Raw genomic sequence first — 72089 nt, 5'->3', positions numbered from 1 at the left:
CTAAAATGATATACAGATATGTGTCCAGCTGTTCTGACCTTTCTATAAATCATTAAAAAATAATAATTAACAAAAAATCGGATAACTCGATTATGTTAATTTTCTGATCGTTTGACGCTAAAATCGTAATCGCGATCAAAATTCGATTAATCGCCCAGCCCTACTAGTTACAATTTCAACAGCAACGAAGCCAAGTCGGCGTCCGTTTTGCAGTCTTCGGAGTCCCTTGCTTGACGCCATTCCGCAAAAGCTTGCCTTAGGTTCACTCGTGTCTGGTCTCTTCTCTGGTCCAACCTCTTTTTATTCTTCTTTTGTTCCACCGACAGTCGCCTCTTGGGTCCCTTATCAGTCGATTGATCCATGATGAATGAAACAATTGGCTCGCAACTGGCTGTTTATATCTAGCCGGTGCCATGTTTGGGGGTGTGTCTGTGCCGTAAAGCATTTTCGAAACTGCAATCTGACTACATTTTCGAGGCGCGATTGGATACTTCCGCTGCGTCACATTCGGATTGTGTCGGTCCGAACGGAGCAAGTTGCATGTTCGCTTTTTCCTTGGAGAATCGACAGGGGGCAATGAAACACCCTCCAAACTACCCAGAAATGGTTGTAGAACGTTCAGAACGACTCTCAACCTGCATAATTAAGGTTATTTTGGCTAAAATTGTTGCATAGTGGGCCTTTAAGACAAACAAACCAAACTGGTTCCTCTCTCTCGTTCGTTCTCAGAATCGACTCCTCCCAGACCCACTAGTTGCTGACTCGCTTACAGTTCGTTCACTCACATGTGAGTGGTGAGGAGGAACCGAATGAGAGGCGTCACGACTCACGAGAGCCAGTCTAGGACGCTCTCGTTGAATTTTAGCCAATTAGAGACAGAAATCAACCGGTTTCTTGGGGAACAAACAAATGGGCTTAGTGAGAGAGCCATCTATTATTCACATTGGCCATCTGTTGCATGGACATATTTAAAGGATACATTGCTCATATTTATAATTCGAAATTCGTCCCAGCCTTTATGCCACATTTTTCAGCTCTCGTTGTGAAGACTAGTCACCGTAAAGTGTACATATTTATGTACACTTTACGGCATATTTACTTTCAATATAAAGTGTACATATTTATCATTTGAAATTCGCCATTCGTTTCAATGGGAATCGTGACGGTATACTTTCAACATAAAGTGTACATATTTATCATTTGAAATTCGTCCCAGCCTTTATACAACATATACTCTAGGGCAGGGGTGTCAAACTCATTTTAGCTCAGGGGCCACATGGAGGATAATCTATTCCCAAGTGGGCCGGACCGGTAAAAATATGGCATAATTATGTAAAATTAAACATGCTGTGAGCACACCAAACACAGGTTTCCCATTTACTTCCGTGAATAAAAAGGACGATGACCATTTTTCTTAGAAAACACTGCACTCTGTGTCCACTTTTCGTCTTTTTGACAGAGACATTTTGGGGCAATGAGAGTGCCAAAGCGCATAATGTTGAAAGTATAAGGCAGAACGACAAGGTAGCTCCGGGCTAGCTGCACTACCTGTTTATACTTGCTCCCTGCTCAGCCCCGGTATAAAGTTTGCTTGCTTAACATAATTGCTATTGCGACTTCTAGTGGACACATTAAGAACAGCAGTTTCCTTCATTGAAAAATAGCAGATCATTTTACGTTACATTCCAAAGCGACTTCCAGTTACACACAATTTTCCAGTAGTTCAATGTACAACAAATTAATCAGTGCCAGTCAATGCAATCCATGTAATGCTAGGAAGGATTTTTATATATTTTTTTAAAAAAATTTTTTTTACAATACTGTACTTCACAAAATCATCTCGCGGGCCGGATTAAACCCGTTCGCGGGCCTGATCCGGCCCGCGGGCCGTACGTTTGACACCCCTGCTCTAGGGTATATAGCATATAACATACTCTGATTACAGTTTAATTCATTTTTCACAATTTATCAGCTTTCGTTTTGAAGACTAGTCACCGCGCCGTTCTTTTCAATGGGAATTAGCCTTGGCTTCTTTATAATTTCATCCACCGCCTTTTCCTCGCGGAGGGCATGCACGCAGTCTTTCAGGATCGCGGTTGCTTTTTCTCCTTGGAGCACTTTAGCAACAGCCTCGCAAGGACCAAAAAGAGCTTCAGATCAGAGCAGGCCAAACACAGTTTTAGCTTTCTTGGCTTGCTTTAGAAGCCCAGAGATCTTACTCCGTGTTTCACAGAGGACACTGCGGTCTTCCTGGAGGGCATCTGGCGTCTGGAGGAGAGGACCATACCCACGGCTCACCCTGGCAATCACGCTGGTTCGGACACACCACCTTGTTGGACACACTAACCCTAACCCTGAAACGTTGACTGAGCTACATGTTCGTCGTTTGCAGAAGAGTTGTTCTAAGAACGTTTTTCTCTTTCCCGCTTTCCAGTATCGTCAGAGCCCGAGTCGCGTCACAGTGCTTAAATTTGCATACGTGATCTGATTGGATGACGGATCCGTCGCTGCCGAAAAAGTTGGAACATTTTTCAACTTTTTGACGGAGCCGAAGGCTCCAACGGAACGGACGGATCCACAATGCATTGCGTGTCCGTCCCCATTCAAAGTCAATGGGGATCAGTCAACGGACGGAGGTAGTGGGCACGAGGCGTAAGTTTAATATGTGAATGATTGTACTTAGGAGGCTACGGGTTTGATTGTATTTCCTTTGGAAGAACACGAATAATAATTAAGAATAGTGTCAAACAAAGGTGTCTGGTTGAAATCCAGTGTCTCGTAATAGGTTGTCAGCTGTGTCACTGTCAAACCTGTCCGCCGCTTACCTCTGGTGACGTCATGCGGCAGCGTTGTTATGGCAACGCATGCCCTCGGCTTCGACGTGATCACCGGCTAATATGCTTTAGCGCAACATTAAGGTGATTAAGCTTCACCTGAGTTTTTTTTTTGCAAGACATTTGTTTACAAAGTGCCAAGAATAGCAAGAATGCAGAACAATTAGGCATCAATGATAAAGTCTATACAAATATCTAACAAGAAAACTATTTAACTGATCTGAGCATCAGTAGGCACTTGTAGGACTAGAAAATAATTACTTTCTCTCCATTGAAACCCATTCATATTTTTAGATCTCATAGGTCCCATGGGCTCTACCGGAAGGCACGTGACTTAACCACTTCCGGGTTTTAAATGGTCGTAAAATGATTATTTAAAAAAGTAGGCTATATTAAATATTGCCGGCATCCAAGACATAAATAACCCTGCCATTAGCTGCGGTTTATGTGAAAATATGCATAGCTGACACATTGATATCAGCCTATTTAGAATAATTCAAGGCCTACTGTACACATAGCGTTAGACTATAATGGGGAGTTATGTTAACGCTTCAAGTTCATAAGATTTAACACCCAAATTACAATTTATTAAATAGGCTACTTCACCATGCTGCAGTGGGAATAAAAATGTTTGGGAAGCATGAAAATAATCGTCTTTTATGTGTGTATCAGATACGTATGCTAATTATATCACATATTTGTGTCACCATGGCAACGCGTGGGCATTACGTCAGTTCACAACATTTTGCTGGCAGGAACGATCTATATCCGTGTAACATCTAAATTAATGCTCATATGCATTCTCTGAATCAAGATTGTGAACATAAAGTACACATTTCTTGCTAAAAATGTTATCAAAAAACCTGAAGCTACAGAAACGGCCCTAAAATGTAGCATTTTACACGGCTGGCCGCCATCTTTCTTCTGTGCTGAAATAAGAAACTTGAAAGTCACATGGTGCGGGCGCAGTGTCCACTCTTTACAATGGAACTAATGTGTTCCTTTTATAATACATTATAATTTGGAACTGGAATTATGTTATATTAATTATTCAGTACACTTGCAGAAAGACAATAGGGATTCTTGAAAGCTGGCTCAGGTCATCTGTGAAAAAACAAAACCAAATCATTATCAATCATTATTACATTTACTTTTAAAACTTAACCTTGAGCAAATGTACAATGTATATGCAGGTAAAGGAAGGTGCAGGTGTAGTTGGAATATGCTTCTTTTCTTAAGATATGGGTAGCTCTTAAAAGAGCTGTTTGGTTGAAGAGCCTTTGTTGCTAGGCTCTTGGCTGCCATGGCACTGCACCCTCCTCTTTGAACGCACAGTAGGCCTCCCGCATCTGGATGGTCAGTCTGGTGGCGTTGTTGGAGCCCATCCTGGGTGCATCACGCAGGGCTTCAGGATCAGTCGATGGCTCGATGTTCGGTTCCACCCCGCTTCTTCTCCCCTGCAGCTTCTTCCTCTCAGGAAAGTTGTGCAGCACACAGGTGGCCCTCACACACACCTCAGCTACATCAGGACTGGTGCCAATCACGCGCCGGTACATGCGCCACCGAGATGCCAAGATCCCGAAGGCACATTCCACTTCCAGACGAGCCCGGCTGAGGCGGTAGTTAAACACTCGCTTCTCCAGAGTGTGATGTTGTCCAGGGAATGGCCGCAGCAGGTGGTGGGTCATGAGTGGGACGCCTCATCCCCCACAAACACGTGAGGAAGTGGCCCCCGCTGCTCTGCGCCGGAGATGACACGGGCGGGAGGGAGGTCAAGGGTGCCATCACGAAGAGCTTCCCCAAACGCGGAGTTACGGAGGGAGCCGCTGTCACTCGTCCTGCCGTAGCCTCCAACATCCACAACCCGGAACAGGTAGTCGGCGTCCACTACGGCGAGGAGGACCAGGGAGAAGGTGCCCTTGTAATTGTGATACAAGGAGCCAGAGTTACCTGGAGCTTGTATCACAACATGCTTCCCATCAATCGCTCCGATGCAGTTGGGGAAGTTCCAGCGCCACTCAAACTGCTCGGCCATGGTGCTCCAGTCCGCCCTCCTCCACCAAAGCAGTCCAGATGGCACTGGCTACCTCCCGCACTATCCTACACGCTGACGAAGTGCCCACACGATAGCTGAAGCCAATCGTGTGAAAGGAATCGCCAGTGGCTTTATCTGAAACACTCTTCATTGATACATAAATAATGTGACATCCACAACTAATATGACTAGCTTGTTTACAGATAGCTCTACCACAAAACCTGAGATTTACCAGAAACACTCTGCACACTACTATGGCTATAGATGGGTAGATGTCTTCCCTAATTAGGACATTTTAGCAAACAACACCGTGGATGGAAACGGGCACCTTTTCTATAGCCTAGCAGTATGTGCACACCAATGAGCTGTATGGAAACGCTAGTTGTGTGATCATTAAAAAAAAGAAGCATCCTTACCGTAGGCAAATGGCGAGTTGCTCGGCAGGGCCAATTGCAGAACGAAACCGTGTGTCTGCCACGGTAATGAGATGACCCACCTTGCCAAGCAACTCGTCGAAGAGGTCCGGAGGCATCCGAAAATACTGATGGAATAGGAGAGCATCCAGACGCAACTCCTGCACAAGTGCGTGATACTCCCCTCTCTGGTTGCATGTCCGGAGAATGGGGTGAACCCACCAATGCCGATGCACATGCTTTCCACGTCTGTGGACCAAAGCACCAGCAACTTGAACGAACACCCTCCTTGCTACAACGGGATCCATCTTGCAATGACAACACAACAAGCAGGAAGAACCCGGCTTTGTTGTTAGCGGGAAGCGATTTGATTGGCTGACGGCTGCCTCTGCAAAGACTACTCCCCCATCCGTCAGCCAAGCCTTCCTACGTCCGTTGACTGACGGTGCAGTGGGCACGAGGCGTTACTCATACGTTATGGTCAAGAGTGGCAAAGTCACGCCCCTTCCGGTAGAGCCCATGGGAACTATGAGATCGAAAAATACGAATGGGTTTCAATGGAGAGAAAGTAATTGTTTTCTGGTCCCAGTCTTTATATGCCTTGGATTACACATATGGCCTTCACGATCTCTGCTTTATTTTTAAAGTCGTCAAAAAAGGCTATCCGCTGCCTCGAGAAAGGCTTCCTTCACAATATCGCCGTCTTTGAATGGCTTCTTGTGTTTAGCAAGGACGTGACTGACGCAAGGAGTAAAAAACTACCTTGAAGACTTCAGGGAAAATGGGATTGCTTCCTGTCAAACTGATGCAACAGACAGACATTGCAGAAAATCTGGATATGGAAATGACCCTTCCTGAGAAAAGGCAGTCTCTATATGAAGCAGTGGCGGCTGGTGGTTTTTAAAGTGAGGGAGGAAGGACTGCGTGCTTGGTTGCCATTGGCCTGCTTGCACTGTTGGTGTATGGTGGCATAAGAATGTGAGACTCAAGTTGTTTCAGGGTGTTTTGGTGAACTACAAAATAGCAGGGAGGGAGTTATGTGAATAAAATGTATACAAAGCCACCAGTGGCATCACTGTAATTTGAGAAGGAAATGATGCAAAGCATATTAGTCAAATCAGGCCTACTATTGATTTGTCAAAGTAAATAAAAAATCTGGGCCTATCATTGGGCCTATTTTTGCCCTCACTGACTGAAGTTATTTAGCTATGTTTATTTTCAGTTACAATTGCTTGTAATGCTACCAGTAAGTCATGCGTACCTAGCAAACCATGTAGCACTCACAACACAGACGTTGCCATTACTTCTGGTGACCTTGATTTTGGGAAGTGGTCTACCTCTTTCTTTGGTCGCTAACTTAGCACTGTAACTGAATGAATGGAATGCTTTTTGTAATAAGACGTTAACAATGTCCTCCGTTTCCAATGTTTCCATTGTGCATTTAGGATCTCGCTATCGCAGATTTCACTTGCTCTGCGTCTCGACTGAGCACCGCGGCAATGCAGACCGGGTTTGTTATCGATAGCGTTGCCAGATTGGGCAGATTTCCCGCCCAAAGATAATTGTCCCAGCCTAACATGGTTGAAAGTAGCCCAATTGGGTGGGAAATATGACCAATCTGGCATCACTTCTCAACGTCCAGGGATCCTGCTTATTGGTTCATAGCGCAGACGGATAGATTTTTGCGCGAATCAGACCCCTTAAGGTCCCACCCACTCAGAGGAGGACTTTCCTCCTCTCTCCCATTGAAACCCATGTTACCCACCGGCCGCCAGTACTTTCGGGGAAATGAATGGGAGTCAACGGAGGCTGCGGGAGGACGTTCCTCCCTGAAGTAATTGTCAATAGGCGATAGGGGGTGCTAATGTCCCTTTAGCCAGGGAAACGCACATTATATATTCAAAGGCAATAAAGTAGTCATATTTAAGGGCATTAATTCATTACAATAGTCTGGACAATCTACATTTTTATTCTCAACAATGTTAGGGAGGATCTTCCTCCCTCTCCTCAATGGAGAAGCCTCCACTGATATGAAGGTACAGAGGAAACTCAAGTCTACTCTAGACAAGGCTTCCAGAAGAGACTTATTTCTGCCCATGGTTGACACAGCCCTCAGAAGCTAAGTGACAGGTTTTCAAGATTGAAAGATGTTTATGACCTTTATGACTTTCTGTTCTCAAAGGATAACATGAAGCAGACAATAAAGAATGGAAAGCTTCCTGAACGATGCAAAAAATTGGAACAAACCCTCCAAGACATTGATGCTGATGACTTGGCACTTGAGATCAATTCATCTCTCCACACTTTTCCAGACCATGTAGCCACTTCCCCATTTGACATGTCCTTGAGACATTTTTTATATTCGACTTGTCCAAATGTTCGTAGGCGTAAATGAAAAAAAATAATACAAAACGAAAATTGAAAAGTTGCAAAGATTTGAAGGAGATTTAGCTGAAAAATAAATAATTTTCTCCCTCCTCTGTAAGGCCTTTTACGCCTGCCTCGGCGGGATTCGACAAATGAGGGTCCGGGAGTGGCGATGCTGGATGTGCTCCTGGTGGAGCGGGTGGACGGAGATGGAATGGGGGGAGGAAGGGGCACAACAGGGGGAGGAAGGGGAACAACAGGGGGGGAAAGGGGCACAACAGGGGGAGGAAGGGGCACAACAGGGGGAGGAGGTGGGTCGTTTGGGGGCCATGCACGTTCCATAGCTGTCGCAATCCGGTCCAAACTTGAGGCGATTTGCCCGAGAGGCCGCAGTAACATCGCCACCCGGTCCAGACGGGTGTTGGTGTCTCGGGGTTGGACAGCTGGTGCATTGGGTTGGGTGCCGACTTCAAAGCCCCCAAAACCCTCAACGCTTTCAGCGGTCAGTGTTGACGCTGCGATGTTCTCTGCTGGCGTGAGGTCCTGGTAACTGCCAGATCCTCCTTCAGTCTTTCGACATGCTTGCGAGTTGGCAGCAAGCTTGGGCTTGCCTCTTCTCCTGACGTTGTTGTACCGCTTACGGCAATGGAGAGATGTCCTATGTTGTCCAGCTTCTGAGATAATTACGGCGATTTCCTCCCAAGCCGCTTTCACCAAAGCAATTTTGGGTGGGTTTCTCCCATCCCCATACAAAGTCATCTTGCGGTCTTTGACTGTTCTGACGAGCACATCGGTCTCATCTGTTGTGAACCTTTCTTGGCGTGCGCCTGGCAAATCCGCCATCATAATAGCAATCCGCCATGGAACAAGCGCTGATTGCTCTTAAAGGGGATGCGAGAAAACGCTCTGATTGGTTAATTGCACGTTACGCCCAAACCACACCTACGGTGCCGTGCGATGTGTGTGTGTAAATACACGCACTGTAACGCAAGTGATTCTTGTCGGTTCTTTGACGTCTCTTGTATTTCCACAACGAGACAGTGGGGGTTATCTGAGCCATGGTTGAGAAGGAATTGGGGGAAAGCAACTTTGGCTTTGACTCGCTGAAGTACATGAACTGCGACATGCCGCCGGTTGCCGCGAGGCACCATCGCCCGGCAGCGGGCAGCCGGTAGCAGGCAGCGCGCAGTTCAGCCTTCTTCAGATTGATGTGAAAGTGGAAGAACCAGAGACGTCGCAGTACCCGACAAAGTCGTTTGTGATTCATAATATCGTCTGGAGGCGCACACAAGCTTTTGGCCGTGATAATATGTATTATATGATATAGATATCTATGTATTATGATATTATTTAGATATAGAGCTCCAGGACTGTAACGCAAGTGTTGTACACTTGGATGTTATTTGGATAACTGTTCTGCTTTTGGTGTTATGGTGCATAACACGTCGGACACTCGTCTCTGGTATTTCTACAACGAGACTTGTAGTGGGGGTTATCTCAGCCAAGGTTGAGAATGAATTGGGGGGAAGGAACTTTGGCTTTGACTCCCTCAAGAACATTAACCACGACATGGAGGAGAAAGGGATTGTCTCCCGCTTGAGCCCTGCTTAGGGAACACCGCCAGAGGCGGAGGTGCCTAAGCGCTGCCCGGCAACAATCCCTTTCTCCTCCTTGTCGCGGTTCAGTCTACTTCACATTGATGTGGACGTGGAAGAACCAGGAACGTCAGAGAACCCAACGCGGTCGTTTGAGATTCATAATATCGGCTCGCACAGCTTTTGGCAGTGATAATATATATTATATGATATCTATGTAGGCTATATGATAATATTTAGGTATAGAGCTCCAGGACTCCCGTGTGTTCTAGAATATTTACAGAACACGGCTAAAGGCTGTGTGCGCCTCGCCATTGCAATACATCCACTGTAAACAGCGCATGGTACCGTGGCTGCAAGCTGCTCAGGGCCCCACCCTCCTCCTTGACCCGCCTCGCTCCTCATTTGCATTATAGCTACAGACACCAAAACAGCGCATTTGGGGGAAGCTCAATGTGCGACTGGCTCGGAGTGGCTGTAACTCTGCACCACGGCTGAATTTCGGGAACGTCTTTGAATACTGTGTTAGTTGCCCACTAATACCTGTATTAAAGAATACATAAAATAGCATGTCATGGGACCTTTAACTCACAGTCTTCCATTGTCTCAAAACATTCTGTCTCGCAGCCATTTTACGATTCTTTGTGAATAGGTCTTACTGAGTTAGAAGTCCTCTTGAGGACTTTAAAGGGGAGCGTGTCTATGTTCCCCGGGTCCTGTGTTCCCCGGGTCCTGTGTTCCCCGGGTCCTATGTTCCCCGGGTCCTATGTTCCCCGGGTCCTATGTTCCCCGGGTCCTATGTTCCCCGGGTCCTATGTTCCCTTCTTTGTATGAGACTGGGGAACATAGGACCCTTTTTTAAAAACAGGGTCCTATGTTCCCCGCTTTTCCCAAAAATGTTCCCCGATATGTATGCGACCTGGTCTGTTACTTTTTCCACCATTACTGCCAAATTCCGGGCGAGATAACTACCATTGCATGTCTTTACCTTTTGTGGAAGAGGGAGAGACGTCGGAGAACCTGACGCATTCTATTCATACGCCGGTAAAAAAAACCCGAGAAGCCCAATCCCTACGAGAGCTCCCCGCGCTACGGCCATCCGGAGGCGCACAGAGCTTTTGGCCGTGATATGATTATACAATAATATCATTATATACTATTATATAAAGAGCTCCGGGAGTCGCAAATGGCAACAATCACTTTCTCCTCCATGCTCCGGACTGCACTGCACTGAGTTGGCCGGTTGAACGCTGATTGGCTGTTACGTTACACATGTCACTCATGTCACTCAGTGGCCGCGCTGTTGAACGCCGATTGGCTGTCATCACGCGAATGTCGCGTCAAAGTTTAAATATTTTTAAAGATTGATAGATTGCGGGGAACATAGGAGCCTTTTCCCAGAAAAGGCTCCTATGTTCCCCGCTTTTCCCAAAAAGGGTCCTATGCTCCCCTTTTTGGGAAAAACGGGGAACATAGGACCTTTTTTTTTAAAAAAGGGTCCTATGTTCCCCGGGGAAAAAATGACCCGGGGAACATAGGAATGACCCCCTTTAAAGCTCTCCTAGAGTTAGGAGTCCTAAATTTAAGAGTAACACGCCCATTATTTTTAGGATTTACTCCTAAATTCGCCAGTTAGGACCTACTTTTAGCCCTAAGATCCTTTGTGAATACGGCCCCAGATGTTTAAGGGTGTTTTTGTCCAGCAATTTAGATTTTCATTAATTTCTTTCCCCAAGTAATGTCTGGAGGGGAATATCCAATTGACTCACATCTAAGTCTTTCCATTAAGCGCTGTAAGATGGGTTGGCATATAGTTTATAGTCTATGTTTAGAATCGAGATGGGTCTATACGAGCTACAATCAGATTTGGCCTTGCCTATTTTTGGGATGACAGAAATGATCGCTTGTCTACATGATATTGGTATTTCTCCCCCCTTCATCATAAAATTAAAGCATTTCAATAATATCGGTGATAACATCTCTCTCAATGTCTTGTACCATTCCGCCGGATATCCGCCCGCACCAGACATTTTACTATCTAATTCTTGCTTTGTTATTTCACATGTCATTATTCTATTCTGTTCTGTGCCAATCGATGGCAGGTCCAATGAGTTCAAAAAGTTTATAATGCTTGGAGATTCTGGACTATCCGGTTGCGAGTACAGATCCTTATAGTAATTTTCAAAGCATTGTTGTATTTCTTTCAATTTATGACACACTTTGCCAGATTTTGAATCTTTAATTCTGTTGTTTTGGCTCTTGGCCCATTGTCATAGTATCTCTGTTTAGTAAATGTAAGTTTTCTCTCTTCTTGACTGTCATATATCCTATTTAAATTCTGTTTAGTCACTTTTATCTGATCTAATACTTGGGGGTCATTAAGTTCCATATGATTGATTTGTACGTTTTTTAGTTGTAGTAGTCATTCAGTTGTTTCTGCCTTGCATTTTTTTTTGTAGAAGACATCATTATGAGTTTTCCCCTGATTACAGCTTTAGCTGCATCCCATATGTTACTTGGAGATACTTCAGCATTGTCATTGTGTACTAAATAATTTTTCAATTCCTTTTCAATATATTCTTTACACAATGGGCCATTTAATAAGCTAGTGTTAAGCCTTCATATCGTGTTTTTAACTTCAGCATCCAGATGTAAAGACAGATAAACACCTGCGTGGTCAGATATGTCTTTAACACCTATTTCACAATTTATGATTCTATGCCTGTCAAAGTTGCACTTAAAAAAATAGTAAATTTGTGAATGTACGCTGTGAGGGTGGGGACAAAAAAGTAAATTTTCTTTTTGTTGGATGAGTTTTCCTCCAGATATCCATCAAACCTGCCTCATGAAGAAGCTTTTTGACTGTAACGGTCTCAGGATTCGTTCTTTTTGCTAACTTAGAGGAGTCAAGGGAGGGTTGTAACTGTACATTCAAGTCCCCACCACAAATTAGCACACCTGATGTCTCCTCAGCAATTATGTCAAATATTTTCTTAATAAATACCTTATCGTTGCCTGGGGGTCTATAAACGTTTAACAGTGTCACAGGTTTCTTGTCTTTGTCCTTTTACCAAGGTATATCGTCCCTCAGTATCCGTTAACTGCATGGAGTATAGGAATGTAAACTTATTTGAAATTAGTATTGCTACTCCTCTTGCATGCTCACGTCCAAAAGACGAGTAATAAGTATTTTTAAAGCCAAAGCATTTACATTTTTCATGTTCCTCATCACAGAGGTGAGTCTCTTGCCAAAAAAATATTTGTTGTTTCTCTCTCTTCATTTTAGTTAGTAGTTTGTTCCTTTTGATGGGGTTTAGCAGTCCATTAACATTCAAAGTGATAACTTTGTACTCCTGGTTTAACATCCTATCCTATTAGTCTAATGTACACATAATGCTCCTCCAATGACCTAAACATGTAAACAAAAAACATCTGTGCTACACAAAAAAACAAAAGAACAGTGACCTCCAGAAGTGAAGTACAAATGGCTTAAATGCAGATTAATCCCCCAAGATTACTGGTCCAGAGAGTTTCTAATGTTATGGCTAAGTATACTCAAAACCATAGCAATATTATATAAACGGGTATAGTAATAGGACTGATATTCAAACGACAATCAGCCACCAACACCCTGCAAAAACATCATATACATCTGTGTGCTTAAACTCTAACGTACTGAAATTATGAAAAGGCTTTCTCTTTTTTTCTTCCCACTGTTGCTAATCCTACCCTTTCTCCAGATATCAACTCACGAATACATCTGGGGCAAATAGTTATTGCATATGTCCCCAAATGACACTAACAATTTACATTACATACCATCAACAGTAGCTGAACAGTGTGCCTCCTGTAGGCTTTCGTCTTCACTTTCAAGAACCTTTTCTGTTGAATTCATACAAAGTTATGTACCTCATCCTCATCGTCATCCGCTTATCCGGGGTCGGGTCGCGAGGGGAGCAGCTCAAGCAGGGGGCCCCAGACTTCCCTTTCCCGGGCCACATTGACCAGCTCTGACGGGGGGATCCCGAGGCGTTCCCAGGCCAGTGTTGAGATATAATCTCTCCACCTAGTCCTGGGTCTTCCCCGAGGTCTCCTTCCCACTGGACGTGCCTGAAACACCTCCCAAGGAAGGCGCCCAGTGGGCATCCTTACCAGATGCCCGAACCACCTCAGCTGACTCCTTTCTAAGTAAAGGAGCAGCGGCTCTAATCCGAGTTCCTCACGGATGGCTGAGCTTCTCACCCTATCCCTAAGGGAGACGCCAGCCACCCTTCTGAGAAAACTCATCTCGGCCGCTTGTACCCGCGATCTCGTCCTTTCGGTCATCACCCAGCCCTCATGACCATAGGTGAGGATAGGAACGAAGATCGACCGGTAGATCGAGAGCTTTGCCTTGCGGCTCAGCTCTCTTTTCGTTACAACGGTGCGGTAAAGCGAACGCAATACCGCCCCCGCTGCTCCGATTCTCCGGCCAATCTCACGCTCCATAGTACCCTCACTCGCGAACAAGACCCCGAGGTACTTGAACTCCTTCACTTGGGCTAAGGACTCATTTCCTACCCGGAGTAAGCAATCCACCGGTTTCCTGCTAAGAGTCATGGCCTCAGATTTAGCGGTGCTGATCCTCATCCCAGCCGATTCACACTCGGCCGCCAGCCGATCAAGTGAGTGCTGAAGGTCACAGGCCGATGATCCAATGAGGACCACATCATCTGCAAAAAGCAGTGACGAGATCCTCAGACCACCGAACTGCAACCCCTCCCCACCATGACTACGCCTCGATATCCTGTCCATGTATATCACAAACAGGATTGGTGACAAGGCGCAGCCCTGGCGGAGACCAGCACCCACTGAGAACGAAACTGACTGGCTGCCGAGAACACGAACACAGCTCTCGCTTTGGGAGTACAAAGATTGGATGGCCCTGAGGATAGACCCCCTTACCCCATACTCCCGCAGCACCTCCCACAGTTTCTCCCAGGGGACCCGGTCATACGCCTTCTCCAGATCCACAAAACACATGTAGACCGGATGGGCATACTCCCAGGCCCCCTCCAGGATCCTTGCGAGAGTGAAGAGCTGGTCCGTAGTTCCACGTCCGGGGCGAAAACCGCATTGTTCCTCTTCAATCTGAGGTTCGACGATCGGCCGAACCCTCCTTTCCAGCACCCTGGAGTAGACTTTACCAGGGAGGCTGAGAAGTGTGATACCCCGGTAATTGGCACACACTCTCTGGTCCCCCTTTTTGAACAGGGGAACCACCACCCCGGTTTGCCACTCCTTTGGCACTGTACCCGACTCCCACGCGATGTTGAATAGGCGTGTCAACCATGACAGCCCCTCAACACCCAGAGCCTTTAGCATTTCTGGCTGGATCTCATCAATCCCTGGGGCTTTGCCACTGCGGAGATGTTTGACTACCTCAGTGACCTCCACCAGGGAAATTGACGACGAAACACCATCAACCTCGAGCTCTGCCTCCAACATAGAGGGCGTGTTATTCGGATTCAGGAGTTCCTCAAAGTGTTCCTTCCAACGTCCGACGACCTCCTCAGTTGAGGTCAACAGAGTCCCATCCTTACTGTACACAGCTTGGATGGTTCCCCGTTTCCCCCTCCTGAGGTGCCGGATAGTCTTCCAGAAACACTTTGGTGCCGACCGAAAGTCCTTCTCCATGGCCTCTCCGAACTTCTCCCACACCCGCTGCTTAGCCTCCGACACGGCAGCCGCTGCAGCCCTTCGAGCCTGTCGGTACCCTGCAACCGAGTCAGGAGTCCTCCAGGATATCATATCCCGGAAGGCCTCCTTCTTCAGTCGGACGGCTTCCCTGACCACCGTAGTCCACCACGGTGTCCGAGGGTTACCGCCCCTTGAGGAGCCTAAGACCCTGAGGCCACAGCTAGCCACCGCAGCTTCAGCAATGGAGGCTTTGAACACCGCCCACTCCGGCTCAATGCCCCCAACCTCCACAGGAATGCCAGAAAAGCTCCGCCGGAGGTGTGAGTTGAAGATACCTAGGACGGGGGCCTCCTCCAGACGTTCCCAGTTCACCCGCACTACTCGTTTGGGCTTACCAGGTCTATCCGGGAATTTCCCCCATTCCCTGATCCAACTCACAACCAGATGGTGGTCGGTTGACAGTTCCGCCCCTCTCTTTACCCGAGTGTCCAAAACATGCGGCCTCAGATCAGATGACACGATCACGAAATCGATCATCGATCTTCGGCCTAGGGTACTCTGGTACCAGGTACACTTATGAGCACCCTTATGTTCGAACATGGTGTTTGTTATGGATAATCCATGACTAGCACAGAAGTCCAATAACAAACGACCGCTCGGGTTTAGATCAGGGAGGCCGTTCCTCCCCACCACGCCTCTCCAGGTGTCTCCATCGTTGCCCACGTGGGCGTTGAAGTCTCCCAGCAGAACTACGGAGTCCCCTACTGGAGCCCCATACAGGACTCCATTCAGGGTCTCCAAGAAGGCCGAGTACTCTGAGCTGCTGTTTGGTGCATACGCACAAACAACAGTCAGAGTTTTCCCCCCTATAACCCTTAGGCGCAGGGAGGCGACCCTCTCGTCTACCGGGGTAAACTCCAACACCGCGGCGCTCAGCCGGGGATTTATGAGTATCCCCACACCCGCCCGGCGCCTCACGCCCTTGGCAACTCCGGAGAAGAATAGAGTCCAACCCTTATCCAGGAGTACGGTACCAGAGCTGAGACTGTGCGTGGAGGTAAGCCCCACCAGATCTAACTGATAGCGCTCCACCTCCCTCACAAGCTCCGGTTCCTTTCCCCACAGCGAGGTGACGTTCCACGTCCCCAGAGCCAGCTTCTGCCGCCCGGGTCTGGTCCGTCGAGACCCCTGACCTTCGCTGCCACCCATGTGGCTGCGCACCCGACCCCAACGGGTCTTCCCACAGGTGGTGGGCCCATGGGATGAAGAGAGGGGGGGTGCCACGTAGTTTGTTCGGGCTGTGCCCGACCGGGCTCCGTGGCAAACCCGGCCACCAGGCGCTCGCCATCGAGCCCTCCGTCTGGGCCTGGCTCCAGACGGGGGCCCCGGGCTTCCTCCGGGCCGGGTCACATCTCCTCATTTTTCGTTCTTCATTGGAGTTTTGTGAACCATTCTTAGTCTGGCCCCTCACCTGAGACCACTCTGCCATGAGAGACCCTACCAGGAGCACAAGGCTCCAGACAACACAGCTCTCAGGTTCACAGGGACACGCAAACCTCTCCACCACGATAAGGTGACGGTTCCAGGAGAGGAAGTTATGTACCATTGATATCAAAACACACAAAAAAAAAATAATAATAATAATAATAATCTGGATCTATCCCAATTTGATCAAAGTTCTGGCCATGACATTCAGCTAATCTTTCTTTCTCAAGTGGCATTAAAAGTTTGCTGATCTTAGTGAGTTGCAGGTAGTCTATACAATTCCGGGTGTATTCTAATATCATGGCCTAGAAAGTTGGCCAACTGGTCCATTTCTGTGTCCTTCATGTTCAGCACAGATGAAGGAGATGCGGCATGCTTTCTTAGTCTTGTCGATGTCAGTGACTTGGGACACTTCGTACCACAGACTTTCGCAAAGCCACGGATGCAGACTGAACCACGAAAGTGTGTCATAGCTTCTGGTCTTGTAAACATGTAACAATTGTCTTTCAGAACACCACAAGCCTCCCTCTGCCTAACAAGCAGTTCTAGTGCACAGAGCATTTTGGGAGTCCGATGAATTGGAACCGGGCGACCACGTTTTCCCCTGATTACAATCCTTGAGAAGTGTCTGCATAGTTTTTTTTCTACTTCAGAGACAGTGCCCAGTCCACATCTTCATGTGGGTCAGAAGTGTCTCTTGATGAAAATGCAGATAAGGGCATGCTTGCCAGCTCTCCCTCCGTGCGACGGTTAAATAGAATTATCTGGGTCAGACACACCTTTGCCAGCTCCATCCAGGATTTTGTAGAGGGATGTTCAGAGAGTGAACTGAAGCAATCATCTTGGACTTGACTGAGGTACATATGCATTTTTTGGACGTCTTCAGTGAAGGGCATGAGAGCGGGCACATTCCACTTTGCTTCCCCGGATGTTCCTCAATGCTGTAGCTGAGATCATCTCATTCCAAGCCCCATCCTCAGCCCCAAACAATCCAAATAATTTCTGCACAGCAGAGCCATACAGATATATATATTTTTTTTTAATTAAAAAAGAAAAAGTATATTTGCATAAAATACTTATATATGATTGATCCACACTATGAACAATCAAATGTTATTTTTGCCACTTAAATGAGAACTTACTATGATACTTTTAGTCCGTCTCAGTCTTGGTACAAAAATGTCATTTTTATTTGGGATCTGTACATAAAAACAACAGCACAAACAACGTTTAAACCTGAGATGAAGGCTACAAAACAGGTATTCAATACTGCCTCAAAGACTCATGTGGTATAACATCATAATTTAGTATGTATTTTGTGGGTTTAAAGTGTAACTTGCATGTTAGACACACACTTAACAATTTAAGGGGAAACAATAAAGGTTCTAGGTTCCGTTATTTTTTTAAATAAACCCCATAGTGACTTCCTAGAGGCAGTTTTTTGAGAATTCTTTAACACTAAATGAGAAGGTAAATTCAGGAACAGCTCCTGTTTTCTGATGTGGCCACAGTAAAGGCTGTTACATAGGCCTACTCCGCGAGAAGAAAGAACAAAGTTCTCGGTGACAGAGCTGCGAGAAGTTCTTTCTGGTCAAGAAAATGACGTAATTTTCTTCTTGCAGCTCTGTCACGAGAACTTTGTTCTTTCTTCTCGCGGAGCATGTAACAGCCTTCAGAGGACTTTCCCACGTGACATCGCAGCCCGTGGGGTTACAAAAGAATGTTCATGGAACAAGGATCTAAAGGCCACTTTTGGCTCTGAATTTCAATTTGCATGTTTTAAAAGACATTAAATCCTGCATATACTTTGAAATGGCTATTTTAAGAATAGGTTAGGGATACATTTAGAGAGAAAAAAAATAACCTGCAAGATACACTTTAAAAGGACAAAAAGGTTATGTTACATAGAGGCAAAATTGTACCATAGAGGATTAACTTGTATGTACATGTGAGTTGCACTGATTACTCACCACAAACATTGAGCAGACGGACGTCTTGATAACGTTTCCAGTCTTCGGACGGTGTCAGCTCCTCTCTCACTGCCTTTGCCAACTTTATAGTTTTTGGGGGCCATGATAATAGTTGTTCTCTCCTGTTGTACCACTTTACAGGAACAACTGCTGTGCCACCGTTCTGAAACTGCACCACTGACCAACTGCGCCCTGCCTCGCTATCCATTTTGGCCTTGGATGCAAATCAAAGTCTTAATTTTTACTGGCCCCTATGCATTTTTTTTTTAGTAGTCGTCAAAAAAACATTATTTTAAATATGTTCCTCTGTTTATTAAAGTTATCTCAAAACAAACTTCCATGGAGGGCTCTGAAAACAAAGAGCAAACGTGGAGGAAGCCTGGAGCAGCCACAGTTGGCCCAGGACTCCCCCCCCCCCCCTCAACCTATGCCCCGACCTCTCTATCTATAACGAAAATAAAGAAAACACTAAACTACAGCCCCTCCATTTACTAAATCATAGAACACAAAATAACAAAGGCTACTAGCAGCAGAGCTAACGTCATAGCAACAGCTGACGCTTCTGAAGAAGACTGCAGGAAGTAGTCGAAACATGTCAAGGCACAAACAAATGTATAGTAGTCTGTTTACATGAACATACAAGTTAATTTCTGTCACACCAACTGGGTGGGATCGGGCAAGCGGGTTGTCATAGTTACTGGCTCTAGCTCAACTACACCGGACAATGTAGCAGTGGTGTTGTTATGACCTTGTTTCCCTTTTCGAATAGATTGCATTTTAGTTTTATGTTGCAAAGCTTACTCATCCCTAAGGTGTCATTCAGTCCACTGACTATATACGTTCCAATGTACGATGAGTCACAGGGATAAGTGAAGTAAGGCTCTTTTTTTTGGAATGTTCTGTAAATGATGTAGACATTTTCCTCTGATTTAATGACATTTACAACTAAAGCAAAGCCATCACCCACCATAATGCAATTGTCCCCCTTCTTCGTTGACAAGGTAAATTGATCTGTCGAAACCTTCCTGTATTGTGTGTCTTGAATGAACTGTGGGGGAACAGGGCCATCAGTATGCATGTGTTGCAATATCGGGTCACTGCTTGGATTTTGTGTCCTTCCAGGTGGCATTTCAGACAGCCTTTTCACTACCTGCTGTAGAGGCCGATGTGGCTTGCGTAGAAGATGTTTTATTTGCCCCAGACAGTTTTCATAGGGTAAAGCTGATATGTTGTCTAGGGGCCCAAACTTTTTGTATTCCTCTGCCAAATGGATTAATTGATGCACATTATAAACAATCTCCTCCCTACCATACAACTGTCCATAATAGTCAACAAAAGAAACCATCAGCTTCTCTGCAAAGGCCAACATCTTAACACAAACACCAGGGGACAGCAACAGGTACATACCAACAGAAAACAACAGAAAATGATCATAGATCTCACTAGGAAGAGAATCCTTCAAAACAATAGGACCCCAATACAACATGAAGGATCTAAGCTTGGTTGCTTTCCAACGATCAATTTCTGACAGTTCCCTTGGCTTGCGGTTAAATTCACATGGCGTGAGCACATTAATCATTAGCAACTGCTTTGAAATTGTAGCAACCGTTTGTGAGGGAAGCCTTGTTGCCTTATTTTTGCCCTTTAACCAGATATTAAGTAACTTCCTTGTTACCCCCAGACAACAAAGATGCATATAATCAATAGGGAACATGGAAACCATTTGAACCACCCCAGCTAAAGGTGAGCTCCCAAGGTGATGTTCCTCATCAATCATATCAGTGAAGCTTGAGTCAGTCCTTAGTCTCACATTGGTTTCAGGATATGTCTTTTCTTTTTTCCACACACCCTCCTGAAAACATTTGTCACACCCGGAATAGCCGTTGAATGTCTTTGTCTGCTTAATGTAAGCTCTTGCGGGAGCATCACAAATAAAAGAGGAAACCAAAACCTTAAATTGCTTGCCCTTATATGTTATGCCATTTGCCAGTACATTTTGGAGATCTTGTACGAATTTTTGCAGGTACTGAAAAACACTCTCTGGCTTGCTTAAACCACAAAAGATCCCAATTGGAAATGGGGTCTTTGTGTAGTCGCATGTGATGCATGCAAGGATGGGCCAAAATTGTAATTTAGAACTCCTGAATAGGGGTAAACCGTCTATATTGAATTGCAAAGTCAGGGTATTTAGAGTTCTTGGTAATTTTAAACAGGCCAACCGTGATAAAACTCCTTTTATTAATCCAAAATGGTAGTAGTCCCCCCCGTCTATTTTGACTGTAGCTACATGGGCTTTTGTTCTCAGTAAAGTCCTTCCATCCTTAGGAAGGGTGGGGTGAAATAACCTTAAAATGGTCAGCAGAGCTGACAGGGCAACCAGAGAAACGGAATATGTAGTAGCCCAATATTTTAAACTCCTTGTGAGCAAGCCTTCGTTTGGTCCGTCCCCACATTCACTTTTGTCAGTCCCAATGTCGTTGTCAGAGTCGTCCCCACATTCACTTTTGTCAGTCCCAATGTCGTTGTCAGAGTCGTCCCCACATTCACTTTTGTCAGTCCCAATGTCGTTGTCAGAGTCGTCCCCACATTCACTTTTGTCAGTCCCAATGTCGTTGTCAGAGTCGTCCCCACATTCACTTTTGTCAGTCCCTATTTCCGGTGTTGTTAGCAACAACCCAGATGTACTGTAGATGGTAGAGCATCTAGAAAGGACTCAGAAAAATTTGTAATGAGAGGAGTTGTGCTCTCAATAGAGTGAAGGTTTCCACTTGAACTAGCAGCAATTGAACCATATTCACTGAGAATATCCTGCTCTGTGTCCCTCAGTAATTTGCAAACCTTACGTCTTCTAGCCCAATATGATGCCATTCTCTAATTGGTAATGGAAGTGCTGTGTACACTTTTGTATTTTAGTTAATTACACTACACTATATTTTGACAATCCACCTATTTTTTCTGTACAGTATAAGGAGTGGAAAAATTTGTAAAGTTTTTCGTATTTACTTTGCTGTAATTTCTCTTGTCCTAATTAGTGGCAGGTGTTGGAACCTGAAAGAAAAACGGAAAAGGACAAAATTAATATACAAATTATCCAGGTACTCAACAACACTCTTTGGCTTACTTATACTACAATAGATACCAACAAGAAACAGGGACTTGGTGTAATCACATGTGAGACATGCAAGTATGGGCCAAAATATTTGTTTTTAACTCTATTTTCATAGTAGATAGAGTGGCTTGCAAAAGTATTCATACCCCTTGAAATGTTCCACATTTTGTCACATTACAACCACATACGTACATTTATTTGATTGGGATTGTATGTGATACACCAACACAAAGTGGCGCAACATTGTGAAGTGGAATGAAAATGAAACGTGGTTTTAATTATTTTTTATAAATAAAAAACTGAAAAGTGTGGCGTGCAAAAGTATTCAGCCCCCTGAGTCAATGCTTTGTCACAACTTAATTTACTAACCTTTTTGTGTTTTAGTTTTCTTTCTCTGTACATTAAAAGGAGCAGTACAATTTGTAAAGGTGTTCATATTTACTTTAATGACATTTTTGTTGTCCTGGAATTGTTCTTCTATTTCTTGTACTTTTTTTGGTTTGTATAAGGTTTTATTTGGTTAAGATAAAATTAAAATAGAGTACTGTTTTACTTCCTGTAAATGTTCTTTTTTATATATATATAAATTAGAGCTGTCAGTTAAACGCGTTATTAACGGCGTTAACGCAAACCAATTTTAACGGCGTCAAATTTTTTATCGCGCGATTAACGCAAATCTTTTAATTTTTTTTTTTTCTTTGGCTCAAAACAAAGAAGCAGTAGCCTGACTGCTATGTTCAAATGACATTTGTTCAAAGCAGTCTAAACGACTGCTTAGATTTTAATTGCACTATAGGCTCTTTTTTTGTATCTTCCTGTTTTGATCAGTATATGCCAATGTTGTTATCAATAAAAAATCATTTGCACAAGGCAAGCCGATGCACTTCACCATGTTGATAAGAGAATTAAAACGAGAAGAATTAATGGGACAAAGAAATCAAGGGATATCTAGCATAGAAAACGAATTTGCGATTAATCGCGATTAATGTGAGTTAACTATGACATTAATGCGATTAATCACGATTAAATATTTTAATCGCTTGACAGCTCTAATATAAATGGCTGTTAAAGACTGCTATGTGTGTCTCGTTTTACTGCATTGTTATGAAGCTATTTGTGTCTAGTGGTTTGATGTAATAATGACAATTTTTTCTTCACAGAAAAAGTCGCTGCAAGGAAATGTTTTTCACTAGTTTGCACCTTGCACCCAGCACTGCATTATGTAGCCTACTTCCAAAAATAGCAATCATTATTTGTAGTTGATATAATTGGGTCAGATCAGTCTCAATAATAAATGCACACAGAAGGATTAAAGGTTGGGTATGGAATTCGCTTTTTTGGCAATTTTTGCAAAATTACTTGAAATCCTTATCATAACCCACTTACAGCCACTGAGTTAGAAGTACTGACATGAAAATTAAACAAGTCAATCATCTGTGGAACGGGCAGGGCTCGAAAAACTCCAGCCAATGATTTCCATTGCCACCGAGTTGCATTGGACAGTAAGTACGTCAATCAAACGGTTGTACTGCACTCCCCCTCCCCCGCGCGCGACCCCTTTGTGCAGTACTCAAACCTCGTGACCCAGAGCAAGCTTCTGTTTGTTGTTATCCTGCGGTAGCTACTGGAGCTAGCTAACTAGCAAATGACTCGCTCTCGCGCATCTGTGTTCGCTCGTGCATGATTGCGCGTCCATGTACTTGGAATGGGTGGAGTCAGAGTCAGCGTTGAAGGAGAGGGGGTAGGACCATTTGAGTTGTGTATTTTCAAAATCTGCTGGGATTTCGCAAATCCCATACCCAACCTTTAAATTATGTTTTGTGATGTTTATATAAATTACCCTCCAGATACAAATAGTTATACATGTTTACACTTGTGTTAGTTAATCCCTATTTAAAGGTATTTGGAAAGAAATGATGTCTGAACCTTACGTCTTCTGGCCCAATATGATGCCATTCTCTAATTGGTAATGGAAGTGCTGTGTACACTTTTGTATTTTAGTTTAATGCACTACTTTATATTTTGACAATCCACCTATTTTTTTCTGTACAGTATAAGGAGTGGAACAATTTGTAAAGTTGTTCTTATTTACTTTGCTGTAATTTCTCTAGTCCTAATTAGTGGCAGGTGTTGGCAGGTGTTGGAACCTGAAAGAAAAACAGAAAAGGACAAAATTAATATACAAATTATTGCAGGTACTCAACAACACTCTTTGGTTTTGTGATTTATATATAAATTACCCTCCAGATACAAATAGTTATACGTGTTTGCACTTGTGTTAGTTAATCCCTACTATTTAAAGGTATTTGGAAAGAAATTATGTCTTTGCATTTTAAATGAAAACGGTTGAACTTTTATTTAGAATACACTTCATTTGTAAACTGTCCCTGCGTTCTGAATTAAAAGTAACTGAAATAATATGCAAGATATGTCACGTGCAGACGTACAAGTCACGTGACATACGCGACCATAAGAGAGAGAGAAAAAGGCATATGCGACCATGTCTGCACCTCAAAACAACAAGACTAATGTGTTCACTCACTTTAAGTCAAACCATAGTGGTCTATGACCAAGCAATAAATGAATAAAAACACAGGAAGTTTAAAGCTCATTGACTCCTGCATCCACAACATTCATCAATTAAGAACTCTGTATCCTACAATGCAATTTGCCTATCCAATAAGCTCCATGAGACCTAAATAAATTATGCCCTCAAAATTCCATTACAAATGGTCTGGGACATTTGAATGCTGTTTGTATCATGTATAGCCTGATTGCAATTTGCAACATATCATAGACCCTAGCCTATCAAATTCATGGCATCTCTACAATAATAGGCTATGTTTTTTTTTATTGCATCCCCTTGATCAACAAGGTTACATTCTAACTTGTGAAATCAGTTTTCTTATATTTATAATTGTAAACTTCCTATAGTCCTATCATATGCATTGTAGTAAAGGGAGAAATAAGCTTCCTCTTGGATAGCAAAATATATTTTATTACTTAATGTATTAAAATAACAGGAAAGATGTGTGGAGATACATTTGGTTTCTTGTTGTTTTTATTTATGCCCCACAATTGTAAAGTTTTTGCTCCTTTTTGTTTTGCTCTCTGTGTAGGCCTATGTTAAATAGTGCTTCAAAATAATACTCAAAGAGTTTCTACTGCTGGCGGTGCATGTAAGTCGAGACAACTCGGAGCTGGTCGGCTTCAACCAACCAGGCTTTTTGATCACTCCGCCGACTTCACTTGTCTTTTTTGATTGGTCCATGACTTTCTCGGCGAGCCGCAGCATCTTTTAATAGGCCCGTAGCCGCAGCTGACCTCAAACGGGCCTACTCAAATTGACTTTTTCTCATAAAGTGTCCTAGGACCTCTTTATATGTCCATGCCTAGGACCCGGGGAACATAGGTACGCTCCATGGACTTGTAAAGAAAGGGACGCTCCCACTTTCTGCCATCAACAGCGGGAATTGAAACCCATAAGTCGAACGGAACGGGAGCCATGACCAATCCTTCCACCGCTGTTCAACCGAAAATGGATTTGTCGGTAAAATATGCGAAGGTAAGCTTAGTTTACTTGATCTCATGTTATAATTATTCGTCTTTTATAATTAATTCGTCGTGTTCATGATAAAATGCTGGACCGAGGTTGCACTAACCGTTAAAGTTACACAGCAACTTCTAGATAGCAAGTGAATACACGGCTAAGCTAACGGTTCCAACCGTTCTAACGTATGTCAGTTGCCAGCTGTAAGTACGGTGCTAACTGTTGATTTATTTGAGAAACAAACGTTTGTTTCTCAGATATATGAACCACTTCGCCAACGAACTTAGTTATTTAATTTATACATTTGGCTATGTTGGGGTAATTTGTTTGAATCAGAAATGTATAAAAAAAAAATGAACCTAGTAAAATCAGGCTGACTAGCTGAAACAGCCTAGCTAAATTTACCGGTAGCATCAAACTTACCGGTATGTGAACACAGGCGGGGATGGTAGTATCTGCTTGATACAGGATTGCACTGATTGATAATCTGATTGATAATCTACGCGTGGCACAGCCACGCGTAGATACTAGTAATGCCTGTATCTTCCTGTCTGTATTATGAGATGATTGTAGATCTTCTGTATTCAAAATGTATGGTCAGGTTTTTTTCTCAGAGCTTTTAAGAAGAGTGCTATAGGTTTAGTGCACATACATCCAATATGCCAGTAGAAGTGCTAGATCTGCCAGTCAAAGCAGACGAATATGATTGTAAATATATCATTCCTGCCACTGAGGTGCTGTTCAAACGGTGAAAACGCAAAGATTTTCCCTTTTACATTTTAAAAAGTTTCCATGTATTGAAGGCAATTGATTTGGAAACTTTCATCATTCATGTTGCGGAGAAATTGGGCCAAAATCGCTGTAGTACGCATGCCAAGCCAGTAGTTGGTGGTCACACTTAGCCTTGTAGAAAGCGTTTCCGGGACAATTTGATGCATAAAACCTTACGGTAATTGAAAATGAATGCCACTAAACTTAATGATGCGGTTGGTGTAAGCTTAGTGTAACAAGTATTGCAAATGACAAGCTTTATTTTTTCACCTTGTAGAACTTGTGAAAACAAAAGACATGCTGAGTGACTAGAGTGCTGCAGGGCTTTGAAGTGGCTGTGTCCGCGGCTACCTTACTATGAGGTTCATGTTTACATCGGAGGGTGTTGTTTACATACTACCGGCGTTACTTCCTCAGTTGCGAATGATATGGAACTGTGCAAACTGATTGGACGTCATAGCAGTGGGAAGAAATGTTTCGCACTCGGTATTAGTATATTATATATAGATATACATTTAATGAAAATATATAAATAATATTTTTTAAAACCTTATCTCTGTTATCTCAATCTCTCTCTGACCTGAGTCCAGCTGGACAAAGCAGAGCAGGAGGGCTGTCTCCTCCATCCCCCCCCCTGCGGTGCACTGGTTCCTCAGCCATGTATTCATTTACAGATAGAGATTTACAGGGACCTGCATATACACCTATCATGAACACATTTGCTCTGTGTAGTTAAACTATTTTACCTAAAATAGGCCACAGTTGCATATTGGAGCTCCTTTAAAGAGGCAGTATTTACATTACAATTACTGTATAGTGCAAGGTTAAAGAAAAGGAAGCTAGCCCATCTAAGAAAAAATTTGGTAGTTTCTGATCTGGTACACAACATAGACATCTGGGGCTGTATTCACAAAACATTTTAAGGCTAATAGTAGGTCCTAAGGTGCTGATTTAGGAGTAACTCAAAAATAAGGGGTGTTTCACTCCTAATTTTAGGACTCCTAACTTTTTAAGATAAGTGTAATTCACAAAGCATTTTATCGCTAAAACAAGCTCCTAAATCTATGAAAAGCTAACCGCAGCGCTATCATTCCATAGCATTTCTATTTTTGCCGCAAGCCGTTGCTGAACCGCATCAATTTCAACAGAGCAGATCGAGCAGGGCAGGAAGTGAAAAAGTAAAAGTTAAAAAAAAAATTAAACACAATACTCAGCTCATCACAACTTCACATCAACATTATTACGTCATGACCGGTGGCACCAGGTCAGCAGTCAATCAATCAAAGGGTCTCAGAGGGTCGGCAACATGGATGACGAGAGACTCATTGTCGAAGTTCAGCAACATGAAGCCATTTATGTACCAAATCATCCTTTTTATAAGGGCAATGGCCGGAAGGACAAAGCGTGGCATTTAATTGCAGTCGTTTTGGGAGTGGAAGTTGAGTACATTAGGTTTAGGATTATCGCGTGATCTCGTGATCTCACATGAATACGGCTGGCTCGCAAGGCAGCGTTGCGCTGCCGTAACGCACCCGGTGGAAATGCAAGCAGGGCAGAGTCGCAGCCGTTCCGTGCCGACGCCGTAACGCGTCCGGTGGAATCTTCGCGTTAAGGTGCGGCCACACCAGACGCGTATCTCGTGTACTTTTTACGCGAGATACGCGCGTAAAATGTTGCTTGACCATTTTGTGTCAAAAATGGTCGCATACGCGCTATACGCGCCCCTGTGAACGCCCCTCAACCTCCTCTGCCCCCAGAGGTAAATTGCTGCTGGTCTCCCTCGGGGTGACAAAGGGGTCGAGGAAGGACAGGACCCAAGCAAATTTCCACGTGTCCACTCTCCCTGCCGCTGACCCGCTCTTTTTTCCCTCCTTTTCATTCTTTTTGTGTCTCATGTACCTGTCCCTGAGTGACTTCCACCTCCTGCGACATACGTCCACTGACAAGAACATATATACATATTAAGTTGTGTAACCTGACAAGCGGGACAGTCTGTTGTAGTAGTATCACTTAATATTACTGCTAACTGGTGCTACCGCTAACCGGCGCTAACTTTTTTCATAGTAGAACACAACCGATAGCTGAAGCCAAGCAAAATACACACACACATTATTCACTGATCTTACCAGGAACGCCAATATCCTCTGCCACGTCGACCCACGCCCTCTCTGTTTTGTTCCTGTCCCTGTACGACACCATCGTGGTGTCGTACAGGACAGGACGGCCGCACACGGCGACGATGATATTTTGATCCACCTCCATTTCTGTTCGTGTAGTGTCTGTAGTGTTGATCAGCAGAGAAATAGTCCGCCAAGACGTTGAGGTTGCTTAGTAACCAGAGACTCTGTCCATACAAGTGAACGGAGCGTTCCCTCTTCGTCATAACTATCAAACCAAACATCCTTCACATTCACCGAGCGAACATTATGAAAGTAAAATGCACATTTCTCGCTAGAAATGTTTCCATAAAAGCATTTAATGGCGTAACTATGTTACTATTTCCACACAGAATAAAGAAAGATGTCAGCCGTATGCTTCTGTCCAAGCTCACTACTCTCTGCCAGTGACGTCGGGTCAAGCTCAACGCTGATTGGGCAACACGGCTAATCGTCATGCGTATGAGCGTAAAAAGTTAAATTTTTTGAACTCTTGAAATGTACGCGATATACGCGCGTATAGCGCGTAAATATACGCGCAATACGCGCGTAAAATGTTGCTTATACGCGTAATACGCGCGTAAACCAATGGTTCCCTATGGAAAAAATGGCGATTTCATACGCGAAGTACACGAGATACGCGTCTGGTGTGGCCGCACCTTTAGACTTGACTCCTCCAAGACCCACTAGTCGCTGACTCACTGACAGTTGTTTCACTCACTGTGTGAGTGGTGAAGAGGGAGCGACTGAGAGGCGTCACGACTCACGTCTAATTTTAGCCAATTAGAGACTTAGGGAAAAAACAAATGGGCTTAGTGAGCGACCGTACGATAATACGATTAAATATCAGTGTAATGGTAAATGCATGTTGTCTTTGTATTTTCTGTGTCATGCCAGCTTAATAGAATATTTGAATGTCTCGTCAATCAGTTTCGTTCTTTCATAGTTCGTTCTGCCGCACGCGACCCGGGACCCCCACCGTGGAGGATCTTGATCGATTCTTGAGTGGGGGTGGCCATCTTCACGATAGTGTTAATGGACAAATCCGGTGTAAAATGGATTTGGGTTATGTTTGGTATGATAACGAGTTGGAATGTTCGTTTTTGAGCAAAGAAAGCGCATTTAGACGCACTCTTCAGTTGTCTGTTTTTAGCCGATTCTATCAAAACACTATAACTTTGGAACGATAGGGGCATGTGTTATGGTAAAAACTAAATCGCTATTTTAAACCACTTAAAAGGCTAGAAGTGGACCGACATTTCTTTGGTAGTATAAAATGGGTCTTAACATGAGCGCTTTGAGTGTGAGAAAAGCGCTATATAAATTGAATCTATTATTATTATTATTAACATATAAAACGAGGCATTGACAACCTTGTAAGTGTACAGATTGTTTATTAAAAAGGACATTTTATACACACAATCACATCAGTAGTTCACCCGTCAACGGCATCTTGTTTTTAAGACTCGATAAGTAGACTGACGAACACAGATTGTGCCATCCGTCAACAACACGCAAGCTCTGTGTTCGCCATCTATCCAGCACAGATCTAGGTGGACACGCCCAGTAATGATGTCATATGGGGCAGATTTTCGAAACGGCTTGCAAGGCTAATCCTACTCACACCTGGTGGCATAATATGTCCCCTCTAAATGTCGTTCTGTGTAGCACGAAAGTCGACAATCGATGGGGGACACGATTCAATAGATCGTTTTTCGTGACCTTGAGCACAAACACGCGTGAGACTGGGTTGTAACTGCAGGACTCTGCACAGACAGTGCAGGCACATAAAAGGACAAGGAGTAAAATTTAGGGATTTTTTTTACCCTGAAATGCAAATCACAACGAAAATAATAGGGAATCAAATGAACATAAGAGAAAACATATTGACGAAGGAGGGCTTGGGTTCAAGTGGTTGGGGAAACATTTGTCTAACATTTATTTGGTCTCTACACACACAGCACCACACTACACACACACACACACACACATACACACACACATAATGACATACGAACAGCACAATTCTAAACACACACGCACAGTAACATTTGCAGCACAACACTAAACACAACACACAAAGCCCAACCCTACAAACAAACTCCAAAACACACACGTGACCATACTATTGAAACACAAAGTAGTAGGTGGTCAGTTGGTCAGGTGACTGGGTGGTCGGGTGACCGGGTTTTTTAGTTGGTCAGGTGACCGGCTGTTCAGGTTACCGGGTTGTCACTATAGTTTAATCCTCCCCCACCTCCGTCATCCTCAGCCTCCCCTGGTGGAGGGATACACCCCTCCACGGCTCTGCCTTCGGCATGAAGAAACCCCACTGAAGACACACACACAGTTCATAGGTATGTTATATTGTGATTTTGTCTTGGACAACATGCATATAGTTCCACATGCATAGGGAAAGTTGCTGATGCTAGCTTGAGTAGCTTAATGCTTGTTTATGTTGCTATGTTTTAGCTAATTAAGTAATGCTCTTTTAGAATGCTAATGTGGGCATCTGTTGATAAAGCTAGCACAAGAAGCTAATGCTAGCTTATGTTGTGAAAGTTACCACGAGTTGCTAATGCTAGCTTACGTTGCTAATGCTAGCTTAATTGTTAATGCTAGCCAAGGTGTTTGCGTGTGAGTGTGTGTGTGTTTCCGCGTACCCTCCTCAGCACCAGACAAATTATTGACAGCAGGAAGAGTCCAGTCAGGATGGAGCAGATGAAGATCCACAAGGGAGGGCCGCCTCTCCCCCCACCCACCTCTGGGAGGAGAAGAACACACAGCTACCCACACACATACAGGGGTCACCTGTCAATGTTTGACCTGTAGGGTCAGCGGTGACCACCAAGGTCAAAGGTCAGGCATCAAGTGGAGGGTTAGAGGTCACATGGAGTGTAAAAGATCATGGGTCACCTGGAGGGTTAAAGGTCAGGGGTCACCTAGAGAGTTAATGGTCACCTTGAGGGTCTAAGGTTAGGGGTCACCTGCAGGGTTAAAAGAGCCACTGTTTCAGATGGAATTTGACTACAATGTGATTAAAAAAAATGTGATTGGGCCTTTTTATGTACCGTTGTTGCATTGCTATTATGATCATTCGGACATTAAATACATTTGTAATACATACTTTCACTTAGTTTTATGGGGAGAAAAACAAGATTTTACCCCTTCTCTCTCTAAATTGTGGACTTTAGTAATAAAATGGCATCGATTACTGTGATGACGATCATATATGACAAATGACCACATGTAAAAGAAGACAAAGGGGTTTGAGTGTCCTGGCTCTTTAAGGGATCACCTGCAGCGTCTGGGGACTCATCCTGATGGCTGATGGTTCTTCTGTCTGAAGCTTCAAAGTTGCCCGACCTTTGACCTTTACACTCTGTGCATCACTGTAGTCCTACGTTCACAAACACACACACACACACACACACACACACACACACACACACACACACACACACACACACACACACACACACAAACAAGTTGAAACTCCAACTCTTATTATGGTCTGATCTTGCTGAACTAATATGCTAACCCTAGGTCTTTACCAGTTCTATAAGACTATACCAGTACTATAGGTCTATACCAGTAGTCGGTTGCACCAGCAGAACGTAAAGCTGATCAGAAGTTCGGGTGTAAAGTTTGCCTTAACCCTACGCTCGACGTAGCTAGTTTCAAACTAAAGGTATTCTAAATTTTGGTTCCACCACCATAACTTAAGTTTTAACGTTACTAGTAGTGCGTAAATTGTACCAGTGTCGCATTTAATGACGTTTTGATCATTTCAAGCCAATCCTCGACAGCCAACAATCTAAACAGGAAGTACCGGCAAGTTCCACCTTATCCGAGTGAAGACGCGTTAGCACACAAATGAGAGGGCAAAGAAAACAGCTTGACAGTCATTTATTCTCTAAAATTGACTTGGGCGGTATAGGTTTGAGGTTAAGCTATTTGATAGCGGATTTTATAATAAATTACAGCTCATTGCTGCTTTGTATGCTATTCATTGTGTGAGAGTCGTGAGTTTTTGTCTGAGTTAGCCTCTACCTAGCTATACATTGTATGGAATAGCTCTAGAGTATTGGTTTGTACGTGGGCTGGAGTTGTTTTTTAATTTAACTCTCGAGGAGGTAAGACAGTTGTTTAGAAACTATTTTCACGTGAAGAAGGTAGGGCTGTACGATATATCAAATATACTCGATATATCTCAGAAATAGCTGTTTGCCATACTTACAATTATTATTTCGTAAGTATCGAGTATTTTACGGTCATCTGGGTTTTTTCAAGCGGCAGCCGAGACTTACCTTGGTTTCGTGTTCAAAGCATTCTCCTTACAGACCTACTTATAACTACTAACATGTACAGTTTTTGGAAAGACTTGCCAATCTTACATCTTAATACAGATTTAGGGCTTTTTAATAACAGAAAAGTCTCTGACAATATGACTTCATAAAGACTGTAACTAATTTAGAATTAGAATTCAGCAATAATTTTTTAGTCACCTCCGTGCAAACAGGCCCTTCGCTTCACCGAGGAGCCTTCCAGGGAGCCTCAAAGTCTTCCCTGAACTGTGAGTGCCGTAGTATGTAACCGTCATGTTTAGATCCTGGCCATTTGATAACACAATTCGTAACCTTAAGGTCGGTGTCACAGACTATCTGTGCATTTACGGAATGGCATCCTTTCCTGTTAACATAAACAGGTTTGTGGTCCGTTGGGGTCTTGATACGGATGTGCGTTCCGTCACATTTGGGAAACCAGCGATCTGATAAAATTGATGACGGACATGATTTAGTTCTGCAGGATGTACAGGGAAGCGAACATATGTCTTCAGATGCCTGCACAGAGACACTGCCACAGCTCGAACCGCTCTGCAGGCAGTAGACTTTTGCACATGGACCGAGTCACCAACTAGGTTTTGAAAGGCCCAGTGGCAAAATATGTCGGAGCCAAACACACTTGCATCGCTGGACTTAGAGCCAAATTTCGTGTTGTGTTGCAGGTCGTTGTCAAGAATGCCGGTTATTCTAAGTAATTCCGCCCGGCAAACTGAAATCGCGTATATAAATCTACATCATCATACTGATGAAATGGATCGATACGGTCACGGACAATCCGCTCCCGACACAAACCGCGTTGAAACTCCTCTCCCCATTGCTCAAAACGAATAGCCATCTTTTGTATTTAAATCTTTTAACGTATTTACCGGACTTAATCGTTAGAATGGAACTTACACCAGCTAGAGGGGAGGTGTAAAATATAATAACTTAGTTTCAACGTAACACTATCTGCTTTAGTAGAGTGTAAAGTCAAACATTTGGGCAATGTTTAGATGGGACCTTACGGTCTGCTGGTACAACCAGCTGCAGTACTATAGGTCCATATAGGTTTGTTTTCTTTTTGAAAAATTATACACATGATACACGTATATATACAGTGTGAATCTATCATACTTTCCAGTTCAGACTTCAGATTAGACTGTCTAATTGATCTAGATGAAAATATAAACGTTAACCCTTTATCAATACTTACCTCACTAATGCACAAATTATGGCTATAATGTACATTAAAAAAGTTGTATATATAACAGTATATTGTATATTGCTTTGGGAGTCCAATTCCTCCACTGAAAAGGGTGGAAATGCTTTTCAAAAAGAAAATCTATTTTCTACAAGTAGTTTAGGTGCGCGAATGCTGCTGAGAGAGGTAGCCTATTTGATAGTTCCACTGAATAATCTAATCAAATTGTGATAAATATCAAAAACAACGCCATTGGTGCAAACTAGAGTTGAATTTTCTTGCACCAATTAAAATCTGTCTCTGCTTGAAAGACAGCAAAAAGTTTGCGAGCTCACATAGACTTCATGGTTACCGGTGCCCTTGACGTCTTTCTCTCGAATGACAAATAACAAGCCTAGCTCAAATAATTTCAGACGTTCAGACGCATTTAAATGGTTGCTGGCAGTGGCAAATACGGTCTATCACACAATTAAAGAGGGATAAATGCTATGTGTTTTTGTTGATTTGCATGATAAACCATTATGGCGCCTCAGCGCCATCCATTGACCCACCACCACTGTATATGTATATCTATTTATATATGTATAGTGTGCAGTGTGAGTGTGTCCGTGTGTGTTACCTCCAGTAGTGTAGGGCTCCAGATGTTGGCTGTGAGGCTGAGAGAGGAAGTCGTCTTCATGTTGGAGAGACGACAGGTGAAGACCACACAGCGAGCACTACCGTCCTCACAATCCTACGCACACGCACACACAGGCACACCAGTATATATGCACACCGTCTGGTTGTTTTTAAAGTGAGGGAGGAAGCACACTTTGTTGCCATTGGTCTGCTTGCACTGTTGGTGGCATACGTTTTTGAGACTCAAGTTGTTTCAGGGTATTTTGTTGAACTACAAAATAGCAGGGTGGGAAATAATGTGAATAAAATTGATGCAAAGTCACCAGTGGCAGCATTGTACTTTGAAAGCTGGTGGGCCGCAGAGGGATAGAATGCATAACCAATTAGTCAAATCAGGCCTACGACTTGTAAAACTAAATAAAAAAATCTTGGCAGATTATTTGGCCTCAATGACTGAAGCTATTGGTTGTAATTTGTATATTTTCCGCTACAATTGTCTTAAGAAAAATGAAGACACAAAAACAAAAGTGATGCCATTTAAAATGCATCACGCTCTGAATAATTTACTAACGTCCTTTCCACAATATCAAACAGAACAGAGTAACTATGAACTTAAAGAACAGAACTATTTACATGGGCTGTAAGCCTAACATTGTTTGAGGCAAATGTGGGTGTTAATGGATGTTTCAGAATGTTGGTCATGGTGTTAAGCCAATTAAGATTGAGGGACTTCATTTATAGATCAAGTCAATCCTCCCCTCTGTTTGTGTTACATGCATGCTACCGCTATACATTTATAGCGATAAATCATGCTGATACTGATTGTTAGCTAGCTTATTTTTCTAAAATCTGCCCATTTTCATCTTCTTCATTGCCTACTCCCACTTATTTGTTATAGCATGATGGCCAAGCTGGCCAGCTAGTGATACAACACAAATTGGGGAAAGCTTTTATTTGAAATGTGACATAATCACGACACTTAGCATGCTGGCAACCATTGCTAAACTCCAAGCTCCCTGATTTAACTCCCAGCATTTCACCTGCAGCGTCTTGCCTCGATGCTCGGAATCTGTATATATCCGTTATTTGCAAGCATTTCAAAACATCCTCCTCCAGTGCACTTTTCTTTTTAATTCTTTCTCCTTTCTCGTTTTTCTATCCATCACTTTCAACACAATGTGTATATTGTTCCAAGGTAATCTGTACCCTCTCTACGAGCCTGCACGAGAGTTCAAGGTGATGATAGCTGTTACGTCATTAGCTTTCTGACAAATTGCAATTCAAGGCCTGGACTTCCTGCCTCTGTGATTAAACCTTTGCAGCGCATCCAGAATGCGGCAGTGCGCCTGCCTCGTGTTCAACCTACCGAAGTTCTCCCATGTGACCCCCCTCTTCCGGGACCTCCACTGGCTCCCTGTAGTAGCTCGCATCAAATTTAAGATGATGGTACTGGCATACAAGGCAGTTGATGGAACTGCCCCAGCCTACCTCCAAGCATTGGTAAAGCCACACACCCCAGCTCGATCCCTCCGCTCAACTACCTCAGCTGGACGTCTGGTACCGCCATCGCTAAGAGCTAGCAAAGGTCGATCAGCAAAGTCACAACTTTTCTCGGTTTTGTGACCTCAGTGGTGGAACGAGCTCCCTGCCGTTCTCAGGACCGCAGAGTCGCTCACTATCTTCTGAAAAAGACTCACCTGTTCAGAGTCCACCTCGACTCTGCATAGCCACCCTCCCCCTTCTGGCCACCATTGTACATTGTATTGTATTGTGTTGTATTGTATTATAGTACTTAACTGTGTAGCAACTGCAGTATCTGCTATCACTGCTGTAACACAGGGAATTGGTTAGCCTAGCGATTGTTGTACTTGCACTTGGTTCTATGAACATCCTTACTGTACCGACAGCGATATATTGTTGCACTTCTTATGACAAATGTACTTATTGTAAGTCGCTTTGGATAAAAGCGTCTGCTAAATGCCCTAAATGTAAATGTAAAAAAGGCCCACCTTTGCTTTGCCACTTGGGGAGGGGCCGCTTATTTACTCCCCTCTGTGCATAGATTTTGTTGCGAAATTAATAGTTTGTCAGTGCTTGCGTGTATTTGTATGTGGGAGACAGTCAGTGACAGGTTGCGGACACACACATCAGGCTGGCCGGATGGCGCAGCAAGGATAATATTGTTATCCCGCAGTAATCAGCCCGGCGGCCCCCAAACGTTAATCAAGCATGGCACGTTGTTGACAGAAGACGCATTGCACACGTGATTAACGCATAGAGTGAAGGACAGCTCAAGCACCGGAGAAGACGACCGATCTACAGCTTGAACACAAGACAGACAGATGTTTTGTGTTTGTGTTTTTCCCGGCTGCGGGAAAAAAATGGAAAGTTACACCCCAGAAACTTTCTATAGCCATCGCGGTACAATGACCGATCTCTTGTAGATCAGTGGCTTATCGTTTTCGATATGGACATTGAGACATCAATCGAGATGCTGATGCAGAAGGAGCACCGTGTCTGCAGTGCTCATTTCGATAAGGGCGACTTTATCATCCCTAAAATAACGGACCGAACGCATTCGGTCACTCTATGCGTAAATCACGTGTGCAGTGCGTCTTCTGTCAACAATGTGCCATGCTTGATTGTAGCAAACAAATATTTTGTAACTAACTTACATATGCAAGTCCTTTAATTTACGTGTCAACACTTGCTATATATTATTTATAAATTATATAAATTATAAATTCCAAAACTTTGCTCCTTGAACTGAACTCCGGGGCATTCGGTAATCGACTTGTGTGGACTGTTAAACTGTCTTTTTAAATAAACCCTGTATTTGCAAACGAAGTTGTTGGTACTTCGTTTTATGTGTAGGGACCCTAGTCATGCTACTGAAGAGGTTTGGTGCTATTTTTAGCAATAATAGTGGTTCAAAAATGCAGATTTGGAAGCGAAACGCTATGCCCCAAGCCAATAACATGGACGCCAAACATTCCGCCGGGCAAACTAATATCCGATTTTCAATGAAAAAGGTATCTGGAGGGCTGATTTGATGGGTTTCCATGCCAAAACAAAGACCCTGGGTTCAATTTCCGCCGGAATTACACTTTAAGTTAACTAATCCATACTCTAATCAACTAATCCATACTACATAATCAGACACTACCAGCTTTATGATTATGACAAATAAAGTGAAATGGTTAACTATAACAGATGCATGTGTTAATGTTTAAATGAATATTGCTTTCACAGGGCTCATCTCTTAAACACAGGTGGCAAGTCATGGTGATTTAAGATCAGGTTAATCTACAAGGCGATAAATGGACAATAAAGCCATGATCATTCAACCCAAGTCCTTCTAAACCTATCGTATTTATTACAGTATTAGAACGTGGGCTTTATCCAGGACAACACAAACAAACACACACACACACACACACACACATATATATATAAACACAGCGGGCATTAACAGCCTCACAATCTTACACACACACACATATATATGTATGCTCACTGTGCTCACTGTGCACTGCATTTGTTAAATTCCTACACAAACACACACACACACATTACTAGTTACCAGTGTGTAGGATTTTTTCGTCGGGTTCAAATTTTCTTCTCTTTCATGATCAACACTCCTCTTCCTCACTCCCTCGCTCTAAGACAGACAGAGAGATGGACAGGAGATTGACAGTTTGTCTTAAAGAAATATTTCTCATACTTAAAGTCACAAATGGGCATCGTACAGCTGCTGGACCTCTCCACCACCATCAACATTAAGCATTAATTGTATTTGAGCTTCGTTAAAATATTGATTAATTGTTGCTCCCTCGACAACAACACTGAATGCAGACCATCTGTTAATAGCCCCTCCTCTCTGGGCTCAGATTGAATCATAAAATGACCATGTGCGGGATAAAGGACAGCTTTAGGCTTTTTCACACAGAGAAGAACGGTGGTTCTTCTCTTCCTTTATCGAAGTCAGTAATGCCGCGTTTCCACTGCAGGGTGCGGTACGGTTCGGTTCGCCTCAGTCCGGTAGGGAGGGGGCGGTATAGCCCAGCTCAGTTCCGAGGTCGCGTTTCCACCGCCGACAGTACCCTTTACGGTAGGCCGGATGTCGATCGCCGCGGCAGCTATGTAAACATCGTAAACAACGTCTTCCTCCCCAAGAATGCAGAGGAACGTCTCCACCTCCTTGTTCGCCCAAGCAAGCGTTTTACGCGACATGTTCATTGTAAAGAATAATACCTCGAGGCTACTGTTTGTTTGTTTTTATCCCCACGTCGCCCGGAAGTGACGATTCTGTCGACCAATCAACGGAGGGGGTGTGTAGCTCAAGTTTTCCGGCACCCATTCAGGCGTCTCAGTACCCCAACGGAGGAGTACTGAAGACGAGGGCAAAACGAGTAAGGCTCAGTCCGAGTCACGCCCACTTTTGGCGGTGGAAAAACAACCCGTACCGCACCTTTGCGAACCGAACCGTACCGCACCCTGCAGTGGAAACGCGCCATAATGCTTTATCTTATTATCTCTTTCTCTATATGGTGGAGTTGGGGCTAGGTCTAGGGTCATTTGATTTTGTAGTTGTTTAGGTGTGGTTTCTATAATTACGGTGAGGTTCAGGGGGTTGACAATGTTTCTGGGCGTGGCACAGCGGTGTTCCGGGCTTCCGTCCAGGTTGATCTCCGTCAGGTAGAGCAGCCATTTCCCACCGGTGGACTCCAGCGGCCAACTGACCTCCAGCTGTAGGTGTCCCAGGGGGCCGAGTGGCTTGCCGATGACATCGACCTATGACAACACAGTTACTACACAACCTGACCAGGGTTTTCCATGAGAAATTGGCGTTTTCCTTGACCACCTGCAGGGTGAAGATCAGAGGGCTACTGATGTCCCTGGTCCTCCTCACAGCCGACTCCCCGATCACATTACCACCAAACTGGCTGCTGATAGGCTGGCTGCTTCTATTGAATCAACCAGTCCATAATCACACACACACTTTAATTTCTCTGTTTGAGTGTCTTGCATGTGTGTTCGCGTGCATGTTCATACAGGAAGAAGTTGGTCTCCAGTATAAACTCCAGCAGAAGAGCAAGAGAGACGGACACTGGAGTCTGGTCACTCAGTCTGCAGACAGACAGACAGGTAGGTAGGGGGACAGACAGGCAGAAAGACAGGTTGAGAGACACACAGGCGAGTGTTGATGATATAATAGTGTTTGTGTGTGTGTTTCATATGCAGTGAGCTACAGGTACGAGTGTGTGGCTGTGTGTGTGTGTATCTGTGCTTCGTACGTAGTGAGTTGCAGGTGTGTGTGTGATTCTCTTTTGTCCAAATACTCGTCTTGTGTCTCCAACAGCAACACAATCTCAGTCTGTTGAGCAGAGAGATCAGAAATCAATAATCAATAATGGCTGTTCCATGTCAGGTTATGATCAATCAATCACATGTTGCTCACCTCCTGGGAGCTGATGAATGGATCTCCTAGTTCACACCGCAGCCCACCTCCATCAGTACACACTACACCCTGTAACACACCGGGCGGTGAATTGCATTTCGTGTCAGACATCCCGACAGAGTACTTTGAATGCTCAAGGGGTCTCCGTAGTTACAGAGTCAGATTACGGGTTAAGGAGTCGGAGTAGTATACTTTGGCCTTAACTCTCTAACACCTAATCCTAACCCTAACACTCTTATGCCTAATTCAAACCCAAAATCTCTAACCCTAACTCAAAAACACCTAATTCTAACTCTAACACCTAATCCTAACCCAAACTCTCCAACACCTATCCCTTACACTCTTACAACTAATCCTAACACTAAATCTATAACCCCTCACTCTCAAACACCGAACCCTAACTCTCTAAAACCTAATCCTAACCCTAACACTTTTATACCTAATCCTAACCGTAACTCTCTAATGGCTGGTTCAGACTACACGATTTCAACCCTAATTTTTGCCCCGATTTGGTTGGCCCAGACCAACTTGCGAGTCGTACACGATTTTGAAAAGTCGGCCACGAGACGGTGTTGGAATGTGACATGCTTGCACTCTGCGATTTTTTCCATCATCCATTGTTGACTTTGAGGGAATCCCGCGAACAGCTGGAGCTCACGGGCAGTGTATCCTAACTAGTAAAGAACTAACTAGTAAAGTAAAGACTAGTAGAGATGCGCGGTTCGTGGTCATACTCGCGGACGCCGTGGACAATCCACGGGTTGGGTGGATTGCGTGGAAAAATTTAATACTTGGAGGAATTGCGGGTGGGTCGCGGATGGAAAAAATGTATAAATAATAAGTAGGTTAACATATTGACCAGACAAACGGCAAACTATAAATTATATTTTTCTATAATCTCCCTGCTTCTGAAATCTCCGCCCAGCGCTCTCCGCTGAATTTCCATAAGCATTCCACTGTGCGATCATCCCTGCTGCGTATGCCCTCATACATTGTTGAAATCATATGCTGCATGCTTTATTCTTTCTATGTGGCTTTTAGTTAATGATCGGGCTATAATAACACCACGTTGGCTATGTTCGCTGACAACAGGGACATTTCATAGTGGTTGGACATTTCAGCAAGCCAACAGGCTTTTGTCGGGACGCGGAACACGCAACTCAAAATCGGGATAACATTACAGCTCATCCGTGCAGCTCTACTAACTAGACTTCACTGCACTACGCAGAGGACCTCCATCATAATGCCTATTATAGGAACTTGGGATCCATTGTTATTCACACTTTGTTGCTTCATTGATGCTGCGTGTATTGTGAACGATACAAAGTAAGGCCCTGTCCACACTAACCCGGGTAAATCTACAAATGCATAAATATTTATCCGTTTAGCCCTTCCAGCCACATTAAAACTGCAAATTCCGACAATAATAACTGCTTTTCAAACGATCACTGAGGTGGATAAATGTGAAAACGCTGGGTTCGTGTTGTAGTGTGATCAGACACGATGACGTTCGGTTGCCATGTCACTGTCATGATGCTGCCACAAGCTTGCGCTCAAGAGCGAGACGCTCATCAAAAAATGGTGATGTGAAATGGAAATTATGATTTCTCGGTGCAATGTACTCATGTATCTTCAGTTACAACTCAACATAATGTCTCATACATTTTTAGAAAAGCCTTTGGCTAAACTGCTATTTTAAATTATTCTTTTTTCTCAGTTATTTTTCTTTTTAATCTAGTTAGTCTTTTATGTTGTATATTAACTTTAAAGGCATTATTTCAAGAGAAAGTGTATATATATTTTTGTTCATTGGTTGCATTGGATCACTTTGAGGTCATTGAGTTGATGTAAAGTGAGTTATAAATAAACTAAATTATTACTATACATATTCGTTACTCCAACGCCAAAGGCGAGCGCTGTACTTGCTGTGCTTAAGCGATGGGGGAAAAAACGTAAAGACGCCAGTTCAAACCATACTTGACTTTGTACTTTTGGCTTAAGCCATATATTTGCTTGTGAGTGAAAATGATTAGCCAGCTGATCAACTGCAACTATCACCTGATCGTGCGCCTGTAATATAAACAGAGAGGCGTGGCGGTAGTCACGTAACCATGACAACAACTGTTTGTCAAAATCATTTGAGTGTGGAACGTCAATGCAAAACAATCGGAAAACGATATGAAAACGATAGTGTGGACAGAGATCGTTTTCATTGCGAATGTGTGTTTTTATATTTACCCGCGTTAGTGTGTACAGGGCCTAAAGATTCTGGAGCATCGCACCCTCGAATCTTGTAGCGTGGCCAGTCTTCCGACGAGACAAGGCCTGATTTCCTGGCTCTGTGATTGCATAGTGTGAAATGTTAAATCGTTGAGGAATATATGAGAATTGTGTAGTCTGAACCAGCCATCACCCTAACTCTCAACCATCAACTCTAACTATCTTATACCTAATCCTAACCCATACTCTCTAACCCTATCTCTCAAACACCTTACCCCAACTAACTAAGTGAGGTTGACCTCTCACCTTGCCACGGACTCCAGAGTATCTGAGTGACGGAGGGACGTTGATGTTAAGCGTTGTCAAGTAAGCATCCTCTGCTAACTGCCTTGGAGAGGGGCAGTTGGTTACCTTGACAACAAGAAACACCCTCCTATTGCTGCTGTTGTAACGGAAGACCTGGAAACCCGAGTGACTTCACACACACACACACAAACAAACAGACACACGCGTATAAAAAAACACTACGGCTGTCTACATATATTTATTTTTAAATTAGAGCTGTCAGTTAAACGCGTTATTAACGGCGTTAACGCAAACCAAATTTAACGGCGTTAAAAAATTTATCGCGCGATTAACGCAATTATTTTATTAAACAAAAAAAATGTTGTTTTTTTTCTTTGGCTCAAAACAAAGAAGCAGTAGCCTGACTGCTATGTTCAAATGACATTTCACCATGTTGATAAGAGAATTAAAATGAGAAGAATTATGGGACAAAAAAATCAAGGGATATTTAGCATAGAAAAATAATTTGCGATTAATCGTGAGTTAACTATGACATTAATGCGATTAATCACGATTAAATATTTTAATCGCTTGACAGCTCTATTTTAAATATATTAAAGGTCCCATGACATGAAAATCTCACTTTATGAGGTTTTCTAACATAAATATGAGTTCCTCTAGCCTGCCTATGGTCCCCCAGTGGCTAAAACTTGCGTTTGGTGTAAAACGAGCACTAGCTGTTCTGCTCGCCTTTGAAAAAACGGAGGCTCAAGTGCGCTGATTTGGAATGTCTGTATTTAGGACGTCAACAAGAATCTCAGCTCCTCCCCTTACTCTGCCTGGCCCGCCCAGAGACGTTGGCCCGCCAATGAGACTCGACCGTGCGAGCGCCACGTGTGTGTGTGTGTGTGAATACACACACTGTAACGCAAGTGTTTCTTGTCGGTTCTTTGACGTGTCTTGTATTTCCACAACGAGACTGTTGTGGGGGTTATCTGAGCCATGGTTGAGAAGGAATTGGGGGAAAGGAACTTTGGCTTGGACTTGCTGAAGTACATGAACTGTGACATGCCGCCGGTTGCCGCGAGGCACCATCGCCCGGCAGCAGGCAGCTCGCGGTTCAGTCGACTTCAGGTTGATGTGAAAGTGGAAGAACCAGAGACGTCGCAGAACCCGACAAAGTCGTTTGTGATTCATAATATCGTCTGGAGGCGCACACAGCTTTTGGCCGTGATAATATGTATTAAATGATATAGATTTATATGTATTATATGATATTGTTTAGATATAGAGCTCCAGGACTGTAACGCAAGTGTTGTACACTTCCTTGTTATTTGGTTAACCGTTCTGCTTTTGGTGTTATGGTGCATAACACGTCGGACTCTCGTCTCTGGTATTGGGGGTTATCTCAGCCAAGGTTGAGAATGAATTGGGGGGAAGGAACTTTGGCTTTGACTCCCTCAAGAACATGAACCACGACATGGAGGAGAAAGGGATTGTTGGCGGCGAATGTCTCCCGCTTGAGCCCCGCTGAGGGACCACTGCCGGAGGCGGAGGTGCCTAAGCGCTGCCCGGCAACGATCCCTTTCTCCTCCTTGCCGCGGTTCAGTCTACTTCACATTGATGAGGACGTTGAAGAACCAGGAACGTCGGAGAACCCAACGCGGCCGTTTGAGATTCATAATATCGGCTCACACAGCTTTTGGCTGTGGTAATATATATTATATGATATAGATGTCTATGTAGGCTATATGATAATATTCAGATATAGAGCTCCAGGACTCCCGTGTGTTCTAGAATATTTACAGAACACGGCTAAAGGCTGTGTGCGCCTCGCCATTGCGATACATCCACTGTAAACAGAGCGCATGGTACCGTGGCGGCAAGCTGCTCAGGGCCACACCCCCACCCTCCTCCTTGACCCGCCTCGCTCCTCCTCATTTGCATTATAGCTACAGACACCAAAACAGCGCATTTGGGGGATGCTCAATGTGCGACTGGCTCGGAGTGGCTGTAACTCTGCACCACGGCTTAATTTCGGGAAAGTCTTTGAATACTGTGTTAGTTGCCCACTAATACCTATATTAAAGAATACATAAAATAGCATGTCATGGGACCTTTAATATATTTATTTATATTTATTAATATGTTTACACATATATATATATATATATATATATAATTGATATATGTGTGTCTATATGTTTATTTGTGTGTGTATATATGTAGGCGCGCCTTAATATATGTACATTTTTGTGTATACATTAGGGATGGGCATTTGAAGGCATATCAATATTCGAATAAAAAAATAATCGAGTAACCGAACTACGAAAAAAAGAAAAAAAAGTGTAGCGCACTCATAATGTAGCCTGAAGTTCTTCCGTGATCTGGCCTTCACTAATCAAATGTATTCATTTTCCATCTATTAGTCAAATAAGGAAATCAAAACCAATTTGTTCAATTTATTGAGCATTTTAGAAGCAAAAAAACCACTCAAAATCAGTATGCTGAATCGAAACGAGTTGAAACGAAACCATCAATTTTGATGAGAATATGAATGAACAGTATTGCATACTTAAGGCACTAACTGAAATTAGATTAAAGTAAATTTAAGGGACAAACTGAATAGATTCAAGTTACTGAAGCACAACAGCAAAAAGTATTGGTGGGCTTGGATATCAACAGCGCATGGGCCTGCCTCGCATTACGCATGATGCACATATAACAGAACATCAACAAAAATATATTATGTGTAAGACGGAAATACAGTATGTCTAAAACATTTCCAGTTAACAACACATAAGCCCACATACTGCTACCTACTACAATCACTAGTTCTTGTTCAAAAAAATTAGCATATCTACGTGCTCGGGGGATAGGCGGGTGCGGAGGCGGTTTACAATCAAGCACGCCGTGGAAAAGACTCTGCTGGAACGGAGGTTGCCGGTATAGCCAAGTATTCCAAGTATTAAATGGCATTATTCTACTTCATTTAAGAATGCTCGATTCTGATTGGCTGGGAGGGGTGCATTAATCCGGCATATTGCCCGCTGACTTGTCGGTTCTACTTGCTGCTGACTGAGCACAGTAGATCAATACGCCGCTTGTATCGTTTTCTATCACATACATTTCCAACATGAGGTCCATAGTAAAAATAAACCAAGGAGTGCATGTTTGATCGATCGTCATTAAAGCTGACTTGATCCGAATGTAGCAACTACGTTATTAAACTAGTGATCAGATCCAGCCTTGTGTGGTTGCTATAGAAACGAGTTACCTACAGCTGAGCTAACGTTATTCACCGTAGTTCTAAAGGGAACTACTTTTCGAGGGAGATGAATTTAAACAGAGTATACATTTAATAAGCATGCAATACGAATAAGAAAAAGGCTCATTATTAAAGTATTTGAATTGTTTTATTATGTTGGCCGGCGCGAAGTAGAATAAACAGAATAATCACCTCAAGGCAGGGCAATAAACAGTTTGATATGCCCGGCTCGCGGAAGGTTACCGCCCTCGACTTCGTCTCGGGCGGTAAGCCGTCTGCGAGCCGGGCATATCAAACTGTTTATTGCCCGGCCTCTCTGTGATTATTCCTTACTTAGTATACACGTTTAATGAACAATATGTATTAATATAGCTAATGAATATATTGAATTTACTTTAGAAAAAAAAAAAGGAAAATACCCAAGTCATTTCGAATTATCGAATATTCTAATAAAAAAAGAATTGTATATATCTGTATGTGTGTGTGTTTATATGAGTATATATAATATATTATTGATAGGTGTGTTTATATCTGTATATTTGTGTGTATATATATGTGTGTGTTTATCTATGTATGTTTTGTGGCAGACAGCAGGGAGGGTGAGGGGAATAGTTCCTGAAATGAGATAACTTGCAGCCAGCTGGCTTCACCCAAGCCTTAAATTGACTTCCTCCAAGAGGCCAGGTTGATGATGGTTGTGTAGGTAGTGCTCGGGGTTAAAAGGGAGAGCAAGTTGCCAATAGGGCGGCTAGCAAACTACAGACAGCATATTATATGATCTTCTGGAAGTACTTTACCGCCGACAATAGGAGCGGCCGATTAGCCTTTTATTGACCTCACCCAGTACCAACGCTCTGGATGAGAACCCATCTTATGAAGGCCCTTAGATACTGGACCAACTGACTGATTAAGGATTCTGCTTTGGATAAGGTATTGGCCTCTCCTCCCGGATGTAAATAACAGTACTGCATGTGTGGTTGCTATTGGACTCAGTGGCGTGGAAACCCCAATCCAACGAGCATGCTACAGTTTATATACATATTTGTGAACAGGAATAGTTACTTTCGGAGAGGAAGTAGTTCCTGATTGGTGAACTGAGCGCTCATTTGGAGGTTGCTTTGGCAACGGTGATCTGAGCCGCAAGACTTCAAGATGTGGACCTGCCAAGAGACAGACAGGTAGAGAGAGACCGACAAACAGGGACAGAGAGACGAATAGGGACAGAGAGAAAGACAAGCAGAGATATAAAGAGAAAGAGATAGACCAATGGGTAGAGAGGAACAAAAAGATGGACAGAGCTAGAGACAGATCGAAAGATAGAGAGTAACAGAAGGGATGAGAGAGCCAGACAGCAACAGAGTCAGGTAGAGTGTGACTAGCAGGTTGAGAGAGAAAACATGTGGAAACAGACGGACAGGTAAAGAGACACTAGTAGTTTGAGAGAGACAGACATCTAGAAACAGACAGAGAGGTAGAGAGTTACAGCAGGTTGAGAGAGACAGACAGACAGACAGGTAGAGAGAGACCAGCGGGTTGAGAAACAAACATGTCGAAACACAGACGGGTAGAGAGATACAGCGGGTTGAGAGAGACAGGCATGTAGAGACAGACCTTTCTGTGGGTGTGCGGAGGGCTCTCCAGCAGGAGACCAGGGTCCACTAAAGAGGCGTTGAGGCTGAGGACCACCGGAGACACATGCTCCTGGATGGGCCTCTACATATAAATACACATTTTATATACATTGGTGTACATTATGGAATCATTCCCCGATAGATACCAACAGACCACATGCTCCTGGATAGGATTCTATAAGTACATTCAATTCAATATTAGATACATTAATTCCTGATTATGGACACCATATTCAGGAATTAATGTATCCTGATTACCATTCATTTATATTTTCATGCGTTTTACAATCAAAATATAAAGTTTTTAACAAGCCATAATTCAGTTTCCCTGGTAACGCCTGAGGGTCTGATATGCAGATCCTACATGTCGTTCGGACATCAATAATTTCAACGGGGAGTTTAGGGGGCTGAGCTTGCAAGGAATGGGATATGAAGTAGTGTCTAATTTCGCAAGAGGCGGGATTAATGCAGCCGTTTTCACTGTAGTTCGTTTTGGTTTGAACACAGACAGCATCGAGGCAGAACGGGCAGAACTCATCGCGATCATCTCATCGCGTTGCATCCACCACATCCGAAGCATCGATCGATGAAAGATTGGAGCATGAGTTAGAGACAAAAAGAAGAAACGACGAAGAAGAAAGGCGTTGCAAACGACTGTGTTACCGAAAAAAGAGGACCCTTTAATGAGTAGCTAACTGTTCTGTGATAATAATAAAAAAAAAACATTTTCTAAGCGTGCAGCTGCTAACTCATGTATTGTAAGTTATTGTGTGATGTGTACTTTTAGGGTTATGATAAGACCTATCTTTTAGCGTTCACCATGAATGACTAATTTAAACATTTTAAACCATTCAGCGAACAAAAGGTACCAGACTGATTATCATTTAGGGGGCCACTCAATGACATAGAAATGCAGACCGTAACGTCATCAACACGTCCACTCAAGTGGAAAAACAGACTTTTGGCCCTATCTTGCATCTGGCGCAATTGACTTAATCACTGGCGCATGTGTCGTTGCTAGTTTGCAACTGGCGCATAGCGTTCTTTTCCCTCCTGCGCCACACGTCGGTAAATTAGGGAATGATCTTGCGCCCCAAGGGGCGGCTCGGCGAAAGGAGGAGGTGACTTCTGGCGCAAACGTTCCCTGGTGCTATTTTGATGTTTCAGAAACCACTTGCAATGAGCAAATACTACTGAAGGATTTTTGGGTAAACTAAATAGAGTAGTCTCACATGTCACTGTTTCTAAAACAGGGCGCTTTTCTGGGCAAACATTTAGTATACCCACTTCTCCAGGGACCACTACACCACTGTAGGGCCCATAATGTCTCAGCTTGGAGAGTGTGTAGACAGCGGGGCTGTTATCTTGATCTTGCTGTTGTCTTGAAACGTCTGCGTTCGTTCGTGTTTGTGCATGCGTGTGTGCATGTCTGTGTGGTATGTGTTTATGCGGTGTGTGTGAGTGCGTGCGTGCGGTGAGTGCTTGAGTGCGTGCTGTGTGTGTGTGAGTGAGAGCTGCGGGCTGCTTTGCCAATGGGCATTTCACCAAGTGTGGAGTAAAGTGTCCGATACCTGCTATTATATAATAGTAAGTTGAGCATGTGTTTAATAAGTGTGTACTGTAGTCTAGTGAGTGTGTTTGTGTTGCTGTGTGTGTGTGTTTCTTACCACTACTCCCATTGTATAGTCCTGACAGCGGTAGCTAGGATGCGTTGCTAGGGTCAGGACCCCTGAGTATACATGATGTCCGTTCTCATGGAAATGCAGACGGGGTTCGTGCTGTGTGATGTCAGCAATCACAGTGAAATGAAGTGCTGGAAAACATTCACACAACACACACACATATATATTAACTCATACATATATTCATGTATATTATCCCATATATATATATATATATATATATATATTACACCATAGGCTATATATATTATATATGAACTACCAGATAACCATGGAGGTGAACTACTGACCCCAGCTGCTGATTTGGTCAATCTGAAGGTAAGTTCCTTCACCAGATGCAATTGGTTATTTGGACCAGGCTTTGTAGCGCCGGTCGGCGACATCATTGATTGAAGTGGGCACGGAAACATGTCCAAACAATCTTCTTCAGTGAGCAATGAAACTTAGTTCATTGAAAAATGTTTAACAGGTTTTTTTTACCAGAAGAATACGTCATTGCGATTCAACATCTACTTTTCAAGTGATTAAACACTAGAAAAATAGGTATAACAATTAAAACAGTTGGCAGGGGGAATATCAATATCGCAAGATATTTCGGGAGGCTCAAGGAGAAGAGTAATATTAAGTTTGAGCAACAAAGTGTAAAGACATTTCCGGAGGCTCAAGGAGGAGAGTTAAATTACATTTGACCAACATAGTGTACTCCTGTGGTGGACTCTATAGACATAATTCACCATATTGTGTTATTGAAATTTTTTCGTTTTGTGTTATAGGGACGCTGTCTCTTTCAGATCGTGCGACTGGTTTGTTGATATGCCGGTCGGCACGATGTTTGAATTTAACATACTTCATATGATAAAAATAAACAACCATACCATTGCGTTGACGACGTGAGAAATTGTCTCGTCACTTCTTTTATCACAATATCTACAGTGTATAGACAGAACGTCTTACCTGGTTTTTTTCAACGGCGGGGCCGTTAAAACAGTCGGAAGGGGGGAGAGGGTATATCAATATCGCAAGACATTGTGGGTTGCTCAAGGAGGTTAGAAATATTTTAAATAAATAAAGTTGAGCAAAAATGATACTAATACTAATATGACTACAGGATATGACTATAATGACATGACTTACTGATATTTTTCACTTTCATGATGCCTCGACTTACAATGGAAAAACACACCTTGATCTGTAATCTGGAAAAACAGACAGGTAGACAGAATGTACATCAGATGGCAGATCATCAGAAAGTTAGGCAGACAGAAGGAAGGCAGGCAACCGTCCATCAGACGGACAGACAGACAGGTCAAGTAATCAAACAGACGGATTGACTGGCAGGCAGACCGACAGGTAAACAGACATAAATGATCAAACAGATGGATTGGCAGGCAGACAGACAGACGGACAGGTCGACGGAGAGAAGTTGTCATCAGACGGATTAGCAGGCAGACAGACAGACAGAAAGGTACCCCTCATCCCAGGAGGCGGGGTCAAGGACTTCGGGAGTCACTGTGAGAGTTTGGTTCAGTTGAACGATCGTCCGCGCCCTGAAACCAACAATATGTCAATCATCTGTCATCATGTACGCGTCAATCGTATGGCATCTATTCTCAGAAGCGAAAAAATGTGGTCTTGTCAGCTTTCATTGGTTGAAAAAATGCGATTCTAGATAAACGTTGATTATAGCTCAGCATGGAGTCTATATAAACAAAAGGTCAGATTAACATGGTGCCAATCTTGGCAAATTGATATGCAACCTATTTATTGACAAATCAATTAGTTATCACAGGAAATAAAAGCTCTACACGTTTTCTGACAGAGCTTCAATGTGAAGCGGATCTTACACCAGATGAGCCCCTAGGGGCGCACCACATCGGGCAAAGTCGCGTGGCTGATAGACAACAAAATCGGAAGATAAACTTTAAGGTCTGTGTTTATTAAAGTGGATCCCAATGGATGCTGCAATGCATGCCAAGGGGTCAATTCTGACATGTTGACATTTTAGGCCTTTCAAGTGTTACACAAGCAAGTCGAAAGAGCATCTAAAAACAGACTACCGCAAGAAGAATATAAAATAATATAAAATTAAAATAAAGCGTAACGTTTAGAATTGGGTATTTCCTCTATAAATCCTTCAGCCAGAATGGGTTTTCTGCTGAACCCTAACCAGATAGTTAGAAACTGAAAAGAATAAGAGCAGTTAGTAAAAAATAACACAGGACACAACCTCCTATGTTTGACCCATCCCTCCACCACAACTTCCTTCACCAAGTTACTTTGTCACTGTAAACGTGTGACAAAGGAAGACAAAACTACAGTTATGTTTCATTCTTACTCTTTCAAGCTTCTGCTCTGTGTGGGAAGGGGTGGGGGTTAAATAGTGCAAAGAACAGAAGAAGCTCTTCCACTCATTAGCACCCATCACACCTTACTCAAGGCAGAGAGGGGAGGATGACCTGATGTTCCTAAGCCAATGATGAACCAAAATGACCCATTAGAAGTCATGGATGAAGGGTACAGCAGCCCCTAATGGTCAAAGGACAACGCGTGTTTTGTTTCTACTTGCCAATGAACCCGATTGATACTACAGCTTTGTTGTTGACATGTAACCTTGCTTTATGTGAATGGCCTGATAAATGTAGGCTGCTACTCAAGAAGGCATTCTTGATAGGTGAATATTTTTGTTTCACTTTCTGTTGTTAAATGTAGTCCAATAATAGATTAAAGAAAACTTTTCTCCATATGAAATGAACACCAGCGATTGCCCGACCAATGACAATCGGTTAGGAAAAGATCATATGGACCAACCAATCGACCAACCGACCAAAATGTCTGGCCACCTTAACATAGAGTCTAGATGAACAGATACATATGAGGAATATAATATACATTAAGGACCTTAATAAAGCAACAGTGTCGTCCAAGGAGCCGACGAGCAGGTCAGGGAAGAAGTTGTGGTCCACGTCCAAACCTCCCGACAGAGAGAAACCAAATGTCCTGAAGCCTGGGGACACCTGACTACCGTGGATCACCTGGTACCAAGAAATACACACAATACACAGTATATACACGTATTACACAAGATATAAACACAATACCAAGTATACACACACAATGCACAAAATATACACACAATGCCCTATATATACACACACACCATAGACAAGATATGCATACAATACACATGATAGACACACAATACACAAGATATACTCAAAATACACAATATATACACACAATATACAAGATATGCATACAATACACAATATATGCACACCATACAAAAGATATGCATACAATACACAAGATAGACACAAAATACACAAGATATACATACAATATACAAGATATACACACATACCCAATATATACACACAATGCATTAAATATATACCAAATACACAAAATATACACACAATACACAAGATATAAACTCAATACCCAATATCTACACATAATACCCAAAATATACACACAATGCACAAGAAATACACACAATCAGACCCGCCGCTCCCTATACGCAGAGTATGCAGAGTGCGTAGGTCACCAAGTACATGGGGGGGCACCAAAAATGAAGGTTTGTAAAAAAAGTATTACATTATTGAATTAAAAATATATATAAATTAGTTCTGAAGAGGCCCACCGTTGTTTTTTCTTAATTGTACAACCTTTCACTCAATTTCGGCAAATTAGATGTTTTTGCCTAATATATAATTAGGTAAGGGAGCTACTGTGAGGAATACAAAGAACGTGTGTCTCTGTAGGCCCCATGATGTGACCAACATATGTTGACTATGGCGTGTGATCCTAAGGAGAACACAAACATATTGTAAACCTATGATGGCTGTTGCATCAGCTCAGGCATCATGGACCACCCTGCGTGCGAAATGGGAAAAGTACCCAGAGATGTATAACAAATGAACAGTTGTGGAGAAAATGCAAGGAAACTCAGACTGTTAGATCACATCGGGGCCCCCACCTCATTTGGGCGTAGACAAACGCGGGACTCTGCTTTAGGAGATAGTGATTCAGAGGTTTGGAGTCAGACGTAGGGGGACAGAGAGGGAGAGGGCTTCCTCGGTTAGTTAGCTAACCATCTTCTTAGGCGGGGCCGTGTGATCCACTTTCTTCTGCTTTTCGAACTGTAGACTGAAAAGTGTCCGGGGAACTAAGCAACAGCATTTCATCTTAGGAACTCTTCCATAGCCCCTTAGCTTAGTTTAGCTCAAGACTCTGTCCTTGTGGCCGCTGAATAAGTGGACAACACTTGGATATTGAGTCCATTTTAAATTAAGATTAGTTTAATTTAGCCAAGATCTGTTCCTCATTTAATCTTGATTATCTTACTTCTTATCTTTTTCTTTATCTTAACGGGCACTCTCTCAATCTATACTATGTTTTTAAAATATATTTTGTTTATTGGTCCTAAAATAAATCTTCCTGACTACATAATGCACATTATATACACAACATGCATATAATATACAATACATACACATAATATACACAACATGCATATAATATAAAATGCATACACATAATATACACAGAATGTACACCAGTGGAGGCTTCTCCAGTGAGGAGAGGGAGGAAGATCCTCCTTAACATTGTTGAGAATAAAAAATGTAGATTGCCCAGACTACTGTAATGAATTAGTGCCCTTAAATATGACTAGTTTGATGCCTTTGAATATGTAATGTTTGTTTCCTTGGGTAAAGGGACATTAGCACCCCATATCGCCTATTGAAAATTACTGCTTGAGGTCGTTTCTCCCTCAGCCTCCTACTGACGCCCATTCCTTTCCCCGGCATTGTTGGCGGCCGGTGAATAACAAGGGATTTAATGCAAGAGAGGAGGAAATTGCTCCACTGAGTGGTGGTGACTAGCTAAGGGAGCTGAATTGCGACAAAATCTATTCACGAATAGGCTGGAGGCCTGGCTGCGCTAATAACCAATTAGCAGGAGCCCTGGCGGTGGCGCAGCCCGGAGGGAGGGGTTATCCCCTCCAGCGTAGGCCACGAGAACCAACCCGCTCAGTCTTACCCTGCGTTCACACCAAAAGATACATTTGCTGCCCGAACGCGTTGTCGCCGAAGTTTTGCGGCGCAGCAAATCAAGTTTTGCTGCGCAGCAAAGGTTTTGCGGCGCAGCAAATCAAGTTTTGCTGCGCAGCAAAGGTTTTGCGGCGCAGCAAAAGTTTTGCGGTGCCGCAGTTTTGCAGCGCGGGAAGTTTTGCGGCACGGCAAGTTTTGCCCGCGATGCTTCTGAATTCATTCACAACCATGGCCGACATTACGAGCATTGCATTTCTTTACCTGTTGTGGAAGAGGGAGAGACGTCGGAAAGCCCGTCGTTTATGGGTTCATGAGACCATTTGGAGCCTGGAAGGCTGGTGCTGCCTGGCACCCAACTGGGTTTTGTTTGGGGTTGTTATTCTAGCCCTTTAGCATACTCATAGTTTAGTTTAACTGTAAACACAACTACACTACAGAATGCTGATTTGTGGGTTTTTTCGAGTTACTAAATAAATGTAACGGTAGTGAACTCTAGGTCACTCCAAGGGAGTAACACTGATTGGCTGTTATGGCGTGTCACTCAGTGGCAACGCTGTTGAACGCTGATTGGCTGTCATCACGCGTTTGCTGCCGAAAAGTTGAAGTATTTCAACTCGAGCAGCATTTGTCGCGCCGCAAAGTATGTGAACGCACCTGCCACCCGGCAGCGGGCACGGGCTTGCTGCGCTGCAAATCAAATTTTGCCGCACCGCAAATCAAATTTTGCTGCCGATTTCGGCAGCAAGTGCTCCGGCAGCAAACCCGCAACGCGTCTCTACATTCCCTTTGAATGGGATCGTGCTGCGCGGCAACTTTTTGCATCTTTTGGTGTGAACGCAGGGCTAGAGGCACAAAGCAACAAGTTCAGATGATTTGAACTTGACAAATCAGGTAGCAGTCTTCTGCTACCACTGCCTACTCTTCCACCCTGACGACAGACAGCACTGTTTGGGTATCGACTGGTGTGACAGATATGCATCATCTGTCTGAGAATCAAGAAGCATGAGATGTCAAAGATCCACATGGATAGCTGCCGGACATTTGCGACTATTGGGAGGGTGAACATTGCCACTCAACTGGACGAGGGATACCGGCTAGCTGTTTGTCGCCACAACGATGAGGTGAGCAAGAACCGACACATCCTCAACCGGCTCATCCAATGTATGAAGTTTTGCGGAGTGTTCGAGTTGGCTTTGTGAGGCGAGGATGAGACGGAGGGCTCCACAAACCCAGGTATTTTTGTTGGATCGGTGGTCTTAGTGGCACAGTTGGATGAAGTTTTTGGTGACAACCTGAAAAATGCCACGGTGTTCAAGGGCACATCCAAGACGGTGCAGAACGAGCTTTTGGAATGTATGCTATCGGTCGCACGGGAAAGGATTGTGGAGGAGGTCAAGTCAGCTCGCTATCTGGGCATCCAAGCTGATGAAACTACAGACGTCTCCATGGAGACACAGCTGGTGCTTGTGCTTAGATACATTGATGACAACCATGCAGTGCAGGAACGTTTTTTTGAGTTTATTTCCATCTCGGATTCAACGTCAGTTTCAATTGCCAGTGTACTTTGAGAGAACCAGCTTTTGGCTGTCGACAACGACAAGATGAAACTCGTTGCACAAGCTTACGATGGTGCCAGTGTGATGAGGGGAGAGAAGGCTGGTGTGCAGCAAAAGGTGCGTGAACATTTTAAGAATGCCCACTATGTGCATAGCAATGCACATCAGCTTAATTTGATCATGCAGCAAGCTACCTCCCGCATCTAAAAAGTCAACGATTTATTTTCTGATCTGAGCGGTACTGAGTCATTCCCGGTCACCGAAACGGTGCAGCGTTCTAGACAAGATGGTTTTACGAAGACTGCCGAGAGCTTCATCTACAAAGTGGAATTTCAACAGCAGGATCGTCAACACTGTGTACGAGAACCGAGACGACTTCCTTGAATGTTTTGACGCCATCAAGAAGGGTTCACATGGTCCATTTGACCAGCTCAGCATGAGAGAGGCATCTGGCTACGTGAGGATGCTACAGGACGATGATTTTATTTTTTTTCTGTGTTTTCTTCACAACATCATGCCCCATGTCGTCATTCTGTACCAGAAGCTCCAGAAGAAGGACATTGATGCAGTCTTCATCAAAGGGCCCTCGAGAGCTTCACAAGCAGTGTGCAGACCATTAGATAAGATAACAAAGCTTTGTTATGAGAACATTTGTATGAAAGGAGACTGTATTTGTGTTATTTTTTATAATATATTTTGGCAGACGCCAGGGAGGAGTGAGTGGAGTGGTAGGCCTGGCAACCAGCTGGCTCCACCCCCAGGCCATATATGGAATTCCTCCAGGTAACGAGGCAGGCCTGAAGGCCATTAAGCTAGAGTGCTTGCTGTTAAAGAGAGGAGCAGGCTACCACAAGCCAGAGTTAGGGCTAGCGAGCAGGCAGGATCTGTGTGATCGCCTGGAAGCTCGGTACGGCTAGAGGCCTGATTCCACCGGACGCGTTACGGCAGCGTTACGGCTGCGGCACGTCTTGGCCGCGGTCACTGCAGCAGATAGGTTCCACTGTAATCAATGAGACCATTTCTACCGGGCGCGGCTGCGGAACGTCTCAGCAGCGTCCCAGGAGCGGCTCGCCGTGCCGCAGCGCTATCATTCCATAGCATTTCTATTTTTGCCGCAAGCCGTTGCTGAACCGCGTCGATTTCAACAGAGCAGATCGAGCAGGGCAGGAAGTGAAAAAGTAAAAGCCATAGACCATCCGGTCAATTTTCAAAATAAAACACAATACTCAGCTCATGTAGCCTATCACAACTTCACATCAACATTATTACGTCATGACCGGTGGCACCAGGTCAGCAGTCAATCGATCAAAGGGTCTCAGAGGGTCGGCAACATGGACGACATGAGACTCATTGTCGAAGTTCAGCAACATGAAGTCATTAATGTACCAAATCATCCTTTTTATAAGGACAATGGCCAGAAGGACAAAGCATGGCATTTAATTGCAGTCGTTTTGGGAGTGGAAGTTGAGTACATTAGGTTTAGGATTATTGTGAGATCTCGTGATTTCGCGTGAATACGGCTGGCAGCGTTGCGCTACCGTAACGCGCCCGGTGGAAATGCAAGCAGGGCAGAGTCACAGCCGTTCCGTGCCGCAGCCGTAACGTGGCCGTAACGCGTGCGGTGGAATCCCGGCGTAAGAGAGAGTGAGAGACCCGTACACGGACTACGGACTTCAAATTACCCTTCTCCTCTGGTGATACCGATTTACCCTGTAAATAAACCATCCCTTTGAACTGCTCTCTGTGTGTTGTGTCGTATTATCTATTCAACTTGGTGGCATGGAAAACCCACACCCACTGGCCCGCTACAATATGTTCTTCACGTAGACTACAGTACTGTACACAGCCGAACAAACACATTATTGGTTTGTTTGCATTCAGAGACTGACTAGCTGCAAGAGCCATCAGGAACCGACAGACCAAGGACGGCTTTGACAGAAGAGGCGAAGCAGAGGCTGTCTGAAGAGGTCTGCGACACCATCCTGGCTCACACTAAAGCGAGGTTCTCTTTAACTGGTCACCTTGTGAGTTCTACCTTAGTACAAGGTAATATGTTTGAAAGATACTGCCATTCATTTCCTGCTGATGCTCTGAATGCCACTGTGAAGGCATATCCCACGCTGAACAAGGCAAAGCTCAAGACGGAACTGTCTCTGATCTATGAGAATCCTGAATTCAAGGCTTGCTGTGGTGCACTGGCACTGTACCAGGTTATCATGAGCTACAACCTCCAGGAGACATTCTCTGAGACTGAGTTTGTTGAACAGCTGAAGCTGAGAGATGTTTCTCAACTTGAAAAGAATGAAGACATTCCTGCGAAATTCAATGAGCCAGGAACATCTGAATGCACTGGCCATGCTCTCCATGGAGAGGGAACTAGTCCTCAACATGCGTGATTTCAATGAGTCATTGACCGCTTTGCTACACTGAAAGAGAGACGAGCAAAGTTTCAGTACAAGTAATGTAGTCTTAGTAGTAATGTAGACCCCCCCCTTCCCGTGAGGACGGACACTGGGTTACAGCGGCCCTCACAACCAAAGTAATGAATCTTGATAAATCCCACCTGTTCTTAAGTACCATTCACGATGGTATAATAAACAGAATGGCATTGTTGAAGTTCAAATGGTATAACAGCAGGCCACTATTGTCATGGTGAAGATAGTATTATTAACCAACCCAGTATAACGTAAATCTATTGAATCCTGTCCCAGAGCACGATTGTGCGACTTTTTTTCGTGCTACACAGTGTGTGTGTGTGTGTGTGTGTGTGTGTGTGTGTGTGTGTGTGTGTGTGTGTGTGTGTGTGTGTGTGTGTGTGTGTGTTACCTGGCTTGGTTCTTGGGAGATACCGGTGGAACTTCCTGTCCAGATATAAACACTTCCTGTTTGAAAAAAAGGTGCTCCGACAGCAAAGTCTGACACACACACACACACACACACACACACACACACACACACACACACACACACACACACACACACACACACACACACACCCCTTAACTCTCAGATGCTAGTATAACTAATGTAGTAAGGTAGTATATTTAATGTAGTAAGATACTAAATGTAGAAGGGTAGTATATTTAATGTTATTAGAATACTTAATGTAGCATATTCGAAATGTATGCACATACACAGTATGTGTAATAACCAGATTTTAATGCTCTTATCAACATGGAGAAGTGCATCGGCTTGCCTTGTGCAAATGTTTTTTTATTGATAACAACATTGGCATATACTGATCAAAACAACACGATACAAAAAAAAGCCTATAGTGTAATTAAAAGATGAACATACAAACATACTGCCTTGAACATAGCAGTCAGGCTACTGCTTCTTTGTTTTGAGCCAAAGAAAAAAAAAAAAATATGGCCTATTTCACACATGGTATAGCGTTTTCTTCCACAACATCAGAAATACTGAGTCCTCAAATTAATTTTGGCAAAGAAAACTTAACACACATATGATATGCGGTAACTGTGGTTCTATTTAATGATATACGCAATACATTAACAAACGATAGTTACGTATTGTACAGTCCCTCCAGAAAAACGTCATTATGCGATCGTATAATTCAACGCATAATCAGCCTAAATCCGCATATTCATGCAGGGGCTGCATTTTTTCAAATATGCTGCACTTTCACCGCATAAATTGACAATTTCCACGAAAAAAAGCAGCCATTTCCTCCTGTTGCCATGGGAACGTTATGGAGTAACGTAATTATGCGACGTGTACGTCATCGCAAACCCCACAACGAAGGCAAGAATAAGATGAAGCGGTTTCATTTGCCAACAAAGATAAGTGCAAAAGACCGTGCAAAGCAGTTTCCCGGATTGTTACACGACAGTAAGGGCAAATTATTTTGCACTCCGTGCAACTGCGTGTTGGACCACAGGCGGAAGTCGACGCTGGAAAACCACTTTCCGCAGTCCTATTTAACAGTTAAAGCTATACTGTACGATGTGAGAGAGCTAGCATGATTTGAAATTAGCTTCTCTTCGGAGTTCCGTTTAACTCCTCCCCCACCCTTCAGGACTCCCTGCCCCAACCCCTCGACACAGAGCCGTGCACGAGCGCTAATGCTGCTTACGGCTTACTTCAACGGCAACCATTGCGTCACTTTTCAGGCCATTCAACTCCCTCAGCTGTCGCCATCGCTGAAAAGCGAATCCAATATTTATTCTCGTTTTTCCTCGAGCATTCTCCAACTTTTTTTTTGTTGCTGCCTTTTCATTTTCTGTCTTTCCTTTTCTTGCCTTTTTAAAAGGATGAACCGGGGCAAGTAACGGTGGCAGTGGTAACTTCTGTTTTTTGTTAACGTTGTAGGCTCACTAGGTCTAGTCCACTGTCATGAACTACTATGATAACAACGCTTTCTTTGCCCTCCGTGAACGCGCTCAGGCCGGCTCAGGCTCGTACACAGAGGGGAGAGAACGCGCAGGCTTGTGATTGGTTCTTTAGATTCGGGTACAATGTCTCCGATTGGTAAGCATTTTAACAGGTTTATAGCAGATACAGAATTTGTTTTTTTTTCGCTTCTTTTTCATTGCCCATAAGTTATTTATTGCTGTCAGGATGTATAAACCAATTTCAACAACATATTAAAAAGTGCATATCACTGAAAATCGTACAATATGCCTTTAAGTCTCTTAAGACCACTTTGTAACACTTATTACTGCTGTATCAGCTGTTCTTTCCTAAATAATTTAACCAACGTTATAATTTACCCTAAAACACTGCTGCCTTGATGAAAGTAACTTATAGCAAATCATGGTTGATAACCATGGTATAACTAGAGTAATAATGGACCTAAAGTGGGATATGTTTTCCAGTAAGGAGGATAGCCCAACGTGTTTTATTCCATGGGCAGTTTTATGGTTTTCAACACAGTACTCTTGTTGCTTTTACCCAAATATTGTTATTCCGAAAAGTCTGGAATCAAATGATATATTTTTCCCTGTCTGTAGCAACCAGTTTTTGTTATTATCCACTCTACTACAAACTCAGGTCCCATTATTTTTGCAAGGTCGAAAATTCCTGTTTGTGTGGATGTACGAGGCTTCGTCTGGGCAGCGGTTAATGGCCGTGTCCATGAGATGGTTAAGCTTCTCAGACATTTGTAATGTAATGCCAACCACATTTCAGGTGCAAATCATCGGTCATTATAATACTCACTAGCACTAGCTTAAAAAATAAATAGCACAAAGTTTAACTGAGCCGTTACCATGAAATGAAACCTCCCTCTCCAGCTGACGGCCTGTCAGCCAAACACACATTCAAATTCAAATACACATTGTTTGGATTGAAGCTAGAACAAGCGCTTGACTTGCACTTGGAGACCAATGGAACATACGTACATCTCTATGAATATATTTATACTAGTACCCTGGTAGCCATCCTGGTTGAGGTCTCCAGCACTGGCCAGAGACATCCCGAAGGCTGAGCCCCAGGGGCCGTGCAGGACCCGCCGGAGCCTTAGCCAACCCCCCTGGTTCATGTACACGTACACCGCTCCACCCTGCTTCTGGTCAGGTTGGAAATAAAATGGAGCTCCCACCAGGAGGTCACTCCATCTAGGGAGGAGAGGTGAGGAGATAGGAGATGATGAAATGGGAGGTGGGGACAGAGAAGATTGATGTGTATATATATATATTTATATATACATATATATATGTATAGTAATTAATAGTAATGTGAGTGAGTTTGCATGCGTGTAGTTATCACCCATCATTATTGAGATCAGTAACAGCCAGAGCGTTTCCGTAGTAACTTCCCATCTGCTCCCCGTGCAGCGATTGGTTGACAACCAGGATTCGGTTTCTCCTGTCAGCCAGAAACACTGACCCTCTTAAATCATCACGAGGAGCCCCTGAACAAACACACATGTCTGTCTACCTCTCTGTGTCTGTCTGTCTGATCAATGGGGATTAACTGTATTACCTGTTACGATGGTTACAGCTTCTTTGCTCAGTAAATGTGTGGCAAGCGCCACAGAGTATCCTACACACACACACACACACACACACACACACACACACACACACACACACACACACACACACACACACACACACACACACACACACACACACACACACACACACACAAAAACATTACACACACACACAAAAACATTACACACACAGTGAATATTCAGTCTACATAAAACTAGGGTGGGCTTTGCATTCCTATTTAACAGTCAAGTCTCTTAAGACTTAACTGGGGAAAACCAGGGAAACCAAACCCTGTGTTATAGCTTGGCACCGCCCACTATCAAACTATGATGTCATAATTTAGGGGCAGGGCTATGATATCATTAAGGGACAGGGCTGTGTTGTTATGATTTAAGGGTTTAGCCATACTATAGTTTAGGGGCATGTTATCATTTAGGGGCGGCTATGTTCCAATTTTGAGAACTAAATTTCCAAAGAGTTCATTTTAGGTCTTTGTCTTAATCTTATCCTATGTTTTTAAAACGATGGAATTACATTTGGACTAGGGTTTACGCATGGCCCTAGTATGTTTCTCACTTAACCTTTTATCACTTTTGTCTTTCACTTTGCATCTAAAAAGAAACGGATTCAGGGATGGTTTTCAATTAAAACAGTTGCATATGAAAACCATCATTAGGACGTCAGGGTCAATCCATAGTTACGCTACTATGTAACCCAATACCTCACTTTTCATCTAATAAAATAAGTTGTGTGAGGCTTTCTTACAAGTCATTAACTTGAAGGAGTACTTTTTTGAGAAATAGTTATTTTCCACATACTCATCGTCAAACGAGAAGCACCGTACCATTATGTTTTCTACCAGCCCAGTGCTCGATCCGACAGTTTAAGCATTTCACTGAGTTCCCCGTAATCAATGGAAGTAGATGAGAGAAAAACGTAAGTGATTACTATTACTATGGATCTATGAGACCGAGGGATGAATGTCACCACAGTCTTTACCTTGAATTATGCCATCATCTACCTATCCCAGAGACCATCAGTGATGTGCATGAACGTGTGCAAGAGCATCGTTCACGCGATATTAAACGACCCTCACGCGATAGTGAACGATGCTCAGGCAATGTTTACCAACACCCGAGAATTTATTGTAACCGGCATGCCATGGCTTCTAAAAAAAATAACAACGTTGCTATGGCTGAAGCCAATCGTGCATGTGAATATTTGAAAGATGTACAAAGAGCACAGAATTGAACGGTAAAAAACACAAACAGCTACTGATAGCTGGAAAAGGGGAACCAATAATAAAGCCGCTAACAGCTGGTCACAATCACTTACAATAAAAAAAGGTGAAATAAATAATGTATATGTAACTCGTAAGAAAACACCCACTGTATGCATAGCATGGCATACGGGGAAGCAATCTGATGCCCACAATACCAATATATTTCCTACACAGGGAGAGGAAAGCAAACCATTCCACTAACTGCGCACAGAGGCAAAAGGGAAGATGGCAATAGCAAATTAAATAGGGTACATCTAAACTCACCTCCTCCCCCTCTCAAACGCATGAGGGGGGGTATCCCACAAATCCAAACCAACGGCGTACAGCAATTTTACAGGGAGAATAAGTGAACCCAGTTGAAATTATTATAGGAAGAGATACTCAGTAATCACGCCCTAAAACCTTTCTTACCTGTATGAAACAAACAGTATGCTTACACAAAGAGCACTTAGCCTGCCTGAAGCCGCAAGACACAGCATAATTGCTTAGCAGCAGGTTCAACCATTAAGGCTACCTGCTACATAAAGAAGAGATTAACTGTTATTTTAATGCAGATGAAAAACACGCTCACAAGCAAATTGTTATCGCAGTAACGGAAGATAGAAAGTGTAAAAAACACACACAATCCTCTGGGACAAAAGGAAATCATCACGGTGATGGATTGTTGAGTGGGGAGTCCCAAACATACAAATACACCTGCAGACCTCGGATGAGGCTAATAAAGCAAAGAGGAGGAGGCGTGACCATCCGGGGGCCCTAATGGGTGACGAGCCTCCTAGGTACAGTCACATGACTTTGTTGACAATAGGTGTTGAGGATAGGTTATTGATGGCATCGTTAAAAGGTAAAGACCGTGGTGACGCTCTGAATGAGGTCAAAATTGATTCTTTCCATTGTTCAAAAGGGGTTCAACAGGTAAGGCGAGTTCCGTTTTTGTTAGTTTCATGGATTTTGGTCACAGTTTTCGTGACCAATAACGCTCCAGGATCTAACAACTGTCCGCTCCCCATCCTCTACCATACCGCAGGGTTAGGGTTAGGTAAGTTAACGTTATGTGACGTTAAATATTGGATATTTGACAACTTTACTGTGGTCACTAGCACTACATTCTCTTTTGACCAGCAATCACTGCAACAACTAATGTTAGTGATAGTCATCGTTGTGGTTGGCTGTGTACATACTAAAGTTCAACAGTAAAAGTAGCGCTAACTAACACTGCTTACATTAATCATGTGTCACGTGTCACCAAAATGTGCAAAGATCTGAGCAATGGAGACTATGAGTATCTGAAAATAGCAATTAAGAATATTAATTTAAGACAGGAAGAAATCACTCTGAAAGTAAATTTATATCAATTATTTTTTAAGTATATAAAAAAAAACGTTTTGCGTAAACTGTACAGGGTCAGTATTCCCTCAGTTTAAACATAGCCAAACTATTTAAAGTCATGACAAACTTAATTTTAGATGAATTTCAGAAGGTATCTTAAGTACCGTTCCGTATTTTACCCATAAGCCATTATCACTAGGGATATCAAAGATGGCGACTATCTATTTGAATGATTCTGGGATTCCAGTGTTAGGAATAAACAGCATTGGTTTTTATAGTATGTTATAGGTTTAGTACCAATGTAGGTGTGGCGTTTGTCCATGTTTGGAAAGGAGCTTTGTTCAGGATTGTAGAGAATCTCTGGATTCTCCCAGGATACATGGACATTACCTGGTAATCACACATAGACACACACAAACACACATACAGACAGCAACCAACATACAACACACACAGGTGGAACAAATATCATTAGGAGAGGAATTCAGATAGAATGAGAAAAGACCACAGATCAAATAAGAAGAGATGAAACAGAACTTAACTGACCTTGCCACACATAGCTTCCTGGAGCTCCGACCAGAACTTCCGTCTGACTGATGTCAGCTGATATCCCCATGTTACACATCACCTCTCCAGAGACGTCGCCGCGATGGCTGGAACACACAAAATCTCAACTCATTGCCTTTTGACATATTTCAACCCAGATATAGACGCGTAAAAAAATCATGTTGCCATTATGTAAACTGAGTAGTGGAGCTAATGCTCCTGCACCCGGGAATTTACATCAGTACCCTGATGCAACCAGTATGCAAAAAGCCTTCACTAACCCAAAGTGCCATCTATAAACCCAGATTAATACAATAAATACTCAATGTAAATAAAATAAAAAATCAGATCAAAACCAGATTAAGACCTTAAATAGCCTACCACATTTAATCAGATTAGAACCAGATTACCCCATTAAATACCAAATGTATAATCATCTTGAAATAATATTAAAACCTTAAATACCACAGGTCAAATCAGTTAAAACAAGATTAAAACCTTAAATACAACATGTAGAACCAGCTTCAAACAATATTCACACATGTAAAACCAGAATAAAACCAGGTTCAAACCTTAACTAGCACATGTTCAATCCGATTAAAACCTGATGAAAACCTTCAATACCACATGTAGAACCAGGTTAAAATGAAATACCAAATCTAAAACCAGTTTCAAACCAGATTCAACCTTAAATACCACATATAGAACCAGATTAAAACCTGAAATAACTAATAATCTTTAAACCTTAAATACCAGATGTTAAAACCAGATGAAAACCTTGAATACCATATTCAAAACCAAAGGTTACCTGCAGACTTGGTTTGGGTTCTGCCAGTGCATGCTGTCATGGTATTGTTGGAGGTCGTTGCCGCGGAGATAACACTTGCCAATCATATGTCTTAATTTAAAGGCCCCATAAAGTTTGACAAAGCGGTGTCCACATATCTGAGGGCAGAATCAGGAATTATTGGTTGGATAATTGTGACCCATGATTTGACAATTCATGAGATGGTCCTTGATTGGATAGACTCACTAGGATTGGTCCAGCTGGCTGTTTCTGACTGGCTACTGACACACCAAGCCACATGTCCTCTATCAGGTCCTCAGCCTCATCCAGCTCAGTATCTGGTGGAGTACAGCAACCATTTACTTTAACAAACTTAACATTATCATATTGACCATATCCAACTAAAATTGACCAAACTTTACTGTATCACAGTTTACTTTCTCAAACTTAACTTTCTCAAACTTACATTTACCATATTTTACTGTATCAAAATTCCCTATATCAAACTGAACTACATACCATTTACAATACAAAACTTTTCTGTATGAAACTTACATTTAACAAACGTTAGTGTATCAAACTTTACTTAATCAAACTTTACTGTATCAAAGTTTAACGTATAAAACTTACAACTACCAAACTTTACTGTAGCAAACATTACTGTATTCAACTTTAGTATACCAAGACAACCCACATACATTGCTAGACTAAGAAAGCATTACTCCAGTGCTAAAATTACTGCAGGAAAAAAGTATCACAAATTTGTTGCGTTAAGTCTAAAACAATTTTAGGATCCAAATCAATCTCTGGTCTGCTTTTGTGTTATGAGCTCACTAGAGCTCCCAGGTCATCCATTTTTCGATGGTTACCAACCAAGCATGCAGAAGCAGCATTTAGTCTTAAGCTCCACAGATCTGGAACAAACTTCTAGATCTATTATAGCAGTTTGTTATTTCACCATCTTCACCACGCTAACCACTCAATCTTCACCAAGAGACACTCCACTAACACACTAACCACACCATCTTCACCAAGAGACACTCCACTAACACACTAACCACACCATCTTCACCAAGAGACACTCCACTAACACACTAACCACACCATCTTCACCAAGAGACACTCCACTAACACACTTACTGCTCCGTCTTACCAATATACACTCCCCTACGCCCTAGACATTCCCCTACACCACTTAACACCCCCCTACGCCATTAAACACTCCCCTACGCCCTAGACATTCCCCTACGCCATTAAACACTCCCCTACGCCCTAGACATTCCCCTACGCCCTAGACATTCCCCTACGCCCTAGACATTCCCCTACGCCCTAGACATTCCCCTACGCCCTAGACATTCCCCTACGCCCTAGACATTCCCCTACGCCCTAGACATTCCCCTACGCCCTAGACATTCCCCTACATCACTAGACACTCCCCAAACGTCTGACATAAGGAGACTTGTTACCTGAGCCAAGCAGGGTGATTCTTGAGCAATCTGATTGGTCAGCAGTGATTGGACAGCTGTACACCCCTCCTGTGTGATTGGCTCTCACATAAGGCTCCGCCTTCTCCTTCGGGGCACCAACCAACATCCTGGAGATAAGATAGTGACACCTTCCAACATCCTTGAGTTAAGATAATGACCCCTACCAACATCATGGAGGTGAGATGGTTAAACCACAACACCCTCAAGATAAGGTGATTACACTACCAGTGGTGTATAGTAATGAAGTAAAAATACTTTGTTACTGTACGTAAGTTGTTTTTCGTGATTTGTACTTTACTTGAGTGTTTACATTCTAGCAACTTTCACTTTACCTCGCTACTTTTCCTAAATAAAATTTATACTTTTGCTTCGATACATTTCCCCTTTGTTACTCGCTGCAAAATAAAGTCAGAAGAAATTAGAAATATCACGACTTTGGGACTTGGGAACAGCAGGTTTGACCAATCAATGGGGGTCCTAGATAGCCTGGCACCGCCCACCTACCTACTTCCGCTCAATTTTCATTTCACTTCAGTACTAGGTCTGGGTCTGCTTCATATGCATGGATTCCTTGGAAGCCAGATTTTTGGCGGTCCAATCAGCGAACAGAGGGAGTGGCTGAGAATGATGACGTCGAGGTCGCGCGCCAGTTTCAGTTGTAGACAGAGGAAGACCAGGAAGACGATGGAGAAGGATACGAGAGAGGCTATTCGGTCTGTTGTGGGATCGCTCCCGAATATCGATCAATTAAAGCCGGAGCAAGAACAAGCTTTGCTGAGTTCTGTTGGTGGCCATGATGTTGTGGCGCTTCTCCCCACCGGGTTCGGGAAAAGTTTGATTTTCCAGCTGGCTCCGTTAGCGGTGAAGGAGCCGGTCCCGTCGCATGACATACGTCACGACCAAACGCTATTGGGTATGGCAGATCTAGAGTGCCACTTGGCAGATCCAATCATTTTAAAACTTCAACAGACACCCGCCTTCAAGTGAGTGAAGGTTTGTCAATTGGGCAGTTCCAGACCTTCTGTACAAATGAAATGAAGTACGATGGTCTGGTAGGACCAGGCTAGGTCCTAGCTATATTGGTAAGGTTTATTGATATTGAAGTGCTCTCAACAGATCACGGTTAAATTTTGTTCAGACTCACAGTAAGTAGAGTCTTACTTCCGCCAGATTGGGCGGATTTGGTCACATTAGGCTGGAAAATCTGCATTGTACATACAATACATAGCAGTGTAGAGTAAATACAATTTGGGCTGGTTTTGAAAAAAACGCAGGATTTGTATAATTATTTTAACAAACATCAATCAATACCAATAGACGTAAGGTTGATTTGACCCAATAATGTTAGCATTAAGGGGTGAGAGATGGGCACCTGTCCAATAGTAATATGGGGCGAGGGACGGCCATCAGACTTGTCACTCAAACCTCCACGCCAGTTGTAAGGAGATTTGATGCAGGATGTATAAGTTGAGCTGGCGTTGATTGTCCATAGTTCCCTGGTTTATGTTCTTTAAGTTCTTGTAAGATTATTTCAAGTTGAAGTTCCTCATAAATGTAAGAACATTTTATGCATGACTATTTTGAGTTTTTTTTATTTTAGCTCATGTACCAATCATACATTTTCTGTGTCCCTGCACACAAAGCGTGCGTGTGTGCGTGTGTGCAACGTAAAAGTAGTAAAAAAATAAATTAGGTCGCATTCAGGTGATAATTGTTATCACCATCACCGTCTTTTACATTTATTAATGTAATCTCATTGAAGACCCATTTTCTGCTGTTGTCAATGTGTTCTTTACACAGACCGAGTGAGTGAGTGAGTGATGAGAGGTTCCTTGTTTCCCACATAACGTCATAGTTAATAATTAGGTGTAGTTGTGCTGGAAATTCCCAATCCGATGTGGCAACACATGCTATCACACAAATGATATGCCATATAAAAGCTGAGACTCACAGGAGTCAAAGGGTATAAGCCTCATCCTTTTGTGAGCTTTAGATTAATTAGATCTGAAGGAATAAGTTCAATAACATACCTTTCTAATTCATTACCCACACACACACACACACACACACACACACACACACACACACACACACACACACACACACACAGAAGCTCAGCTATTCTTTATTTTCTCTCAAATGTATTCCCCAGATCACCTTAGCTATTTGTTTAACTCTTCACTTTATTTGTTTCCCACCATTTTAATTTGTTTAAATGGTTTGCATGTTTACTCCATTTAGACTCTGGTCAAGTTCCTTCACTTAATTTAAGCCATTTAACATTTCTTTAGGTCTTAAACTACAGTATGTGGCTTTACTAAAATATATTTTCAACGTCACCTTGAGCTACAGCACTCACCACATTTTCTACAGGAAATGCATTTTCTAGTTTGCTCTTATTAGCTACCTGGAGATTGGGCAAGGGTAAGATATAATATTTGAAAACAGATACGCAGTTTCCCACTGTTAGAGACACTAGGAGCAGGGGTGCTATTGCAGCCGTGTATTTTGGAGTCTTCCTTTGGTTATATTAATTTCTTCAATTTGGACAGCATCCAATGTGTATGTGTGTGTTAGCTTGATTAACCAACGTCTGTGTTAATTAACAACTTTACTACACCAAAAATACCTGGGATTATGTTGCCTCCCCTTCCCCTAGTAACACCACCCAACACCCTGGAGATAAGATGACCAATTACACGGTCAACCTAATGAGACCTCCACATACTGAGACCTCCACCCAATGCTGATGAGACCTCCACCAACACATCCTCCCTGTTCACCTGGAATCATCATTAGTCCGGACTGTCTACAGTCTCGTTACCTACAGGTCACCTTGGATAAAAGCCTCTGATGAATGACTAACTGGAAAGGACGTCACTCCCTCCTCTCTCTGTCCTCTATATGTCCCTCTCCTTTACCCCCCTGTCTTTCTCCTCCCTCCCCCTCCCCCTCCCTCACTCCTCCCTCACTCCCTCCTCCCTCCCCCTCCTCTCTTCGTCCTCCCTCCGTCCTCTTATTCCCTCCCTCCCCCCTCCCCTCTCTCTCTCCTCTCTCCGTCCTCCCTCTGCCCTCTGTAACTCTCTCCTCCCTCTCCCTCCTTCCCTTCCCTCTCCTTTCTCCTCCGCCTCCCTCCTCCCCCTCCCTCTTCCTACAGAGGAGATTAGGTCTTTACTGATTAAATTATCTGATCCACACACACACACACACCAAAACACACACACACACGGTCGCATGTGCACAAACAAAAATGATCTTGAGTACATACACAAAGACATGCATGAATGCGCGCACACAGACAAAAACACACACACACACACACGCTGCCACACTCTCCATGGCAACAGTTGTTCAAAACGAGGTGTACTCACAGAGATTGGGTCCTGTGGAGCGTCTGCTGGTGGAGCGCCACGGAAAGGCCGAACAGACTGCCTGGAGCCCCGTGCTTGACCAGCGGTGCCTGGGTGTCCAGGTACACCGCCCGGTCCTGGGGCAAGAGCCCCCACAGCACCACCCACCACACCCCCCACCCCGGAGCCCAGCGGAGCAGGAGGAACACAGCAGGACGAGAGAACATGGAGACAAAATATGTGCTCTGGTCCAATGGCGTCCTTAGAAAAGAGAGGGAAGGACACGGGAAAGAAAAGGACACAAGAGAAGAAGGGGCAAGAGAGATGGACAAGAGAGAAGGATATGAGAGGGAAGGAAGGAGATGAATCCACAGGAAGGAGACTATCGCTGGACACACGTTTGGCGAGACAAGAAATCGTGAAACGCTACTTTATGGACAGCATGTCAACACACACTTATATATCTCTGCCATTCTGTCTCTCTCTTTATCACTCTCTCGCCCCTCCTTTCTCTCTCTCTCTCTTTCTCTCTGCACTCCTCTCTCTCCCCACTCCTCTCTCCTTTTTCTCATTCATATTCTACAGCGTCTCCCCTGTGTGTCCCTCAGTGACCTGAACCTGTCTCTCGGACTCTCTGTCTTTCTACTTGTCTGCCTGTGTCCCTGTCTGTCTGCCTGTGTGCCTGTCTGTCTGTCTATAAATCCCATACAAGGACTCAGACAAAGTTAACAAACCACAAAAAATTCCAAGAGCGAGCTTTGTTAAAGGAACTGTTGGTGATCTATGATGAATGTAACGCACTAATGCGCCTACTTCCTTTTATAATTGGATGTAAGATACCAGAACAGGAGCCTGCATGGGAGATTTTAATGGACCTTAAGGAAATTGTTGACATTGTTGTGTGTAACAGACTCTCAGAGGAACCATTGTGTTATTTATCTTGTAAACTACTGGATCATCGCAAGTTGCTCACAACTACCTTTCCGGACTTCAGATTGAGGCTAAAACACCACTTCATAGACCACTACCCTCATCTCATTCGCTGCTAGGGGCCTTTAACGGAGTTGTGGACGATGAGGTTCGAAGCTAAGCATAGCTTCTTTAAAAAAGTCATCCATGACACTCACAATTGGAAAAATGTGCTGCTCACTCTTTCCTCAAAGCACCAGCAAATGATGGCCTACCATCTGGATAATGAGAACTTTTTCAAGACAAAACTGTACGTTGAAAAGGTGAAAGTCATCAGGGTCTCCAAATTGGATCCATTACTGAAGTGTACAATACAAAATAAGTACCCACATCTAGACAGTGTGTCTCTGTCTAAACATTTTCCACTGCATGGAACACAGCGTGCGGCGGGCATGGCTTCACCTGCTGGGCAGTGCAGTGGCCTCCCAGAATTCCATGATATTGTGACTGGTCTTGTCAACTCCAATGATGTGATATTCATTTGTAAAATACTTTCATCCTGGTACATTGAACATCTAAGGTCTTACGAGCTTGTTGAACCCCACTGTGCGGAAATAGTGGCCCTTGATCCAGATGTGCCGACAGATTACCGCCCAGCGTACAAAGTTGATGGAAAGCTGATGGTCACCACAAGATCATTCATTCTCCATTAAATAAGCAAAAAATTGTATGCTTTTTGCTTACACTAAAATGGTCTATTCAATGATTATTTTATTAATGATTTATCAAGTAAATGTTCTAACCTAAGTTTTACATATATTTTCCACCTCTTTTCTCTTTAAGACTTTGTTACTTCGGGTAGTTGTCTCTTCCAAAGATGCCGGAAGAATCCAGCTTGTCGAAGTACCGGAATCTGTGAACAAATTGATAAAAATACTAAGAGAGACTCGAACTTGAAAGTGACTTCTCACCACAGATTGACGACCCAGAATTTGGAAATGCAATATGCAACTTGATGTCAATGTCTGAGTTACCAGCTGAGCGTGCAGTCTTGCATATTGTGTGGGACAGTGATTAATCTCTTAACCAGTCCTCTATCTAGGGTAGCCAACTATCAGCAATGTGAATAAGGGCCACATGCACTCGCACAAATATGTACACGCATGCATTTGCTACT

General features: G+C 43.3%; 1 protein-coding gene across 2 annotated transcripts; it reads right to left on the bottom strand.

Moving 5' to 3' along the window:
* Positions 1 to 29338: 29338 nt before the first annotated feature.
* LOC132467157 (integrin alpha-3-like) lies at positions 29339 to 70537 on the bottom strand. Of its 2 annotated transcripts, none has more exons than XM_060064301.1 (27): positions 70025 to 70537; positions 66633 to 66760; positions 65413 to 65504; positions 65188 to 65324; positions 64380 to 64486; positions 64131 to 64223; positions 61209 to 61268; positions 60993 to 61137; positions 60654 to 60841; positions 58092 to 58180; positions 51554 to 51687; positions 50125 to 50202; positions 49790 to 49851; positions 48641 to 48786; positions 46954 to 47055; positions 46405 to 46502; positions 42096 to 42264; positions 39570 to 39638; positions 39406 to 39485; positions 39164 to 39238; positions 38973 to 39072; positions 38726 to 38902; positions 37692 to 37769; positions 34110 to 34223; positions 31263 to 31364; positions 30628 to 30750; positions 29339 to 30296 (listed from the first exon to the last, which is right to left on the bottom strand). In XM_060064301.1, exons 1-27 carry the CDS (start codon positions 70228 to 70230, stop codon positions 30207 to 30209), a joined length of 3042 nt encoding a protein of 1013 aa, XP_059920284.1. In that variant the 5' UTR covers positions 70231 to 70537; the 3' UTR covers positions 29339 to 30206. The 2 variants fall into 2 exon arrangements, with proteins under 2 accessions (XP_059920284.1, XP_059920274.1); XM_060064291.1 differs by having other exon boundaries at positions 38973 to 39075; positions 70025 to 70536.
* Positions 70538 to 72089: the final 1552 nt, after the last annotated feature.

Source organism: Gadus macrocephalus, chromosome 1 (assembly GCF_031168955.1).
Source record: "Gadus macrocephalus chromosome 1, ASM3116895v1".
In the NCBI taxonomy this organism is placed as follows: Eukaryota; Metazoa; Chordata; class Actinopteri; order Gadiformes; family Gadidae; genus Gadus; species Gadus macrocephalus.
This window is presented reverse-complemented; position numbering and strand designations above follow the sequence as displayed.

Excerpts from the sequence above, each read along its gene's own strand:
- LOC132467157 (XM_060064291.1), bottom strand. The coding sequence starts at position 70,230 with ATGTTCTCTCGTCCTGCTGTGTTCCTCCTGCTCCGCTGGGCTCCGGGG. Across the intron at positions 48,787-49,789 it reads CATGAAAGTGAAAAATATCA|CACTTCATTTCACTGTGATT; the intron begins GTAAGTCATGTC and ends AATGTTTTCCAG. Across the intron at positions 39,486-39,569 it reads CATTCATCAGCTCCCAGGAG|ACTGAGATTGTGTTGCTGTT; the intron begins GTGAGCAACATG and ends TCTGCTCAACAG.